Source organism: Pituophis catenifer, unplaced genomic scaffold (assembly GCF_029215685.1).
Source record: "Pituophis catenifer annectens isolate HBS135680 unplaced genomic scaffold, rPitCat1.0.hap2 SCAF_8, whole genome shotgun sequence".
NCBI lineage: Eukaryota > Metazoa > Chordata > Lepidosauria > Squamata > Colubridae > Pituophis > Pituophis catenifer.
The window spans coordinates 72,535,330-72,605,991 of NW_027256888.1; the positions used below are offsets into that span (position 1 = coordinate 72,535,330).

Here is a 70,662-nt window from a genome sequence, read left to right on the forward strand (position 1 = left end):
ACATTTCCAATTGGATACTTGTCCTTTAAATAGAAATTTTATTTTTGATCCCAAGAGAGGCTCTGCCACAGCAGATAGGTTGCCAATCTTTACAGGAGGCAGACAACTTCACCAAGGTTATTCATGCAGCACTGATCTACAATGCCAATTTCAAATGTGTGGGATAAGATACTACTGTGCTTGTTTGCACCTGTGTGGTGCAGTGGATTCACCATGCATTTCCCAGCAGGGTTTTTCTTAAAGCAGTGGATTGCCATACTTAACTTTTCAAAGAGGAAAAACAACAACAACAATTCTGCACCTGGTTTTTAACTCCTGGACAACCGCCCAAAGCAAAGCAGCAAATATTTCAGCAGGTCATAAATTAAAAAAAAAAAATCAATACCCTAGGTCCCTTAAAATTCACGAAACCAGCTAGCCCAGATGAAATGCGTTTGAGATGTGCAAGGCAGCTTTGCCCTGGCACAACCCAAGCTTTTTGGCAAGCCGTCTTGTTTTAAAAGCGCCCATTCCACCCCAGCTTCTTCCACTCTTCCACCTGGCCAAACCGCTTCCCCGGGAAAGCTTTGGCCTAATAAATATAATCCCTGGAGAGCGGATTGCGTACTGAAGGGTGGATTTTTTTAACAGTCCTTTTAAGTCCTCTGGGGAGTAATGCAAAGACTGCGGTTCGTCCCAAGCTGGCTTGCAAGTCAAAACAACCTCGCTCCCGCAGTTCCTCTCCCTTACGCGGAGGGCTCCATTCTCGGAATCTCAACCCGGGCGCGATCCCCTCCCCTGGCCAGGCCCAGGACCCACTTAAAGTGAGTGGGGGAAGGTGGGGGTGGGGGGTGGGTCGTGGGTCTCGCCTCCCTCCGCCGCCTAAGAGATCGCTGAATCATGCGGGAAAGGTCCGCTTATGGCGAGCTTTGCAAGTGCCGCTAAAGCGTACCTTTGGCCAACCTTTCCTTCCACGCTCCTGGACGACACTCCCCATCATCCCCTGCCGATTGGGCGTCGTCGCCCGGCTTATCATGAAATCGAGGCGCGGGGTGGGGAGGAAAAGAGAGATAAGCTTGCGCCTTGCGCCGACCTTCTCGCCCACCCCTCCGGGGAAGCCCTCCGACTCACCTCGAGGATCTTGACCAGCACCTGGAGGTAGAACTCCGAGATGCCCAGCGACAAGCCGAAGACGGACGGCAGCACGATGAGCAGGAACGCCAGGGCGAACCAGAAGCTCAGGAGCTGCAAGAAGGCGCCCAGCACCGCCTCCATGCTGGGGACGAGGGCCTGCGAGGCGCCACCAGCAAGCCAAGCGCCGGCGTCCCCGGCTCTCTCGTTCGCTCGCCGGCCTGCACAGGGACACCCCCCTCCAGGCGCGCTGGTTCAGTGGCAGCGCCTCTTCCGAGCTGCCTCCTTTTTCCTGGCCTCCCGCAGCTCCACCCACTTAACTCCTTCGGCAACGCCGGGGCGCCTCGGGCGCTGCCTGCAGCCGGGGACTGCGCAGGGTGGCTCTGGCGGGGAGCCACGACTGGCGCGATAGGACTCAAGGGCGACCCGGAGACGGACAGGCAGGCAAGCAGGCAGGCAGCTGGCTCCCCAACGAAACTCGGCCTTTCTCTCTCCTCTCCTGCATCTGCCGGCGAAGCCGCGCGTAAAGGGTTGCCTCCAGCGCGCATCGCGGGTGCGCCGGCGGCGCCGCCTTTTCCATTGTTCGCTCACGGCGGCATTGTGCGCTCAGGTCGACGGGATCGAACGCGGGGAGAAACGGATCAGCCCGAATAGATGGACGTGGGGAGGGAGGAGTCCTGGGCGGCGGAGCTATTCTGGAACTGTGCGTCTTGGTTACTCCAGCCGAGTTCCATGTTTGCAGGACTGAACCTGAAATTCGCACAGGTTCTGGGCTATAAAAATCCCATTTGGAATACAAGATGGGAGCAAGGTGGAGGAAGAAACTTGATTCCCATCTAGTCCTCATCCAGCTGTTTACAGGGGGTCCCTCGTGGTGTCTCCGAGCTTGTTTTCGTGCACACATTTCATTACCCAAACTAGGTAACATCATCAGTTTGGGTCATTGAAACAGCTGCAAGAAAATAATTAAGCTCAGAGAGCACCTCTCATTTCAACCCTGAGCTACAAATATTCTCCTTTATTGCAGTGTTTACAGCCCAGATGTGCCAGCTCTCTAGCCTAGGGCGGGAGTCAACCCCAAAAATTACATTACCCATCATTACACTATGGATAAGCATGTGCTGTAAACACAGCTGTAGTGGAATTTATGAGCATTCCCAATCACCTGATTTTGAGGCAGAGCCTAAGTATTTCATGCACTGAGAATTAGTGGCTCATATATTTAAATAAGTACTGAAAGTAATACTTTTAGGTATGCTGCAAAGTGCAATACTTTATGAGCAAATATAGTGTCATCCAGCCAAAGCCACCAAGACTTCAGAATTAGGTTTTGTGTGTCATACGTTTGATGCAAAGTTGCAATTTGTGTGATGACAGAGGCTTAAGTAAACCTAAATGGATTTAGTCCTCCTTAATTCAAATTGCCTTTTGTGTATATTGCTAGTGGGAAATTTTAGCCCTTGCTCTACTTTCCTTAAAAATGTTTTCAGAAAAGAAACCATGATCATCTGCTTGTGGCACCCAGTCATATGAATAAGTTATATTAAGTCTAATACCAAAGTATGATGATCATAAAAAGTGGCACCATAAATGGATGCCACTTAGCTATGCACAGATCTGTACATCTGGCTGAGCAGAAACCTTTTACAATGTCATGCTGAAAGCTGATAGAACTAAGAATGACACAGGTTCACAACTGTTAAGTAAAAGGCAGACCTAGGAAGCCACGTGGATTACAGGTAGCCCTCAACACAATCTGAAGGCTCTGGTGGACTGGTGCAATAAAAGTAACCTGGTTCTAAATGGTAATAAAACAAAGGAGATCATTACAGATTTTAGAAAGAGCCGGCATAGTCATACTCCACTCAGTATCAATGCAGCTCTAGAGGTGGTCAACACTATTAAGTATCTGGGGGTGCAGATAACTAACAATCTGAACTGGTCTCACCACGTCATCCTTAGTGGAGCGTGCAATCCAGCATCTGCATTTCCTGTGTTGGATGAGGAGAGCACATCTTTTGCCTTCTTTCCTGGCCACTTTTTACAGAGGCACGATTGAGAGCATTTTAACGAACTGCATCGCTGTTCGGTTTGGTGGCAGCAGTGCCTCAGATAGAAAGTCCATACAGAGAGTGGTAAGGACAGCAGAAATTATAGGAAGTTCGCTTCCTGTTATATAGGATACTGCTTATAAGCGCTATGTGCTTAGAGCTCAAAGCATTGTTAGAGACCCCACATACCTTCACTTTATGGCCTGTTTCTATTGCTCCCCTCTGGGAGGAGGTTTCGAAGTATTTCTAGCAGGACTACCACAGATCCTGTAAAAGCTTTGTTCCCTATACCATCCTTCTGGTAAACTCGCAAGATTCATTTTTCTCGCCATGTACATGTATACATCCAAACTAGACTGTGTTGTTTCTCGGTGTCATATATGTGGGTATATGCATAATTTTGCATTTATTTATTTGGTCATGTTTATGTAGTGCAGGAGTGTCAAACTCACGTTGTCATGGTGGCATCACATAACGTATCAGGACTTTCTTCCCCTTCACTAAACTGGGCATAGGTGTGGCCAGCGCATGACACATCCAGCCCACAGACTGGGAGTTTACCTGATGTAGTGTATATTAGAGGTGGTGACCCTTTGAGAGCTGTATGCAACAACGAAATTTCATTTTAATGTATGCCGATTAGTGTACATTCAAAGTGACAATAAAGTCTGTCTATCTATCTATTACAACAGCACAGAAAAAAGTGACTTGGGTCCAGTCTTCGCCCATAGAATCATCACAGCATCTCCAGTGATGTGATCAAAATTTGTGTGCTTGGCAACTGGCATGTATTTACAATGGTTGCAGTATCCCAGGGGTCCTGTGACCATTTGCCTCCTTCTCAACTGGCTTCCGACAAGCAAAGTTAATGGGAGAAGCCAGATTTGCTTAATAAACATGTGATTCATTTAACAACTGCAACAATTTGCTCAATAATCATGGCAAAAGGGTGGTAAAAATCAGGTGTGACTCACTTAACCATGCTTAGCAATGGAAATTCTGGTCCTAATTCTGGTCATAAGTCAAGGACTACCCATAAGGCAGGGATCTGCAACCTTAAACACTCAAAGAGCCATTTGGACCCGTTTCCCACAGAAAATAAAACATTGGGAGCTACAAAACCCTTCCCGTGCCTGACTATTTCTTGAGCGGCCAAAAAACTAGCCTATGTAGTTGAATTAAATGTTCTGTTTTCTTCTGAAACTTTTTTCTTCTCTTGGATTTATCCATGGTTGGCCTACCGGGGGTTGAAAAGCTCAATAAATCCTGTGCTGGCGGGTGTTGCACATTGGCGGTTGACACATATTTTGAGTGACGGAGCCGCAGCAGAGGGGTGAAAGAGCCACATGCGGCTCCAAAGCCGCAGGTTGCTGACCCCTGCCATAAGCCATGACATGGTTTGGTTTTGGAATAGGTAGGCTTCCATATTGGTCTGTAAACCTTATTCACAGCTTAGTACATTACATGAACCCGCATGAGTTTGCTATGCAATCCAGTCTTTGGTGTTGTTTGATCCTCATCAGTCAATTCCATCACTTTGACTTCCTTTTAAGAAATCTGATGATTCCTAAATTTAGGAGAACGGTGAAAAATCTCTGCCAAAAGGCAGCATCTAGGCCTTTAAATCTCTGTAATCCTCTCTCTAAAGCAGCGGTCACCAACTGGTGGTCCGTGGTCTGCAGAAAAATTATTTGCATTTTTTATATTGCATTAAATCAGGGGTCCTCAAACTAAGGCCATTGGGCCGGATACGTGCAATGAACGTTTGTGTTGCTGCACCCTTCAGGATCTTTTTGTATGGGTCAGAGGGGGGGCAGATTTTTTTTTTTTATTGCACTTTATATGCCGCCCTTCTCCCGAAGGACTCAGGGCGGCTTACAAGATAAAAATTCAACAATATGAATTAAATATAAATTAAAATCCAATTAAAATTAATTAAAATTATTACAATGTAAAAACCCCCCTCAACGGGTCAGTCCATTTGATGAAAAAGCCACGTCTTCAGTTCCCGGTGTTTCCCTGTCACACAAAATTCCAACTCTCGGTCTGCTTCGGTCTCCTGGTGCAAGGCTTTGGGCGAAGGCTGGAGGGAAGCACCGCTGGTGACGAAGAGCCGGAGGGCCTTGTTACATCATGGCCTGGAACTGGTTGACCATCTCAGCCCGCTGAGCCTCCAGGCGCAGGTACCTGGCCTGCACTCCCGCAGGTCTTCCCTCTACTTAGAAAGCCTATGCCCATAGTCCTCAGTGAGGTGCTTCTGCTGAGCTTCCTTCTCAGCCAGATCCAATTTGAACTGAGCCAGGTCTTTTGCCAACTCTTTCTCATGGTGGCTGCTTAGCTCCAACAACTGCTTCCTGTCGGGGCCCTAAGGAGCCCGGGCGGGCAGGCAAGGAGTAGTAAGTAGAGGCTGGCAAGGCGGCCCTCGATGTGAGTGACATCAAGTTGGCCACGCCCACCCAGTCACATGACCACCTTATTTATTTATTTATTTATTTATTTATTTATTTATTTATTTATTTATTTATTTATTTATTATATTTCTATACCGCCTTTCTCCCGTAGGACTCAAGGCGGTGTACAGTCAAGAAAAATATAGACACACAAACATCATAAAATCTTGCCACGCCCACCCAGCCAGTCATTAGGCAGATCATATTAGTGGTCCGTGGGATTTAAAATTATGAATTTAGTGGTCCCTAAGGTCCAAAAGGTTGGTCAACCCTGCTCTAAAGAGAACCCTGCAAATTATTCCTTGCTGTTCAGGGTAGAATGAGAAAATAAGACACCTTCATCCTTAGTTTGAAAAGCACGTGGAAATCTACCCTCACTGAAAAGCCATGGGGATCAAATCTCTATTCCTCTATATGTTTGATCCAATCATATCCATGTGCACCTTTCTTGCACCTTTGTTTCAAAAAGCTAGGGAGAGAAAAGCTACCTATCCTTGGCAAATATTTTTCCAGGGTAGCTCAGATTTCACTCACCTAAGCATCTGCCCTTGTCAAAGCCAGGAGCTGGCAAATTTTTCTTCAGGTCTATAGAAGCAGATGGAAATGAAGCTTTGAGAAACATGTCCCAAAGATGCTTTTTCAAGAGGCAACTGGACTTAATCTTTGAGGATGTTTCGCTTCTCATCCAAGAAGCTTCTTCACTCAAAAGTCAGCTCTAAAATTTTGGTCACGAGTCGAGGACTACCTATAGAGAAGCTCTGAAAGAGAAGCAGATAAAGAGATGCCTGGAACTACTGGAGGAATGCCACAGTGTTAATGGGTTAGAGCAGGGGTCGGCAACCTTAAACAGTCAAAGAGCCACAAACGTCCTAACCGGAAGCCCCCTGTTCAATTCTGGAGCCGACCGGAAGTCCAGTTCCCCCACCATAGAGTCTCCTCCTAGCGTGGCGTCCTTTTTCCTCTACCTGTCCTAACCGAAAGCCCTATCAATTGTGGAGCCGACTGGCAACAGGGAGCCGCAGCAGAGGGATGAAAGAGCCACATGTGGCTCCAGAGCCGTGGGTTGCTGACCCCTGGGTTAGAGCCACTATTAAGATCTATATTGTGACAGTAAGGGTGATAAAGCAACCATATTTCCCAGCCCTTGTTACATCTGCAAATAGATGTCCAGCAATCTTATTCTGGGTGACTCAAGCCCTTTTAGGAATGAGCAACTCAGAGGTTTCCCTTCAAGACCATGCAGAGAAATTTGAAAGCCATCTGATGGATAAAATACATGCACATACAAATACAAAAAAATGATAAGAGTGGCTTCAAAGGAATGATTTCTACATGCAGAGCAGTAAAAGGTACAAGGCAGAGGTCTGTTAAGAATTTTAACCGACTGTAAAATGTCTCGTACACAGCAAAAAAATGCTCCTAATCTGAATAGTCTTTTATAATGCAGTTGTTGGCAAAACCCTGCCATAGAAGATGCTAAAGTTCATTTCTTGTACATTTATCTGCTTCCTCATCAAAATATAACTGGTTGTTAAACCAGCATAAAAATGCTGATTAAACAAGCAGTTATTTCTGTACCTTGGCCTTTTTTTTTCCCCTCTCAGTGGCACAGATTTTCTTATTGTGCTCCAGAATTTAGACTCCCAATGACCTTCCATCAAGGAAAGATTGAAATTCTATGCTCCTTTCTCCACTAAATATCACAGGATTTCATTTCAAATAAATAAGCACAAATCAAAACAATTGCTATGTACATGGTTATAGTAAATATATTGTCCATTTTTCCTAAATCTGCATATATAACTCCAGAGGAGTTTATTTCTTATATGAAAAAGAGAAAGTAGGATATACATTTTTTTCCAAATAAATAAGGGTAATCCTGGGCTTAAGACCATAATTGGAATTAGAACTTCTTCACTAAGCAATGCAGTCATTAAATGAGTCCCACCCAATTTTACTTTTTTTACTGTGGTCATTAAGCAAATTTTGCAGTTGCTAAGCAAATCCAGCCTCCCCCCTCTTGACTTCCCAGTCAGAAGTTGGCTGGGAAGATCACAAAAATGGTGATCACATTACCCCAGGATGCTATGATAACTATGGTAAATACATAATGGTTGCCAAGGACCTGAATTTTGATCATGTGACCAGTCCATCTTAATATGCTATTCCTGGTGTGTGATGTTTTGTATACATACAGAGAAAGAAGCACTTTTGTGATCTTTGACTTTTAGGCTTGCTGTCAAACATCAGCCATAATACTAATGACTGTTTTGAACAATATGCAGGTTGTATTACACGAATGGCTATTTTATATGTGAAATTATGACTGAAATATTTCTACACCTATATTGGTTCCCACTGTCAGGAAGTTTCTCCTTAGTTTCAGGTTGCTTCTCTTTGTTCAGTTTCCATCCATTGCTTCTTGTTTTGCCTTCTGGTGCTTTGGAAAATATATTGCCCCCCCCCCCCCCGCCACCTTCTTTCTGGCAGCCCCTTAAAAGCCTGTTGCCTATCACACTCTTGGGCAAAGCATGTGAGCCATTTCCTCCTTTCAGTGGTCCATGAAAGTGCATCTATAGTATGTGGATAATAAAGTTGAAAAAAGGTGAACATTTTTCAGAACTACAGATACGTTGAGGCTGGGTGTGACAAGGAATGGCTGGGAGGGGAGGGGCCGGGGGAGGCACCCCTTGACGTGAGTGACATTGAATTGGTCACGCCTACCCAGTCACATGACGATCAAGCCACACCCAGTCACATGACCATCAAGCCATGCCCACAGAACCGGTAGTAAAAAAAATTAGAACCCACTCCTGGACCACGGGGATACTGCAACAGTACTAAGTGTGAAGACCAGTGTTGTTAACTTCAATCACTAAATAATAGTCATAGAGGACTACCTGTACCTTATTTAAAACCTAATCCACATTATAAATTAAATATTATCTAAAGATGCTATAATAGACGCATAATACATAAGCTAATTTTAAAGACATTCCTCTCTCTATTCTGCAGAATTTTGCAGTTCTATTGCAAAACTAGCTATAAATGCCATATATTGTTTTCAACAGATTCTATGGAGATTCTCAGTCATCCAGGTCATAGTTGTGTCGAAAGTGCTTTTTCAAGAAGCAATTGGACTTTCTTGGTTTTCTTTGAAGACTTCTCATCCAAAAAGCTTCTTCAGCTCTGACTGGATGGTGGGGAATGGAAAGATTGTCTCCTTGCAGACAGCTGGTCATTTGCATCCTTTTAGAGGGTCGTTGAGGCCACCTGGAGGTCACCTGAGTAGCGCAAATGGGTGTGGAGCCGCCTTGGAACTACCGTATTGAAAGGACTGTTGTAGACTGGAGATAGATTGTTCTCAACAGATTCATTTCCTTGTATGTAGTAATTACACAGAATCAGGGGTATATATGGATCCGTTTAATTTTAAACTAGTTTAATACACTGTTATTGTTTGTTTAGTTACTTTTCTTCAGTGAAACTCAATTTTCCCCAAGTTTATTAGTAATTTGTAATATATCTTTAAGACCTTGTTTCATGTAGTGGTTAAACAACCAGGTGTTCTACCCCAGCTACAGACCCCAAAGAACGCAGCACACACAAAGTCTGTACAAACCTTAGTTTATTAAATTTAATCAGCTTTTTTTTTCAAACAAAGGCTGTTAATTAACTTTCTTAACAGCCTACAAGAATCCAAAGAATAAATAATCGTAATCTTACTATGGTTGGCAGAAAGCCCAGAAGCAATTTGCAGGAAACTGATAAGAGAACTAAGATCAGGACGCGAAGGAGAGTGAACGAAGTTGTTCCCTGCAAATCACCTCAGTCGTCGTCCTTTCTTAAATAGGCTAAGAGAGTGGCCAATTAGCCCCAAGCCTTACTGGGGGTTGTTGTTCTGGGGAAAACAGGAGTAGGAGGTATATTCACTACCTTATTTTTAAAAATAATAAAGTCGGAATTAAAATAAACGAAGACCTCCAGCTCATTTCCTCCGGGAGGGAAAGGCCATTAAAACACAGTGGCCTAATAAATAACATGCCTTAAACTAGTGGTGAAATCCAAATTTTTTTACTACCGGTTGTGTGGGCATGGCTTAGTGGGCATGGCAGGGGAAGGATACTGCAAAATCTCCATTCCCTCCCCACTCCAGGGGAAGGATACTGCAAAATCTCCATTCCCACCCCACTCCAGGGGAAGGATACTGCAAAATCTTCATTCCCTCCCCAATCTGGGGCCAGCCAGACGTGGTATTTGCCGGTTCTATGAACTACTCAAAATTTCCACTACCAATTCTCCAGAACCTGTCAGAACCTGCTGGATTTCACCCCTGCCTTAAACCCTAACATTACAAGTAGTCCATAAGTTGTCCTTATGTCCTTAACAGTTGAGCCCAAATGTTTGCTAAATGAAACATTTGAGTTTTGCTGCCATGGTCGTAAGTGTGAAAAATGGCCATAAGTCCCTTTTTTTTCAGTGGCATTGTAACTTTGAACAGTCACTACAAGAACTGTTGTAAATAGATGTCCCCAAAGGTGCTTTGGGGCTGGCTGGGGAATTCTGGGAGCTAAAGTCCACCAGGCTTAAAGTTGCCAAGGTTGGAGACCCCTGATCTGGATGACTGACAGTCTCCATAGACATGTTGTAAACAGAGGACTACCCATATACTTCCTTCCTCGTTGCCTTAAAGTCATTCTTGCTCGCACCACGTCGTCCTCCCTAGTATAGGTCTCCTGAGTGAGTAGCGGGTTGGATTAGATGACCTCCAAGGTCCCTTCCAAATCTGTTACTGTTACTTACTTAACGAGCTCACATCATCCTCGCCTTCTTTATGGCTTACGCACACCAAATTCCCCTACGGTCCTTTTCCCATCAAGGTTTACGAGATTGATAAACCTAGAGAATAGGTTTGAACTGGTCTCGCCACATGTCACCCTTAGTGGAGCGTGCAATCCAGCATCTGCATTTCCTATGTTGGATGAGGAGAGCACATCTTTTGCCTTCTTTCCTGGCCACTTTTTACAGAGGCACGATTGAGAGCATTTTAACAAACTGCATCACTGTTTGGTTTGGTGGCAACAGTGCCTCAGATAGAAAGTCCATACAGAGAGTGGTAAGGACAGCAGAGATTATAGGAAGCTCGCTTCCCGTTATTCAGGATACTGCTTATAAGCGCTATGTGCTGGGAGTTGAAGTCCCACCAGGCTTAAAGTTGTAAACAGAGGACTACCCATATACTTCCTTCCTCGTTGCCTTAAAGTCATTCTTGCTCGCGCCACGTCGTCCTCCCTAGTATAGGTCTCTTGAGTGAGCAGGGGGTTGGATTAGATGACCTCCAAGGTCCCTTCCAAATCTGTTACTATTACTTAATGAGCTCACATCCTTGCCTCCTTTACGGCTTACGCGCACCAACCCCCCCTATGGTCCTTTTTCCATCAAGGTTCCCATCAAACGGGCCTGGTGTGCTCAGCAGACTGATAGCATTGTGATTAACACCAGCTGTCTGCAATTACCGTAAGTTCGAATCTCACCAGGCTCAAGGTTGACTCAGCCTTCCATCCTTTCTAAGGTAGGTGAAATGAGGATCCAGTTTGTGGGGGCAATAAGATGACTTTGTATAAATATACAAAAGGATGAAGGCTATTGCTTAACGCATTGTAAGCCACCCTGAGTCCCCGGAGAAGGGCGGCATATAAATCAAATTAAAAAAAAAAAAAAGGTTTACGAGATGTGATAAACCTAGAGAATAGTAAGTTTACCCGGTGAAGCGAACCGTGGGTTGGAGGGGCTGCCTCAACCGAAGCGAGGACGGTCTCCCGCCCGGTGGACGCAAATGGGGAGGCCGCGCACCACAAGCTGGACGCGGGAGGGTCCAGCCAGCGGAGCCTTCCTCCCCCACCGGCGCGCAAAGGCGGCGGCGGCGGGGCGCAGTGCCGCGCTCCCTTTGGGCGCTAGAGGTCTCTGCGCGCTCGCCTCCTCGCTGGCGGGCCGGGCGCGGCCATTGTTGCTCCGTCCTTCCTCCCAGCGAAGCCCTCCTCCTCCTCCGACCCGGGGGTGGCGGGGTTGGGGGGGAGAAAGGCGACTCGCCGGGGATGGAGGGGGAGAGCACGACGGCGTTGCTGCCGGGCTTCCTCTTCGGCGCCCTCGCTTTCCACCACCTCAGCACCGACTCGGATTCGGTAGGTTAAAAAAAAAAAGGGGGGGGGCCGCGCCGCGCTTGGAGAGGTTGCCTTGCGCGCGCGCGCCTGCGCCTACGCCTCAAATCGGGGTCCCGCCGCGCCCCGAAGTAACGGTAACAAGAGTTGGAAGGGACCTTGGAGGTCATCTAGTCCAACTTCCCCCCCTCCCTGCTCACGCAGGAGACCGACCCGCCTCGCCCCGCGGTTGTTGGGTTTTGTTTTGTTTTTGTTTGGAGAGACGCCTCCAAAGAAAGCCTTTCAAACGGGGCAGCGCGCGTTGCCTTCCTTCCTTCCTTGGGGAAGGCTTAGTTTCAGTTTCATTTCGCCTGGAGCCAAATTATCACCCCGCCGGCATTTCTCCCCAAAATATTATGATCCCACCCCACCCCACCCCCGACTATTTTGGAGGAGTGAGGGGGCAAATGGTGGACTTCAGTTTCTTTTTCCTCCTCCAGAAGCTCCAAAACGGGGAGGGGGGGGTCCTTTCCTTACTAATGGGTTTCCCACAACAACCCCGCGCGGTAGGCGGGAAGGAGCGCGCCCGCGCGCTTGGCGCAGTCCTCCTCCCCACAATTCATTTCCGTGGATTTGAACAGTGGGGATCCGCTTGGTTGTTTTTTTTTAAATGCAAGATCCTCTCAATGCTCCCACACTCTAAATACAAGTGCTTGTTTAAAGGTTTGGCCGCCCTGGCTGGGAATCCTGGAGGAGTTTGTTTTTTTGCTTTTTTGCAAACACCCGAACTCTCCCAACTGAGAGTTGCTGCAAAACAGACCCGGGGGTTGATTTCTTTGCAACAGTTGAACGCCGCATTAAAGGACAATCTTGCGCGGGGGTTTCCCACCCCGTGGAGGATTTGATTCGTGCTCCGCACGTGGCATCCCTGTTAATAGATATTAATAGTTAATATCTAAATAGATCCTCCCTTTGTGAGCAAACTGTTAAATTGTCTGTGTGGTTCTCGGTGGCTGCTACGTTGCGGTGTTATTTTGAATTTCCCTCGCCTTCAAACGCTGCTGATGGACAGCCTCCGCCGGCGCAAACTCTTCCCGCTGAAGAGACGGGGTTTGTTTGTTTCATGGACTTTTTTCAATCAATTGTATTTAATTTTCTATTTATTGCATGTCTTAGTGCTTAACAAACATAGTGTGGTCTGGGTATTTTAAGTTGCTTAACAATACAGATTCCCTTCCTTATTCCCCAACCATTGGTAAAATAAGTTCCATGTTTGAAAAATATTCTGTGGCTTCTTTCTGTTTGATTTTCAATGTGAGCCTCTCCGTTTCTGCACAATCTCCTCAAAAGCAGCCTCCTCCAGTGCAAAGTCTTCCCACTGAAGAAACTCTTTTGTTTCATTGACTTTTGCCTGCTTCATTTGCAGTATAGGTCTCCTGCATGAGCAGGAGAAATTTCAGAAATTTCCTGACAATTAATCAATGGAACAACTTGCCTCCAGAAGTTGTGAATGCTCCCAACACTGGAAGTTTTTAAGAAGAGATTGGACAACCATTTGTCTGAAATAGTATCAGGTTTCCTGCCTGAGCAGGGGGGTTGGATTAGATGACCTCCAAGGTCCCTTCCAACTCTGTTACAGTTACTTCGAGAGGAAGTAATGCAATGCCATACCAAGGCTTCGGTGAGTCCCCCAGCTTACCTAGCTGGGGCCCTATATATGTCACTCTTCCCCCCACCTCACAAAAGCTTGATTTGCACAGAGCTGAAGAATATATGTGGATGATCCTGTCCTGTAAATTTGGGGTATGTAAAACAATGTAAAGCAAGGGGACGCAGCAAGGTTAAGATGCTGAGCTTGTCGATAGAAAGGTTGGCAGTTCAGTGGGTTCGAATCCCTAGTGCCACGTAACGGGGTGAGCTCCTGTTATTTGTCCCAGCTTCTGCCAACCTAGCAGTTCGAAAGTACATAAAAAGTGCAAGTAGAGAAATAGGGACCACCTTTAGTGGAAAGGTAACAGCGTTCCGTGCGCCTTCGGCGTTTAGTCATACCGGCCACATGACCACACAGACGTCTTCTGACAGCGCTGGCTCTTCGGCTTCGAAACAGAAATGAGCACTGCCCTTTAGAGTCGGGAACAACTAGCACATAATGTGCGAGGGGAACCTTTACCTTTAAAACAAAATAGAATGAATTAAAGTGTTGGGCATTTATAGTTGATCCATACAGCAAGGCTAGCAGGGAAGACCTTAGAAAAAGGATGCTTGGACCAAGTGAGCCTACAGGTAGTCCTCAACTCACAACCACAATCAAGCCCCAAAATTTATGTTGTTCAGTGAGAAATTCGTTAAGTGAGCTTTTGACCCATTTTATGACTTTTCTGGCCACATTTGTTAAGTGAATCACTGCAGCTGTTAAATTAGTAACACGGTTGTTAAGTGAATCTGGTTTCCTTGTTGACTTGGCTTGTCAGAAAGTTGCAAAAGGGGATCATGTGACCCCAGGACACTGCAACCGTCATAAATGTGAGTCAGTTATCACATATCCGAATGATCATGTGATTTTAGCATGATCACGTGATCATGCTAAAATGGTCCTAAGTGTGAAAAACGGTTATGTCACTTTTTTTCAGTGATGATGTAACTTCGAACAGACACTAAATGAACTGTTGTAAATTGAGGACTACCTGCATAAGGAACACACTGTCAGATATCACCCACTGGTTAGTTTGCAAAAGTTAAGATTTTTTTTGTTTTTGTTTCTCAACTTGTATTAACTACAACCCATTGTAGACTACCTGATGAAAACAATATAAGTTGGTCCATTGATTATGAATACAAGTAGTCCTTGGCTTATAACTGAATGGTACCCAGAATTTCCATCCTAAATTATGACAGTCATAAGTTGAAGCACTAACATGACCGGACCCAATTTTACGACTATTTGCAGCAGACGTTCAGCAAATCAATGTATTATGGCCGGGTTGTTGGTTTTTTTTCTGAAAACTGGCCGAAAAAACTGGACACTGTCCAGAAATGTTGTAAATAAAGGTGAATTAGTTGCCGAGCACCCGAAATGCAGTAATTTGACCACAAAGATGCGTGTGCAGCTGTTAGAAATCTGTCATAACTAACTTTTGGGGGTACATCATAACTTTGAACTGTTGCTAAGCAACCGATCATAAATCAAGGATTAACTGTACCTGTGATAGATATTGCATCTCCTGCATGAAGGAGACTTTCAAATATTGGGTAAGATTAAGAATTTATATTTGATGACTGGGCATTTATTTCTGAACCATATTGCTTTTAAATTAATTATTTGTTTATTCATATTGGGTATTTTTCCGTATTAAATAAAGCAATGTTTCCTTTCTTAAAAAATATAATTATTAACCAAAATCTGTTAATGAATCCTCATTTCAATTGCTTGGCTCTTAAACCTATACATGGATAAAATAGTTTAACCCTTGCTTTCAATTCCATGTCAAGAGGAATAAAAATGAAGTAATAGAGACACTTAGAAAAAATTGGTGCGATCTTTTTGAAATTTAGCAACTTTGCTATTCTATCACAGAGAATTGTCTTTTAAGTCGTCTTTTCAGCATTTCCCCCCCAAAAAATTCTAGGCTTACATTTGAATTTGAATCTTGGGATTTTCTAATACGGTCTTGGTTTGACACATTTTTATTTTGCTCACAGGAAGGTTTTCTCCTTGGAGATGTGAAAGGTGAAGCCAAAAACAGCATTACCGACTCTCAGATGGATGATGTTGAGGTTGTGTATACAATTGGTAAGTTCACCGATTTAAATAAAAAAAAGAGGTGCAAAATAATTCCCTTTTAAATAATTTCAGGCATAAAACTTTGGGGAACCCCTGATTTCAAAGTGCAAAAACTTGTTTCCAGCATTTTAGTGTAGTCTTTAGCTTGAAATATCACTGTTGCAAGCTTGGAAGGGACCATTTTATTTAGGGCAGAAGGGTGGCTCAGATAGATATGTTTTGTCACATGTGAATGAAAGATTTTGCACACCTGAATAGGTTTTTGCAAGGTTTTCCACTATCACCACCATCTGCCTTCTGAGATTTCTAAGACCATACAATCGGTATGTAGTACCAATAAAACGGGAATATGTGTTATTTTAATGTAGTTTTCAGAAGGAACAAAATGGAACACAGTAATATTTTCCATCACATATAATTTCCTACATCTTCCTCCCATTTCTGAAATTATTTGAAAAGATCTTTAATTTCCCTGCTTCGTAAGAACTATAAAAAGCAAGGATACAAATGGGTTTGTTCTCCCGGCTGGACTACTGTAATGCTCTCTACATGGGGCTCCCCTTGAAGAGCACTCGGAGGCTCCAACTGGTCCAGAATGTGGCCGCGCGGGTGGTTATGGGCGCAACTCGTTTTGCCCGTGTGACACCCCTCCTGCGCGAGCTGCGCTGGCTCCCAGTGGTCTTCCGGGTGCGATTCAAGGTGCTGGTTACCACCTTTAAAGCGCTCCATGGCATAGGACCCGGGTATCTTCGAGACCGACTTCTGCCACCAATAGCCTCCCACCGGCCAGTTCGCTCCCACAGAGAGGGTCTCCTCAGGGTGCCATCGGCCAAGTTATGTCGGCTGGCGACACCCAGGGGGAGGGCCTTCTCTGTGGGAGCTCCAGCCCTATGGAATGAACTGCCCCTGGAAATACGTAAGATCTCCAACCTTCGAGTGTTTCGTTGCACATTGAAGACCCTGTTGTTCCGCCAGGCCGGGCTATCAACATAATGATTTTAAATTGGGGTATTTTAAATTTTTGGGGTTTTAAACCGGCCAAATCTATTTAATTATTTTAAATTTTAATCATTGTTGTGTCTTGTGTTTTTAAATTGGCTGTACACCGCCCTGAGTCCTTCGGGAGAAGGGCGGTATAGAAATAAAATTATTATTATTATTATTACACTATGAAAAACTGTTCAAGCCTTTAAAATTTGCCACTAATCCCATAAATGTCGATTATCATTAATTTTTAAAATTAATTTTAATGTTCGAAAAATCCAGCTTCATGCTGTCATTCCAAAGCTTCTTGACAATACGATTTTTAGCTCATCTGCACTTTTAAGTGCAGATAAGCTAAAGTGATAGAAAAACTGAATGGTGTTGCATGAAATACTACATTAAGTGATTTTTCCAGGATTTACAAATCTCATATGATTATAATATAAAGCCATGTATTGAATAATACATAACTTTTATTTTAAATAAAAGAACATATCACAAGCATGTCTACATTACACTTTCTGGAAGAAGTAATATAATATCTTACTTTATTTCAGATATACAAAAGCACATTCCATGTTATCAACTCTTCAGGTAGGTAAAATAAATTGTATATCTTTTTATAAAACACAAGGTGGTACATTTTAGAAGTGCAGGAGGGTGGAATTAGCTGTGATTGTGAATTAGAATCGTATCTGCAGGATAGTCTCAAGAAGTTCATGGAACAATTAAATGACAGCATCTGTTTTCACTGAGAGCTTCGTATCCATTTAATGTGACCCTAAAACAGAAATGTCAAGAAAGGAAACTGCAGCCCTGTAGATTATTCCAATATAAACTTGATTGAGAGTAATGTGAGTTTTATATGGTTGTGAGTTCCACTTAAATTTTTTTTAATCATCTTAATGTTACATTTTAAATGAACTTTCCCTTTGCTGTGATTAATACGCTATTCCAAGAATATACCCATAGGTTCTATAAAACTCTTTACAATGCAGTCAGTAGTCAATTTATTATTTTTCAATGACGTTAAACATTTCGACTGGTTATTTTATGATATTGGCCCTTATCTCTTTGCAAATCAACCACAGAAAAACATACATACAGCTCAGATTTTACTGTCGCCAAACCAAATTGTAATTCAATAATTTTGTTGGGAGAAGGAACATTTATTCTTGTCTACTTCCCAAGGCCAAAACTTTTGATTTCTGTATTATTTTTTTATTTCCTATGAAATCCTCAGGGGGAAAAAATTAAAAATGACTAGAAACAATACTAACTGCAGATATATTTAACTCAGTATTTCTATTCCTTCCCATTTCATCATTTTTAGCTTTTACAATGCAACTGGAGAACTGAATAAACCAATGTTGAAGAAAATATTGTCAGGGTGCAAAAAGGTATTTGTATTTAAATTTAATAGTATTGCATGAGCATATATAGAAACAATTTTATTTAAACTCATCCGCAGTTCTCCATAGTTTGATTAATAGATGTGATTTGATTATAAGTTTATAAGTAATGTCTCAGCAAGGTTGATAGGACTTGTTCCCAGATATATATGCCTAAATTTGCAGATAATGGGTCTATTTGTACAAATTTCCTCAAAAAGGAATTATATTTGACGCCACTGTCAGAATTTTTGTACTTTGATTATGGATCATACTGGTAGTCCTTGACTTACAACCATAATTGAGCCTAAAATTTCTGTTGCTACTTAAGAGAGTTGTTAAGTGAGTTTTGCCCGATTTTATTACCTTTCTTGCCACACGTTAAGCGAACCATTGCAGTTGTTAAGTTAGTAACACGGTTGTTAAATAAGTCTGGCTTCCCCATTGATTTTGCTTGTCAGAAAGTCGCAAAAAGGGATGATATGAGCCTAGGATACTGTAACGATCATAAATGTGAACCAGTTGCCAAATGTCCAAATTTTAATCACATGACCATAGGGGTGCTGCAAAACATTCACTTTTTCCACTGCCATTGTAACTTCAAATGGTCAATAAACAAACAGTTTTAAGTCGAGAACGACCTGTATTTAAATGCTTCTGAATTAACACGGACTAAGCAATGTACTTCCTAGATTATACTTCTACAAGCTGTCTTGGTTCTGAGTAATGCTCCCAATCAGTTCAAGACTCTGAGGCTGTGGCTTTTCTCAAAGATCATCCTGTTTATTGGATACACATTCAAATGTGAAACCAACTCTGAATAATTCCCGCGCTTTGGTATAATTAAGGAATAGATATTGTCCACCCGCCTGGTGTCACAAGTCACATTAACCAACCAAGCAGACGATGACCTTCTCGTCACTCCCTCCTGCCGTTGCTAGGGCAGGTTCAGCTGACCTTGGTTCTCATGAGCCTTATTGCTGTTACTTCTGGCACTGTAGAGGAAAATATTCTACATTCTTCACATCCTGTCCCCACACACACACACACACACACACACACACACACACACACAATACATGGCAACTTAGAAACGAAGCCAAGTAGAGTATGGTTTCAGCTAGAGTCGTTTCGAGAGTTGACACAAACTTGTTATCCATTATAATCATTATATTCCTTTGGCTGAATTTTTGTCCTATACATACATACATACATATATTTTTTTTCTTTTTTAGCATTCTTCAGAAGTTAAGTTAAAATGTATATGCATAAAAGCAAAACGGTGTCCTTGAAATAAGTATTGTTAAACATAATTAGAAATTATAACCAGGCTTAAAATAAAGGCAGGCATAAAAGCTGGAGTCAGTAAATGTGAGTCAGTTCCTTAAATGATGCAACAAATTGTTTTGAAACTTATTAGCCATTGGGTTTTACTCTCTTGTTTATTTTGGATTTTGAGTTTAGATTTTATGTTAGATGCAGAATCCCTGTTGAAAGATAAGTAGCTATATACCGGTAAATAGATTGAAAGAAAACATACATACATACATACATACTCAATTGCAAAATATAAATATGAAACTAGATAAATAAATACATTTTCAAAGCCAGTAACGTTTGTGAATTTCTTTGAAAGATTGGGTTAGATCAGGGGTCTGCAACCTTAAATACACAAAGAGCCATTTGGACCTGTTTCCCACAGAAAACACCGGGAGCCACAAAACCTGGGTGGGCGTGGCCAACTTTATGTCACTCACTTCTACTGGTCACATGATGACCCCCCCTAGCCATGCCTACCCAGCTGGTCATTAGGGCAGAGAACCAGTTGTTAAAAAACACCGGGAACCACAAAATCCTTTTGACATCTCTCTTTCCCCCTCCCTCCCTCTCTCCTTCTCTCCCCCCTCCCTCCCTCTCTATATCTCTTTAAGTCTCTTTCCCCCTTTCTCTGTATCTCTCTGTCTCTGCCCTGGCTGCTTCTCCCACCCCTCGCCGTCACCCTTACCTTCTCAGGCCAGGCGAAGAGTGACTGGGAGGGGAGGGCGAGGGGTGGGGCCAGCCAGTGGTGGGATCACCTGACAGGGAGCCACAGCAGAGGGCCCAAAGAGCCGCATGTGGCTCCGGAGCCACAGGTTGCTGACCCCTGGGTTAGATATAATTACTGGAACTCATTTATCCCAGCTGTATTAGTTATTGTAGTGACTCGTGGATTAAAATGTTAATCACAGTTCTTTTTCGTCATGTTCTCTTTCAAAGTAATAACACATTTCTACATAGCCTTTTTTTTTTTTAAAGAATGCCCTTTCTTTTCCAGAATGTGATTGGTTGGTACAAGCTCAGGCGTAATACTGACCAGACAATGACGTTCAGAGAACAGCTTCTTCACCAGCACTTAAAATCTCACTTATCAAATCAGGATCTTGTGTTTCTGTTACTCACTTCCAACGTAACCTCTTCAAGCTCATCCACTTACAGACTCGAATATGCCTTGCATAAGCCACAAGAGGCGTAAGTAACAAATCTTGCACAATTTCTTTTCATTCAGTTCCTTATTCATTCTGGTTAGAAATAGCATATTCCGATACAATAGCATGATCTGGCATTAATACCGTGTAACTCAAGGTAAGAGGACTAGATCAGTGCTGTGGTTAGAGCACTAGGCTAGAAACTGTGAGAGTGTGAGTTTTAGTCCTGCCTTAGGCACAAAGCCAAGTGGGTGACTTTGGTGCCAGTCACTCTCAGCCCTAAGAAGACAAGGCAGAACACTTCTGAAAATCTTGCCAAGAAAATGACAAAGTTGTCCAGACAATTGCCAGGAATCAAGACTGACTCAAAGCCCACCCCGCCTACCCCGCAAGATAACTTGGATTCTATGTCAAAGTCAAGGCCCGTGGGGTGCTTAAGTCCGGCCCATGGGGCCGGCCTGAACATATCAAAGGACCGGCCCACAGCGCCTCTGCTGGTCAAAATAAGCCGCATGCCCCCCCCAGCCCATTTTCGGCCTCCTGCAGCATTCTGCTGGCCAAAAACGGGCTGCGTGGTGGCCTCCATGCGACCCGTTTTCAGCCAGCAGAGTGCTGCAGGAGGCTATGGAGGGTGAAAATGAGGCACGAGGGGGGGCTGCACATGACTCCCCGCACTCTGTTTTGGCCAGTAAAATGCTGCAGGAGGTCATTCAGGCTAAAAACAGGGCAGAGGGAGCCACGCACAGCCCCCCCCCCCCACGCCCCGTTTTGGTCGGCAGGGTGCTAGAGGAGACGTCCAGCCTGTGTCCCTCCCGCTGCCTCCCCCTGCTGGCCCATGGAGGAGAACTACAATGCTGATCCAGCCATCGAAAAAATCCAGTTTGATACCCATGTTCTATGCATTCCGTTTGAAAATTGAAACAGTTTATTATAGCAGAAATTATTCATTTCAGTTAAAACTTTCATATTTTACTTTTATCATCTCTGGCAAAATTAATCAACTGATTCTTACAAAAATTAAAACTGTAAATAAAGTCTGTAAGTTATTTTATCCGTCTATAACAGGGGTTTCCAAACTTGGCAACTTTTTAAGACTTGTGGACTTCAACTCCCAGAATTTCCCAGCCTTCTCGATATCAAAGTTTCCCAGAGGCCTCGTATGGCCTCTTGCCATGGTCATAAGAGCAACCAGTACTTCTGTTGCTATGCAAAAAAAGAAAAGTTTTGGTCTCCAAAGGTGGAAAACCCACCGGCCAGTTCGCTCCCACAGAGAGGGCCTCCTCAGGGTGCCGTCGGCCAGACAATGTCGACTGGCGACCCCCAGGGGAAGAGCCTTCTCTGTGGTGGCACCTACCCTCTGGAACAATCTACCCCCAGAGATACGAGTGATCTCCGACCTCCGGACTTTTCGTCGGGCCCTAAAAACCTATTTTTTTCAGTTAGCCGGGCTGTCCTGATTTTATGGTTGGTTTTAGAATTTGATACGGATTTTAAATTGAAATGTTTTAAATTACGGGCCAAATTTATTTAATTATTTTAAATCTATTTTAACTTTTTTGTATAAATGTTTTATCTTGGCTGTTCACCGCCCTGAGTCCGAAAGGAGAAGGGCGGTATAGAAATCTGAAAATAAATAAATAAATAAATAAATAAATAAATAAATAAATAAATAAATAAATAAATGAGTTTGCAAAAATCCTATGGTTCTTGGAGACAATTAACAAATTGCACATTTGTCATATGCAACAGAAAATAAAATTCCAGTATCTCTAATTATGTACTTGGGTTTTCTGTAGGCTTTTTCAGAAAGTGCCAGTAGTTGTAGCCAATCTAGGAATGGCAGAACAACAAGGTTATCGAACTGTATCTGGTTCCTGTATCTCTTCGGGGCTTGGTAAAGTGATGGCAGAACACAGGTAGGAAAACAGCCTTCTCCTATTTTGCATGGTATTCTCAGTTATACTTCAGATTAGGGGTCTCTAACCGTGGCAACTTTAAGACTTGTTTATATATAGAAAGACATTTCTATTCGATTCTATTATATTGAATACATGATTTTAAAACACTGATAAAAGTTGCTTAAGACTGCTGGAATTTTGACTCTATATGGCTGATACTGTTGGATGTTTGAAATGATTACTATTTGTCTTAACTTTTGTTATGTTGACGCGATAGCCTTTAACTGTTTTTGTTTTTAACCTGAATGTCAATTAACAATATCTTTACAAAATAAACTTGTCTATTTCGAAAGCACCTGATGGCATTTTCTTGTTTCAAATAAAGGTTTGTTAGTCTGTATGATTAGATTTTGAAATATCTACATTTCAGTACTGTATTTTCTGAAAATAAGATAAAAATAGTACATGCTATGGTTTTGTTTTGTTTTTTGTATCAAAGGTCAGAATTCTTTAATGAAGATGGGTCTCTAAAAGAGGTTCATAAAATAAACGAAATGTATTCTACTTTGCAGACAGAACTAAAGGTAAGTTATGAATACCTATTTTGTGACTTTTAAGTAGCGGTAGAAAATTGAAACACAATTGTTAATACATCTCAAATAAATATTCAGGAAAATATTACTTATTAGGATATCGCAGTCTAGGAAAGATCCAAATACATCTATTAGAACTTTTGCCAGATTAAGGTCATCCTCGACTTACAACCAGTTGCTTAGCAGTCATTCAAGGTTACAACGGATCCCCCTCAACATGTACTCATGACTCAGCTCCAGTGGCCACTCCCCCTACAGTCACCTGACTATAATTTGGGCACTTGGCAATCAGCCCACATTTACTTCTAATTGCAGGGTCCTGTAGTCACATGACCTTAAATTATGATTATGATTATTATTTTTTGCTGAAAATCAATATTTATTTCTGGTCTCCAGCAAAACCACCCATAGCCAAAACAATGGGCTTGCTTAATGACCACTACAAAAAAAGATCATTAAAAACAAGCCGGTCATGTTTTACAACTATCATGACTTATGACCATAATTGGCAAGTTCCATTACAAACATAAGTCAAAAACTATCTATATGGCATTATTTTTGAAAATACAGCCATCGTGCAAAAACACCACCATAATTTACACAAATTGTGGTAGTTGTGCAGCCTCCAAGGCTAAAATGATTGCGCATTCCTATGAAGAATATAGGAATTAGGGTAATGTAAGAACTAGTGCACCAATTGCGACCCTACTTGGATCAGGAGGCTCTCCTCAGTCACTCATGCCCTTGTCACCTCACGGTTAGATTATTGCAACGCACTGTACATGGGGCTACCCTTGAAAAGTGTTCGGAGAGTACAGTTGGTCCAGAACGCAGCCGCGCGAGCTGTCATGGGTGCACCTAGATACACCCACATTACACCAATTCTCCGTGAGCTGCACTGGCTCCCTATTGGTCTCCGGTCACAATTCAAGGTGTTGGTTATTACCTTTAAAGCCCTACACGGCTTAGGTCCAGATTATCTTCGAGACCGCCTTCTGCCGCATAGCTCCCAGCGACCGGTAAGATCCCACAGAGTTGGTCTCCTCCGGGTCCCGTCAGCTAAACAATGCCGGCTGGCGGGCCCGCGGGGGAGGGCCTTCTCTATGGCTGCCCCAGCTCTCTGGAACCAGTTACCTCCTGAGGTCCGGACCATCCCCACCCTATTGGCCTTCCGAAAGGCGGTGAAGACCTGGCTTTTCCGGCAGGTCTGGGGCCGTTGATCTCGCTCTTGTGATCTGGCGAGATCCAGCCGTGAATGGCGTGAATGAGTTTTTAATGTTTTTAATTTTTAAATGTTTTTTATAATGATTTTTTAAATGTATTGTGAGCTGCCCTGAGTCTTCAGAGAGGGGCGGCATATAAATTGAATTAATTAAATTAAATTAAACTAGAAAGCTACCCTTAAACATGTTTTGATTACTGATAAAAAACCTTGCATTCCATAGAGGTGTTCTTTTTCTCTTCTTCTAGAACCTGTGCAGTAAAGTAGTGGATAGTGAAAAATCAGTAGAGAATCTATTATCACAAATAGATCAGCTGAGACAAAAAGTAAGAAGCAAAAAAGAACAAAAGAAAACTACAGGTAAGGTAGCTTATTGTGGCTAAAAAAGCTAAAGTCCTTCTTACATACTACAAGTTTATTGTATAGAAAATTTTCTTAATTCGTTGTTATTACATTATTGGTTTTGCTATAAAAGACTTATCTCCCTTATTTTTTTCTCAGCAAAACATGGACAAGCTGTAATTTTAAAAAATTATTTGATAGTAAATAAAGTACTTCCAAAGACTTTGTGAAAATAACCATTTTAGTAAGCTGGTTCATAAATTGAGCTCTCCAGCTGGTTTTGTTTTTATGCATACAGATAAATGCTGCATATACCAATGTTTATAAAAGTTCATTGTAGTAGTAGGTTATCTGACAAAATAACTTAAATGCGTGAAAGTTCTGGGTCATTTTGTCATGTTTGTTCTCGTGAGAAAAGTGAACATAGAGAATAAATGGCTAGAGCACAGATAAACCTTTAATTTAGTCAGCCACAAATGTTTCATGTGTCTGAACTTGCTTGGTGCATTCCTTGCATGAGAATTGGGATCAGACAATAACCTACCCTTTCCCAAATTTCTTTACCTGCTCTCTTAATTATGCCCCAGCCATTTTGCCAAACCAGATCCAAGACAGTACAGGTAATTCTCATTTTACAACTGTAATGAAGCCTGCCTGTTACAGAAATCAGTCATGATAGTTGTAAAACGAGTCATCACATGACTGTATCCTTTTTTGCAGTGCTTATTAAGCAAATGCCACATCATGGTATTTAAGCAAACCTATTTGTTCACTATGGAGTATTTTTGCCAAAATTTGAAAGTAAAAGCTGGTTTTGAGCAAAAATGTCCTAAATCGTGGCCACATAGATACACTTCAAATGGCCATAAATTCAGGCTAGTTGCCAAGCAACAGAAATACAATGATGTGACCACAGGAGGCGGAACCTCAGAACCAGGTCACAAGTACTTTTTTGGGGAGGTCTATCGTAACTTTGAACTGTCACTAAGTGACTGGTCATACGTTAAGGACTACCTGTAACTAGCAAAAGGTGGCTTATAGAGAGGATCATGGTGCATGCAGGGGTGAAATGCTCCCGGTTTGGACCGGATCGCCCAATCCGGTAGCGATGGAGGCAGGTGGTTCGGAGAATTGGTAGCAAAAATCCCTGCCCCCCCGCCCCCCCCATTGCCCAGCTGAGCCGCACAATCATCAGGCTTTTTTTAATTTTTAAAAGCATTTTTTCTACAACCTCTTTGGCCGAAAAAATGCTTTTAAAAGTAAAAAAAAAAAAAAAAGCCTCTGATGATCGTGCAGCTCAGCTGGGATCATCAGAGGCTTTTAAAAGCATTTTTTCTACAACCTCTTGGGCCGAAGAGGTTATAGAAAAAATGTTTTTAAAAGGAAAAAAAGCTTCTGCTGATCAGGCAAGTCAGCTGGGATCGTCAGAGGCTTTAAAAGCATTTTTTTACAACCTCTTCAGCCAGAGGTTGTAAAAAATGGTTTTAAAAGTTAAAAAAAAAAAGTTGGCCACGCCCATTGTCATATTACCCCCCCCACCAAGCCACGCCCACAGAACCGGTAGTAACAAATTTTACATTTCACCACTGGGTGCATGCCATAATTTCCATTTAATTTATACATCTCCATCCATGGTTTAAACTTGGCATTTAATAGGTGTGTCAGGAGGCTGTCACAAACATCCATTTATGTTACTTGTAACATAAATGCACATACAAACCCCACGTATCATTTGTAAAATCCTTTATTATTGGATAAGAAGGGAAAATCATTGTTTTTGGCTTTTTGTAACACAAGTAACTGTTACAAAAAGCCAAAAACGATGATTTTCCCTTCTTATCCAATAATAAAGGATTTTACAAATGATACGTGAGTTTGTATGTGCATACATGTGTGTATATATGTAAAGAAACCAAGGGGTGGCCACATATATTGTAGGCGCTGTAGTGTATAGCCAGGCAGGAAAATAAAGCAAGATTTCATTCTTTAGCTACTTATTACATGTAATCAGAAAAAGTGATTTAAAATAAAATCTAGTTTGTTAAGGAAAGTAGAAAAATACTTTAAAATGTTGAAATTGGTTTGGCAATTTCTGCAGCATTTTAAAATTGTAGTCAATTGTTGAAAAAATTAATGACAATTCCTGTCTTGCCAACTAATGAGGAAACTACAGTATTCCAAGTCAGTTGGAAAAAGTTCAGGAGAGCTACATTCCCTCACTAAATAAAAAATAGCTTTCTCTGAAATCCCTTGATACTATATACCAGTGTTGGCAATCCTTTTTGGCACCGAGTGCCAAAACAGGAGCACACGCAGGGGAGCACCGGAAACCGGAAGAGTAGTTACCCGGTGCGCACGCACGGGAGTGCCAGAAACCAGAAGCTCAGCTTCCCAGCGCGTGAACACACACACCAGGGAGCTGCTCTTCCGGTTTCCAGCGCACCCATTTGCGAAGACCAGCTGACTGGCGTGCATGTGTGCACCGCAATCTGGAAGAGCAACGGGCAATGGCTGGTGTGCCCGGAGAGATGGTTCTGCGTGCCACTTCCGGCATGCGTGCCATAGGTTCTCCATCACTGCTAAATACCTTATATTCTTATTTGGGCATCTAATATAAATTGTTTCTCTACAAGGGAAAAAAACAACGCTGCTTTTCAGTTGATATATTCAGCCTACTGCTATGGTCTTTCCATCTAATGAAAATATCTTCTAATCTGACTCTCCCCCCCCCCTTTCTCTTTTCTTCTTAGGAAAGGCTAGAAATTACTCAGATGAGCCAAAAGAGAATATTTTTCTCTGTCAAGCTTTGCAGCACTTTTTCCCAAATTCCGGGCTGCAGACAAGCACGGTTACGTTGAAAGGAAGGCAGATTTCTAAGCAGGGATGCACTGCTGATCACAACATCCAAATCATGGACCAATTAACTTTAATGATCAAAGAAAGTAATTTCCCTGAAACTGAAACGAGGCAGGCGTCAAAGCGAAAAGCCACTGTGAACGCAAGTGGGCCAAAGGCATGCAAAAGACTGCGCTCTTTCCACCTTAATCAAAAACTATTTCAAGAAGACCAGGAAAACAATGACCAAGAATTAAATGTTACGACCAACAGCAATGCAACCAAAGATGTGACACCTTGATGGGCTCATGCTGTCTTCAACTCTTTAATCCCTTCCAGTGGCAAAGGATTTTAGTAGTTGTTATTCTCACCTCTGGTGCTGCTGGTGTTATCAGCACACTTCATTAATACGTGGAATACTTGAGCCAACGTTTTGGAAATAAAACCTCAACCCTTTTAAATCGGCATCATTCGTACAACGTGGACAAAGGTTCAGGTTGCTTTTCATCACTAAATCTTAAATTGCTTACTCTCTTAGAGGGTATATCAGAAAACGCAAAGACCAAGAACCTACCTGTTCTTTTTAATAAGAACTTTATTAAGAATGCAATGGTACTTCCTTTAAATAGCAACGCTGGTTTTGAAATGGAACATCGATCCCAGATGTTTAGTGAAAAAGACCAATCTATGAATTCCATTCATAGTTACTGCTTAAACAATGTAGTTTTAATACTTCGAATTTCTACAACCTTATTATGTATTTCAGCTAAAATGTCCAAGAGATGCTAATTCAAAGTAGGAATACAGTGTCAGTAGGTAAAAAGATTTATTTCTTATGCTGCATCTTAAACAACTGCATTCTGATAAGTCCAAAAGACAGCATACAAGTTGAAGCAAACAGATATTTACTATAAAGACACATTCTCTCCTGACAATGCTATAGTTGATGATCAATTTGTCATCAGAATGAATGAAATAATATTCTCATCATGGACATATTGATAGCTCATTAATTAACATTCTAATAATAAACATAGTCTAATTACAAAAATAGGCTAGGCATAATTGATACAATTTATTCTGGATATTTAATATTACATATTTTGGGGTCGTTGCGAAACATCGGGTCCTTATGCATAACCGACATAAATCCTGTAAAAGAATAATTAGGTTTTAAAAACAATGTTTTTATAAATCATCCAAAGGTATGAGTATTTTATAATAATTACCCTTGCAATGGGCTCTTCTAATGGCTCTTCCCATTTCTTTTTGTTTCTTTGTACATAAGCCTAAGAAGCAAACAAAGTCATTTCAAAATACATTTCAAAAATACTAATTGCTCAATTTCATTTGAGCCTTTGTTTTTAAAAAATTAAAATTATTTTAAGTAACTTTTTTACTTTCTTATTTTAGAAAGCATGTACCGTATTTTTTGGAGTATAAGACGCACCTACCTTTTTTGGTGAGGAAAACAAAAAGAAATCTACCTCTGCTTTCCAGCAATTTTGCCTTGTTGCAGCAAATAGCCTGCTTTACTTTCATTTTTGTTTTCAGCATAGCTTGATTAGCACAAGAAAAAAAAAATCTGCTCCCAGCAATTTACCTCCTTGCAGCAAGCAGCAGAGGCCCATGCAAAACAGCTGAGAGTCAGGAGGCCGATCCAATCAACTTGTGCTAATTAGGCTGTGCTGAAGCGAGCTGTTTTTTCTTGCTGCAAGGAGATAAATTGCTGGGAGGCAGAGGCCAAAGGGTGGAGGCCAGTGGGTGGGCAGGGCTACATTTGGTGTATAAGACGCACCTAAATTTTCACCCCCTTTTTTGGGGGGGAGGTGCGTCTTATACTCCGAAAAATACAGTACTTGGGCCAGAATAACTCAGAATGAGTATCAACGATTTAAAATTCTTATGTTAAAAGTACTGAATGGTATTTCACAATTTGGTCTGGAGATGAGTAGATATAATTCTGCTAAAATTGTTTTTTGTACATACCTGTTATATGACTACCAAGTATGCGACCGGTGTATGGTGAAATAAACTGTGATAAAAGCTGTTGGAGAAATAAGTTGGTTCAGTCTTCAAAGCAGTAAAAGAAAAATTTAAATAAAATACTTTGGGTAGCAAATATTTGCAATTGGATAATATTTCATAGTTGTTTAAACAAAATGAGTGCATTGGTGTAAAATCATATTTTATTTGAAAATCTAAAACAATAACGTTTGGTTGTTTTAACCATTTAGTCATATCTGACTCTTGGCAGCTTTATAAGCAAGTGCTCTCCATGCTACCCTTTTCCAGCACAAATTCTTTCAGTTGTTGGATAGTTTCTCTTTGAATCAGTTTTGATGTTATCAAGCCAGCGGGTTCTTTGCTTGCCCCTTCTTGTTCTCCTAACCTAGGGGTATCAAACTCGATTTCATTGAGGGCTGCATCAGGGTTGTGTTTGACCTCGGGGGGGGGGGGTGAGGGGCAAGGGGGCATGGCCAGCATGATATCACTTGTGTCGGGGGCGCCTGTGGTGGCCAGAGCACTCTGCCAGTGAAAACGGGTTCCCAAGTTCCGTTTTCAGTTGGGACAGCCTCCTGCAATCCTCAGCCAGAGAAAACTGAGCTCGGGGGGTTGGGGGGGGGACCATATGTGGCCGCCTGGATTGGATGGGATGGCCTCCTAGAACCCTTGTGAGCTCCGTTTTGGCTGGCAGAAACACCACAGGCTGGTCCTTCACTATTTCCAGGGCAGCCCTGCAGGCCAGGTCTAAGTACCCGAGGGGCCACATCCGGACCCCAGGCCTTGTTTGATACCCCTACCCTAATCATACCTGGCATCATTCCCTTCTCCACTCATGACATAGCCAAAGTAAATCAGACGTAGTCTTATGATTTTATCCTCCAGTGATGTATCTGATTTTATACTATTTAACACCTCTCTGTTAGTTACTCTGGATGGCCATGGTATACACAATAACTATTTACCTGTGTAATTAAAATATGCAGTTTGATTTGGAACACTAGGTCGATTGTAGCATAGAGGTTTGTTGTGGGTAAAATGCAGCCTATCAAACTAGATACACGAGTTGGGAGCAGGGTCACATATTCCACCTTTTTAATCACAGTTTTGTGATTAAGCAAAAATTGTCAAGCTATTTCTTAATAGTAAGAAAGTGGGTTCACATTGGTACAAGCCTTAAGAGTCGCTATATCTAGCCAGCAAGAAATGTACAATAATTGAGCTATGGCAGTTAAGTGGATCGCCACATGACTACACTCGATAACTATGTACTTTTTGGCAGCAGTCATTAAGTGAATGCTGTGGTTGTTAAGCAATCTCTTTTTCACCAGTGGGAAATTTTTGCCAGAAACTGGAAGTAAATGCTGGAAACTGGCAAAAATTGTAGAAAATTGCAATCGTGACTGGGCTGTGTATGCACATGAGTGTGTGCAGCAGTTAGAACATAAAAAAACAGGTTATAACTAACGGGAGATCTGTCTTAACTTCAAATGTTCACTGAGCCATTAGCTATTAAGCAAAGGCCACCTGTATTTGTTATGCTACAACAATACAAGATTTGCCTATCTTCATTTTTCACTTGTACCTAGATTTAAATAGGGTTTTTTTTAATTATTTAAATTTATTATACCCACTGCAACACACCCTGGGCTGCTTACAAAATATAATACTAAATTAAAACAATTACAAACAGATAAAAGAAAGCAAGGCACCCCCTGAATAAAAAATGAATAAAATAAAACATGAAGTGTATCCAGAAAATTTCAGCTGGTGCAGAACACAGCTGCATGGGCAGTTTTGGGGGCAGGAGGGGAGAGGCTACAACGGCCCATGTTATACCATTGTTTTGCAAGCTGTACAGGTTGCCAATTTGGGTCCAATTCAAGGTGCTGGTTGTCACTTTTAAAGATCTTCGTGGTATGGATCCAGGTCACCTGAGAAACCAACTCATCCCGATGTGATTAGCCCATCCCACCCACACCAGCAGAAGGGGCATACTAGGGACCCCGTCGGCCAGGTCATTTCAGTTGGTGGGTTCCAGAAGAGAGAAAGTGACTGGCCCAAAGTCACCCAGCCATTCATTTCATTCCTACCAGAGGTCTAGAACTCCCAGTCTTCTGGTATCTAGGCCAACAGAATCTTGAAACAATTTCTGCTGTTTGTGTTGTAACATAACACAACATCAAATTCTTAAGTTATTAATTTACCTGTACATTCTTGTAGTCAATTGTTACACCGCACAAGACACACTTTTTAGGAGGCTCCTTGTAGGGGTTTTCCATTGAAACAGGCTGAAACGACAGGAATTTTAGTTGGGTTTTTTTTTAGCTCTTCCTGAAGTCCTTCATCAAGGAGGGCATCTTTTTGCATAAACTCTGTCAGCCCAATTAGATGGACCAAACCAGGAAATAAAATCCACAAGAGGGCTAAAACTATTTTTTTTAGTTTTACTTTACTTTATTTTATTTTATTTATATTTTATTTATTTATTTATTTATTTAGATTGGCTATAATGACACAATAGTGGGTTGCGGTGGTTCAGTGGCTAAGACGCTGAGCTTGTCGATTGAAAGGTCAGCAGTTCAGCAGTTCAAATCTCTAGTGCCACGTAACAGGGTGAGCTCCCATTACTTCTCCCAGCTTCTGCCAACCTAGCAGTTCGAAAGCACGTAAAAAAAAATGCAAGTAGAAAAATAGGGACCACCTTTGTTGGGAAGGTAACTGCGTTCCGTGCACCTTTGGTGTTTAGTCATGCTGGCCACATGACCACAGACATCTTCAGACAGCGCTGGCTCTTTGGCTTTGAAACGGAGATGAGCATCGCCCCCTAGAGTCAGGAATGACTAGCACCTATGTGCAAGGGGAACCTTTACCTTTTTTTAATGACACAATATTGAGGTTGCAAACTGGTGTAACTATAATGTCCTATATGTTCTTTTTCAATGCGCTTATCTGTAATACCAGTTTAAATTTAGGATCAACTTTTCACAATTTTATTGGAAGAAATTAGAAACATCCCCATTTTATTTGTAGATATTTTATATTGGTCTCTATGTGTTATGGAAAGTGCAACCAGATTTCTTTCTTTTTTAAAATTAATTACACATATTACAAGTACTTTACTGTATTCACTATATTCTAACATTCTGTGTCAATTATTTAACAATCCATGGAGTTTAAGTATGTTATAGTAAGATCTTACCATATCTTCTTGATTGGATTCCTGTTCGTGTGAACTACTCTCTCGTTTCCATGATCTACCTGAAAAGAAATACAAAAGTACAAACCTGTTAAAAGATACTAACCAGCCAAATAAAGAACTGAACAGAAATAGCTGACTTCCTGTTTTCCTTTTTGACCTTTTTGTCATCAATATAAAAAAACTGAGATGGACGCATGAATGATGTATTTGAAACTAGCAAAAATGCTGACAGCTCAGGCTTGCATTTAATCATATGGATAGCTACCATAAACAAAAAGCAACCCCATGCAAGCCAGTGGAAGAATAGCCTGCAAATAAGTAAGAAGCCTACCAGAGAAGTGTGGCTTGCTTGCTCCCAGCCATATTGGGAGAAATTCCCTCCAGAAGCATTATTAAAAAGATACAAACTGATGGAGGAAGACTTGATAGCTGTCCTCACTACAGATACCAAGCTCATAGAGTATGATCTAATTCTCTTCAGTAAAGCTGATAGTCAGAAGGCAACTTTTAAAAACTAGCCTAAGATTTTGCAAAGCTTACATTTCAATACTAAGCGTAGAGAAGTTTGTGTCTGTTCCTCCAGGAATAGCAGCAGGAGTTTACTTCATATTAGGCTTCCAAAAAAAAGTTACTAATAGCTTTTATGCAGTGGCGGGATTCAGCCAGTTCGCACCACTTCGGGAGAACCGGTTGTTAACTTTCTGAGCAGTTTGGTGAACTGGTTGTTGGAAGAAATCATTAGGGCAGAGAACCGGTTGTTAAATTATTTTAATCCCACCACTGCTTTTATGGACAAATTAATGACTGTGTTGTAGTAGCCATTTAAAAATGGTAACTAAACAATATGGTTGAAAAATAATAGTATGTGAAAGACCATAAAAACAGCCCTTCTGGATAAATCCAAGGTATGTCATATTAAAAAGAAAAAGCTGTGGAGGGACAGAGAAAAGAGTATAATGTAAACTGCATAGCAGACCATATTTACAAAGCCTATTAATAACAAAAGCTATTTTATTATTCTATTGCAAGGTATGCCTCCCGCAAAGGCTCATAACATCCAAACTAGATAATTGTAACAGGTGTCATTTTGATGCATTAATTCCCAAAATTCACATTTGGCCCTTTTTTACTTAGAGTATCTGTAATTATTATTTCTTTTTTTTAAAAAAAATTTAAATTGCACAATAGCCTATGGTCTCTGGGCAGTCTGCAATAAAAAAGTACACTTTAACCACCTATATATACACATTAAAATGAAATACAATGCAAAATGAAAATGACTGCTTGCCAGGCGGTCATTCAAAATAATAAGGCCGATTAAAAAGCCTGAAAAAAATAGAAAAGTGCGGCCTAAATTATGCTAATGTGAGAGCTAGTTATGCTTCTCTGGAGAGACTATTCCGTTGTTGAGGTTCTCTCGTTTCAATGGGCAAAACCACGTTTTGATGTGATTGCCCATTAAAAGCACATCGCTCAAATGCCTGAATTCTTTCGTTCTTCTATCCCAGGAGTCTCCAACCTTGGCCACTTTACGACTTGTGGACTTCAACTCCCAGAATTCCTCAGCCAGCTTTGCTGGCTGAGGAATTCTGGGAGTTGAAGTCCACAAGTCGTAAAGTGGCCAAGATTGGAGACCCCTGTTCTATCCTATCCTGTCCTAAGTTAATGGCTCAACCACAGGGGAAAAGATTATCATGATCTTCCTCGCAGGTTCCGCAGGGTTGTTTTTCGCTTACCCGGGCCAGGCGCACACCTTCCGTTTCTTACAGCGGCGAAGAGATAATAAAATCTCCCCGAAATCTTGGGAGAAGAAAGCAAGTTTACCACGGCAGCCATCTTTCTTTTTTTCCCCTTCCGGTAGTTCCCAGGTTAGGAGAGTAACGTCCAATCCAGTCCCCCTCACAACACGTCCGGCTTTGAGGAAAGAAAAGCTTTCGCGCCTCTGCTGGCCGTTGGCTGCTCCAACGGCCAATAGAGTTCGCTAGCGGCTAGCCAATCCTTTCAAGGACGTTTCCCTTCCGCTCAACCAATCCGGAGCCCTTTCGTCATAGAAGAACGTGATTCAACCCATTTTTTTTTTGTTCGAACCCAAGTCCCATCAGCCTTTGCTGCCCAATGCGAAGGATGCCGGGAGTTGTAGTTCACTCATCGGAAGCTTACTTTCAATAGGGCTTGAGTGCCTTTTCGGGGTTCCGCGTTAATGAAACCTTGCCCCCTTTTTTCTAGTAGATGGTACAGTCCTCGCTCAGAGGCGGACGGTTCCTTTTCCCGAAAAAGGGGGGGAAATAGAGAAAATGGAGTCGCTGCATCTCGTAAGAAGCGACCCAATTCTCCACCTGCCCGTCTGGTGCAGCACCGGCTGATCCGGGGGGGGTTGAGCCCAGCGAGGGCTATACCCCTTTTCCATGGAGGGCAGTGGGGCTGTCAGGAGAAGGACGCAGGAGCGAAGGAGGCGGCGGCGACAGAGACCGGGTCAAGGGGCGGACTCGCCCGGCATAAATTGCAGAGCCCGGTCCCGGTCGACTTCCCCGCCGGTCCGCAAGAAACTAAATTCGGACGAAGGCGAGGAAGAGCTGGAGGAGCCGAAGGCGGAGGTACGTACAGAGCAGATTTGAGGCTGGGTGGCTCCATTATAACAGAGTTGGAAAGGGACACTTAGAGGTCCTCTAGCCCAACCCAGATGGGGTAGGGTTTCCTGCTTGAGTTTCCTTGTCAAACCCTGCCCCATTTCAGACAAACCTTTGTCCAATCTCTTCTTTTTTTAAAATAATTTTTATTGAACTTTTGACTTTTAAAAACAAAATAAAGAAAAATACAACAAAAGCACATTAAAAGCACATAACAAACATAACATTACATCATATATTATTTTACAGCTTACTGTATCGACATGGATATATATTCTCTTATTTTTATTCAATTGTTCATCTATGTACTTTCTATTTACATTTGTATCATTGTCAGGTTAACACTGTTCAGTAATTTACACTTCCTAGTTTTAACCCGATTAATTTAACATTCCGAATTATTGTTTTGATTCCTTTTTTCTAACCATTGATATAATTTGTTCCACACTCCGACTCTTCCCTCTCCTTAATTTCCAACGTTTGTCTAATGTCTTTATTTATTTATTTAAATAAATTTTTATTTTAATACAAATGTTTCATCTTTCATTAAATATTATTGTTAATGTGTTAATTTTTGTTAATTTGTTAATTTGTTAATTTTTTTATTTTTTTATTTTTTTATTTTAAAAAGTTTTTTATTAGTAGTTCAAAATTAAAAATATTGGACATAGATATGACATCACTGGTCCCAAGCGTCTTCCAACACTTTAAACTAATACATAATATACTAATGATAATATGATAATATATTCCTTAAACCTTAATATGTTATTTAAACATAGTATAATAATAGTCATTTATACCTTATTCCTATACAATTATACATATCTATACCTACATATACCTATCTATACAATTCACATACATATTTATCCATAATAACGTATATAATTCTAATCTAACTACATTTTTTTATTTTATTATTATATCATCATCATCATCTGTCGTGCATTCAGCCAGAAGTTTAGCCTGGATTTGGAATGAGTGGCATTCTGAATAATGTTGTTGTTGTATGCTTGGAGTACAAGGAATTTACCTTTACAGAGGATAGGGGAAATTTAATGGGTGTATTATGTCCTCTTCAATCCCCTCCCCGATTATACGTAAGATCAGAATTTTGCTCCTGTCCAATTTGGAATTTTATTGAAGTAGGTCGCTCTTTCCAATATCCTTTCCCCCAATCTCCCCTTAGACACCATCACTGAGCATCAATGGCCTTCGAGTATGGCAAATCCATCTGGCACACCGGCTCCTCCCTGGCTCAAGTTTGCACGATTTGCTTGGTTGCATAATAACATTAATGATAATAATAATACTAATGGGTAACCGGAGCACCACTTGAACACCATAAGGTAAAGGTAAAGGTTCCCCTTGCACATATATGCTAGTGTTCCTGACTCTAGGGGGCGGTGCTCATCTCCATTTCAAAGCCAAAGAGCCAGCACTGTCCAGCCAGCACTGTCTCCGTGGTCATGTGGCCGGCATGACTCAACGCCAAAGGTGCACGGAACACTGTTACCTTCCCATAAAGGTGGTCCCTATTTTTCTACTTGCATTTTTTACGTGCTTTCAAACTGCTAGGTTGGCAGAAGCTGGGACAAGTAGCAGGAGCTCACCCTGTTATGTGGCACTAGGGATTCGAACTTCTGAACTGCTGACCTTTCAATCGACAAGCTCAGCATCTTAGCCACTGAGCCATAGGCATTGACAAATTTACCATCAGTCAATTACAGATGGCCGCTTTACTCAGGCCAGCTTACATCTCTTAACACCATAAAACATCACCTGCCTATCCCAGATCCTTGGGAAGGACTCCGAAGTTTATAAAAATGACAAAATCTATTTAATCCTCATAGTTGTATGTTTTGCCAAAAGAATGACTATTTTATCATCCAATATATAAATGCTTAGTATTTAGAAGTCTCATTCACCTTTTTTTTTTCCTTTCAGTATTTTGACAGCGATGATATGTTTGCAGACTATGACAGCTTTTCTGCCAACAACTCTTTCTTAACTGAAATAGATGATTTAGAGCAAAAGCACGTGCACTTTAGTACAAATAGTCCGAATTCTGACAGTTTAGATCGCAACATTGCTGTGCAGCCTGTAGGTGGAGTTACTCAGATGTCAAATGCCAGGAACCTGGCACAGGTATTTTCGGAGACAAACACTGCAATTAGCTCCAGAGACATACAGGAATATGATTCTTGGAAAAGGATGAAGGAACAGGATAATAGCTCAGAGCCTCAGGATAATGATTTAGAAAGCCTTCCGTCCTCCCAGCTTTTCTTTCGTCAACATTCAGAGGAATGTTCTCAGACAGCAACGGTCATAAAAGAAATACCCTGTCAGCTCGACTTCTCAGATCTGCCGTACCGCAGTGACACAGAGGCTAATGAACAAGACTGTAAGTCAGTGTTTGAACCAGGTAGGCGGAAGAGTCTCAAAGACCATCTCAAAAATGCCATGGCTGGGAATGCCAGATCCTCTGCTTCGTTGGTTTCTAAAAGCAAACAGCGGAAAGAAGCTATTGCAACTGAAGAAATGGCTGTTGCAGAGACAACTGACGACAGCTTGGCTTTCGTAGACATTGGCCCTTTCTACGGTTTACCCACCAAAGTCAAGGAGCTACTGCTACAGATCAGAGGAATTGAGAAGCTTTATGGTAATATCACCAATCTCTGTTTGCTATGACCTTTGCTATCATGATAAATTCCACTTCGGTGCAATCTTTACTTGTTCTGTTTCTGAAACCAATTATTATACATTATTTTACAACCATAACTGTGATTACAGTTACACAGGTTTGTCAATACAATGTCAGACATATTGAAACATAATATTGACATTAATTTCATAATCATCATCTTTTAACAACCCCATAATCCCATGCGGGGTGGAATCTGGGCAACTGAATGGAGCTAGCCAGATGCCCTTCTTGTCGCCAATGCAAAGTTTTGTTCAGCAGATTATATTCTCATTGCGGCCAGAGAGAGAAATAACTGCCTCTAAAAAGGTAAAGGTTCCCCTCACACATATGTGCTAGTTGTTCCCGACTCTAGGGGGCAGTGCTCATCTCCGTCTCAAAGCTGAAGAGCCAGCGCTGTCCGAAGACGTCTCCGTGGTCATGTGGCTGGCATGACTAAATGCCAAAGGCGCACAGAATGCTGTTACCTTCCCATCAAAGGTGGTCCCTATTTTTCTACTTGCATTTTTTATGTACTTTCGAACTACTAGGTTGGCAGAAGCTGGGACAAGGAACAGGAGCTCACCCCGTTATGCGGCACTAGGGATTTGAACTGCTGAACTGCCAACCTTTTGATTGACAAGCTCAGCGTCTTAGCCACTGAGCCACTGTGTCCCTCTACCTAGGATCTACCTAGGTAGATCCTACACTGCATCCCTCTATGTAGGATCACTGCCTCTACCTAGGATCAAACTCACAGCCTCCTGATTGTGAGGCAAGAGCTCACCTCTTGGCCACCGCACCACTCCCACATTAATTTCATAAGAGCCTTGATAGTACAGGGGTTTAGTGCACCCTGTTATTAACACAGCTGCCTGCAATTTCTGCTGGTTCAAATCTCTCCAAGGCTCAAGGTTGACTCAGCCTTCCATCCTTTGTAAGGTAGGTGAAATGAGGACCCAGTTTGTGGGGGCAATAAGCTGACTTTGTATAAAATATACAAAAGAATGAAGGCTATTGCTTAAAGCATTGTAAGCCGCCCTGAGTCTCCGGAGAAGGGCGGCATATAAATCAAATTAAAAAAAAAATAATAATAATACTGACAATTTCATATATCTACTATGGCAACGCTTCAGTAGCAAGTTCTTTTTAATTGTTTCCCAGGTACTTATAAAATAGTGCCATTTATAAGTGAGTTTTTGTTAAAGGTCCTGTAGTTTGCCAAGTTTTGATAGAATCCCCAAACAGATTAATTTTCATCGTGAATCACTTGTGAATGCTCACCCAGGAAAGGAAAACTATAAGAAATGCCTTTTAATTTTACAGACTGGCAGCATAACTGCTTAACGTTTGAATCGCTACAAAAGCGAAAGAACTTGATATATTCCTTGCCAACCAGTGGTGGAAAAACTCTTGTCGCCGAGATTCTAATTCTTCGAGAGTTACTCTGCAAACAAATGGATGTTTTGATGATCCTGCCTTATGTGGCTTTAGTCCAGGAGAAGGTGCGAAAACCAGCTTGATATTCATCCACCTCATGATATTTGATTAATTCCCATCCACAGGGAGGGCTCCAGTTGTGGCAGGATAAAATGCTGGGTTGGATTTGAACAGCTGAAATGTCAATTCTGTGGCACGGGTAGTCCTCGACTTACAGCTATTCATTTCGTGACCATTAGAACTTACAATGGCACTGTACAAATTGACTTAACAGCCATTTTTCACACTGCTGCAGCATCCCCATGATCACATGATCAAAATTCGGATGCTTGGCAACTGACTCATATTTGTGACGGTTAAAGTGTCCGGGAGGGATCACATGACCCCCCCCCCCCTTTGGCGACCTTCTGACCAGCAAAGTCAATGGGGAATCCAGATTCACTTAACAACCATGTTACTAACTTAACAACTGCAGTGATTTCACACTAACAGCTACGGCAAGAAAGGTCGTAAAATGAAACAAAATTCACTTAGTGACTGTCTGACTTAACAATGGAAACTTGGGGCTGAATTCTGGTCGTAAGTTGAGGACTACCTGTATTAGAGGTCGGGCGGTGGACAGCCTACATTTTATTTGCTGTTGTGAAATTGTACCATTGTAAAATTAGCCTCGGTGGCGGAGCGATTAAGAGTGCAGTACTCCAGGCTACTTCTGCTGACTACCGGCTGCCTGCAATTTGGCAGTTCAAATCCCATCAGGCTCAAGGTTGACTCAGCCTTCCATCCTTCCGAGGTCTGTAAAATGAGGACCCAAATTGTTGGGGGCAATAGGCTGACTTTAAACAGCTTAGAGGGCTGTAAAGCACTGTGAAGCAATTGTGGCCCTCCAGCAGAGCTGGCAGCAGATTCGGACAGTGAGGAGGTTGGGGAGGAACCTGGGCCAGTCCTGGAGTCTGGGGAAGGCTCTGACGAGGGCTCTGCATTGGAGGCAGAGATGGGGCCAGGGCCATATGACAGTTATCAGCTGCCTTCGGAGTGAGACATCAGTGAGACAGACAAACAACTGGAGCCTCTTCCCAGTGTGCGCATGCGCAGAGTTGCCAAATGAAGGGAACAGCTAAGGAACAAGGATCGACTTGGGAGTAAGGCCACAGGTGGACGATGAAGGGTCCCTCCCATAGGGAATAAAAGAGGAACGAAAGGGGAGGGGTGTTTGCAGGAGACAATTAGTTCATTCCTGCATTCTTGCCAAGTATTGTGGCGTCTGGTAATTGTGAACTATCTTGAAAGACTGGGGGAGAGGAAAGACTTTGCTGGAGAGGAATTCACTGTAAATTAAATAAAAGGGGTTTATCGGGACGAGGACTCGGCTTCTGGGGAAGCCTAGGTCCCAACAGCAGTATATAAATCTTAATTGCTATTGCTATTTTTTTCTTTCATATTCTAGGTTGGGAGTTTGTGTGGTTTTGGAATGGAACTCGGTTTCTTGGTGGAAGAATATGCAGGGAGTAAAGGAAGGATTCCTCCAATCAAGAGAAGGCAAAAGAAATCCGTGTACATTGCTACTATTGAAAAGGGACACAGCCTGGTGAATGCCTTGATAGAAGCAGGAAGAATCGACACCCTGGGTCTAGTAGTAGTTGACGAGGTTTGTTACTAAACAATGATAAAAAACGTTGTGTTTCCAACTTGTTTGTACTCCGTAAATTATTTTGCAGCCTTGTGACTTTTTTTAATATATTTTTTTTTCTCATTTAAAGTTGCATATGCTTGGAGAAGGTGGCCGTGGCGGGATACTAGAAATGACCCTTTCTAAGATTTTATATGCAAGCAGTAAGTTAACTCTGTATAATATCTGGAAAGACATCTTCTGAATTTCCTATACTGTTTACTCATAGGTTAGTTATGACTATTTCAGAAACCTACAAAAGAGACACGCACTTTTATTTACCTGAAAAGAAAACTCTTCCCCAAATATCCATCCATGGTTCCCCAAAAATAAGACCCAGTCTTATTTTATTTTGGCCTCTGAAATAAGTACTAGAGGATGTCTTATTTTTTCCATGTACAGGAGGCCCACTTCTTCTGCTTGCTCGTGGCAGAGCAGGAGACAGCATGGTGTGTCAGTGCTGCTGCTGTGAGGCAAGGGATAGGGGTAAACTGCCACTCTCCCTTACAATAATTTCAGGAAATTTAAGATAATCCTTTTAGGTTATCTGTTTTCCCCAAAATAAGACCTATCCCAAAAATAAGCCCTAGCATGTTTTTTACGCATGCACCTAATATAAGCCCTACCCCCCAAATAAGCCTTACTTAAATGCCTGCACACCCGCCCATTCTGTCTGGTTGCTCGCGGTGCCGACATGAAGTGGGGGGGGATGGAACTGCCCCATGCACCCCGCACCGGCTTACCTCAGGGCCCCCACAATAAGGCCATCCACGCTCCAACAACTGCCTTGTGGCCACGGCACTGGTGTGTCGTTCGTCTTCTACTCCATTGCGGCCACGAGCAGTAGAAGTGGGCCAGCAGCCACGCAGTGTTCTGCCGGACAAGGCTGCCAGAGCCGCTGCCCTGAGGCAGGTGTTGGGACGTGCATGGCCTGGCCACGCGGGCCCTGATGTAAGCCAGTGCAGGGTGCATGGGGCAGCTCTATCCCCCCTCACTTCATGTCGGCACTGCGAGCCACCAGACAGAATGGGCAGGCGGGCGGCTGCACAGGCTTTTAAGTAGGGCTTATTTGGGGAGGTAGGGCTTATATTAGATGCATGGGTAAAAAAAATGCTGGAGCTTATTTTTTTGGATAGGTCTTATTTTGGGGGAAACAGATAACATGAAAGGATTTCCGTATTTTTCAGACTATAAGACGTACTTTTTTAGTATAGTTGAAAAAAATTTATTTATTTATTTATTTATTTATTTATTTATTTATTTATTTATTTATTTATTTATTTATTGGTTCGATTTATATGCCGCCCTTCTTCGAAGACTCAGGGCAGCTTACAATGTGCTAAGCAATAGCCTTCATACTTTTGTATATACCTACTTAGTAGGGCTTTCGGCCCCCTCTCCCAAGCGGTGTTCTTTTTTATACAGAGTCAGCTTATTGCCCCCACAAACCGGGTCCTCATTTTACCTACCTCGAAAGGATGGAAGGCTGAGTCAACCTTGAGCCTGGTGAGATTTTAATTTGCAGTAATTGCAGGCAGCTGGTGTTACTTAACAGCACGTTAGTCTGCTGTGCCACCAAGGCTCTTAATCGTATTGATCTTGAGATGAAAGCATAATATTTTTATGTAAGACGTTTTGTTTGTAATAATAGATTCTTGCACATTTAAATTCTTAAGCATGCATGTTTAGGATTTAAGCCTGATTCTGTTTCATTCTTGCATAGAAACAGCTCAGATCATTGGAATGAGTGCAACCTTAAGAAATGTTGAAGACTTACAGCAGTTCCTGAAAGCAGAATTCTACACAAGTAATTTCAGACCTGTAGGTTATTGAATTTTTAAAAATGTATTGAACTTTCTCAGAAATAATTGTTACATAATAACAGGGAGTCATAAATTCTATAGAGAATTTGGTGTGTTCACCTTGCAAAAAATGGAGAAATTGATTTGAAAATGTAGGTTGGATCTGTTGTTAAGTCACTTTGATGTTTGCATTTATTTTATGAAAGACCTGAAAATATTTTTACTTTATTGTCACAACTGTTTGTAGAAGAAGAAACATAAAGGGTTTTTTTTTCTTAAAACAGTAGGGGAAATGCTCATCTTAATTTAATTTGTATTTTACTAGGAAATATCTAGTTTGCTATATTTAAAAAAGCCAACAAGAACTATGGATGTGCTTACTCGGGAGAAAAATCTAGGAACTATAGGTAGTCCTCGATTTACAACCATAATTGCCCCAGAATTAAAGTTGTAAATCATTGCAGTCATTAAATGGGTCACCATATGACTGGACCTTATTTTACATTTTTTTGCAATGGTCGCTAAGCAAATGCTACACTTGTTAAACGAGCGCCACAGTCGTTAAGCGAATAAAAAAAAACAATTGGTGTTTTTTGCCGGAAAATCAGAAATAAATGCCAGAAACAGGCAAAAAAATAGATTTGGTCACATGCTAAATGCCCAAATGCAGAGAGGAGTTCAGCCATTGTAACTTTGAAATCAAGTTGTAAGTACCTTTGTGGGGGTGGAGGGTGTCCATTGTAACTTCAAACAGTCACTAAGCATCCAGTCGTAAGTGGAGGACAATCTGTACAGGAGTTCAGTTGTTGGACTGAAATCAAAGGAGATTTAAATATAAGTCCTCAGTCCTGGAGGTCATTGGTGATTTGGACCAGTCACTGAATATTAAAACACCTCACAGGAATAAAAAAAAAGTCACGTCACATATATTCCTTGGGCTTGCATAGGAAAGGTGAGATGTAAATATGTTTATGTCGCTGTGATTGCAGTATGAAAAATTATTTTCTAACAGCTTTTTCCAATTACAGTTAGTCCTCGACTTACAACAGTTCATTTAGTGACCATTCAAAGTTACAATGCCACTGGGGAAAAACAGTGACACTTAGGACCGTTTTTCGCACTTAACGACCGTTGCAACCTCCCTATGGTCACATGATCAAAATTCAAACACTTGGCCACTATTGACGAAGGTTGCAGGGTCCCAAGGTCACGTGATCCCCTTTTTAGCGACCTTCCAACAAGCAAAATCAACTTTGGAAGCCAGATTCACTTAACAACGGGGTTACTAACTTATGAGCTGCAGCGATTCGCTTAACAACGGAGGCAAGACAGGTCATAAAATGGGGCAAAACTCACTTCACAAATGCCTCATTTAACAGCGAAAATTTTGGGCTCAGTTGTGGTTGCAAGTCAAGGATTTACCTGTACATTCGTGGTCTAATCCAAATATTCTATGTACTTTTCCATAATACAGGTTGAATTGAAAGAATATGTTAAAATAAAGGACAGCATCTACGAAACCGATAGCAAAGCGGAAAATGGCCTTAAGTTTTCACGGCTCCTTGATTTTAAGGTAATGCAGCTAAATGTGCAGATATTTCCTTTTCCGTTGGCAGCTTCATTTTCAACCACAGCTTTTTCCAAAGCTATTTTTCATGTCACTTGTTATTATTAAGCACCATAACAGTCTCTAAAACGGGGCCTCCCAAAGTATACAGCACACCTTCCTCGAGGAGGTGCAGACAGTGTCCAGGAGATACGTGAAGAATCTTTTAATGGTACTGTCAGAGTTCCAAGTAACACCCCCAACAAAATCAAACTCCGAGGCTTAAGTTTCCTCAAAGCTAATTTTTATTAGAGATGTCATATTGGCACATCCGAATCTGAGAGCTTCCAAGTTTTCTTCACCCAAAAGAAAGTTCAAGTCCTTGCCTTTCACCCACATGTCCATCACACGAACCAATCAGGTACCCTCCGGAACAGAAGATACCTCCCCATTCTTCTCAGCACAGCTGCAGGGCACAACGGCCTTGACTTTCTAGAAAGAATGTTATTTTGACTACATATCATCTTCACTCCATACAATCCCCCCTCCCATTTTCCCACAGTAGAATTTTTGGCAGGCCTGAAGGCTCAAAGGTCAAAAGATGGCTTCCAGGTCTGACAGGTACATAGTTAAAATAAATTTACTTTTCTCCAAATATTTCAAATGAGTAACATGGTGCTAGAAGAGGCACAAACTTTGGCCTTTTTTTTATTTTTTATGTCTTCTTTATTAAAATAAAGCTCTATTTTATTCATTGCTCATTTGTATTTGTGTTTTTAGGGGAACTGTGTTTATGAAGATGACACTAAAGCAGTATTTTCCAACCTTAGCAATTTTAAGATGTATGGACTTCAACTCCCAGAATACCGTATTTTTCGGACTATAAGACGCATCAGAGTATAAGATGCACCTTAGTTTTTGGGGAGGAAAATAAGAAAAAAGCTGATTGGCGGGTGGATCAGCCTCCCAGAATACCCCCAATCAGCTGTTCCCAGAGGTGAATTTTAGCAACAGGTTCGTTGGTTGTGAGCTCTGCGCCTTGCTTTTTCAGCCTCTGAAACCTGTTTCAGAGGCTTTTTTTTCTGAAGCTTCATTTCAGAGGCTTTTTTTCTGAAGCTCCATTTGAGAGGCTTTTTTTTCTGAAGCTTCATTTGAGAGGCTTTTTTTTCTGAAGCTTCGTTTCAGAGGCTTTTTTTCTGAAGCTCCATTTGAGAGGCTGGGCGGGGCTACATTGGGAGTATAAGACACACCCAGATTTTCACCCTCTTTTTTGGGGGAAAAAGGTGCATTTTATACTCTGAAAAATACGGTACATTGCTGGCTGGGGTATTGTGGAAATTGAAGTCCACAGATCTTCCAATGGCTAAGATTGGGAAATGCTGCACTAAGGGAAAGTATGATGGCAAAAAGTTTAGGAACCTGTACTCTAAAATATCATAAATAAACAACATATACAGTTAGTCCTTGACTTACAACAGCTCATTTAGTGACTGTTTGAAGATACAACAGCACTGAAAAAAGTGACCGAAGACCAATTTTCACACTTATGACGGTTGCAGCATCCCCATGGGTCATGTGATTTATTTTCGGATGCTTGACAATTGACTCACATTTATGACAGTTGCACTGTCCCGGGGTCGCGTGATCCCTTTTTGCGACCTTCTGACAAGCAAAGTCAATCTGGGAAACCAGATTTGTGTTACTAATTTAAGAATTGCAGTGATTCACTTAATAAATGTGGTGGGGAAAGTTGTAAAATGGGGCAAAACTCATTTAACAAATTTCTCACTTAGCAACGTAAACTTCGTGCTCAATTGTGGTCATAAGTTGAGGACTACCTGTACTTAATATTCAAATTATTTGTTCGCTTTTTGTGCATGATTTAATTGTGGTTCTTTGCTGAACTTGATTCTACTGCCTCAAGTGGGAGATTTAACCCACTGAAGAATTAAATGCTTATCTTGTATTTCTTTTTTTAGAAATTATTTAGAAGATTAAGCACATCAAAAGCAAGTATTAAGAACTCAGTTATGAAGTAGGGATAGTTTTGTAATTTGCTTTCTTTATATCCCGTTAGAGATACTGAAGCTTAGAATGAATACTTTGACAAATTGAGTTTACAACAATTTGCTTCCATGTAGAAATAACTCTGCTTAATATTTTAGTATTCTAGTGAACTGCAGAAGGTAGATCCTGATCATCTTATTGCATTGGTCACGGAGGTTATTCCCAAGTACTCCTGCCTTGTCTTCTGCCCTACTAAAAAGAACTGTGAAAATGTAGCAAGCATGATATGCAAACACATAAACAGGTACGTCTCTTACATGCACTTTAGTTGCTAAATCAGTGTTTCTCAACCCTGGACAGTTTTAAGTTGAGTAAACCCCAGAATTTGCCAAAAAAAAAAACCCTTCAAAAATCAAGATCACATAACCACAGAATGCAGCCGTAAAAGTGAAAAATCAGTCATGTGAATCCAGGGGACATGCCACCACAGTACCTTCAAAATCAGGTTGTAAGTAAGTTTTGGGGAGGTCTGTTATAACTTTGGTCGCTGAGCGAGCAGTTGTTGTGGCTCCATTACCTGAGCCTGTGTCATCGGCAGGAGAGGACTCCGAGAGTGAAGGAGAGGAGTTGGCAAGGCCTCCCTCTCCAGGACCCTCCTCTCTGGCAATGCCTTCGGTGTCCTCCGAAGGGCAAGAGATAGGGCCGGGGCCAAGCATGTCCACGCAGCCACAGATGGACAGTGATGAGGGTAATAAGTCTTGGCTGGATCCATGCCAGCGTCGCAGAGATAAGTGCGCGCAACAGAAGAAAGGGCGTGCCCGAGATTAGGCTGAGTCACTGGACCACACCCCACAGGATATAAAAGGGAGCGTGGTGGCCAGTCAAACCTTGTGACGAACAAAGCTGAAAGCTTCCACGCCATTCTGCATTGCCGGACTTTTGCTTTAAGACTTTGCTGGAAGTATCTCTGGACTTGATTTAATTCCGTAATTATTGAACTGCTTTCCTTTGATGTATTAGAAGTGGGGAGAAGTTATCTCTCCTCTTTGTAAATAATAAACTTTTGGCAGGCAGCCACTAGGTTGTTGCTAAATTCCGTTATCATAAGGAAAAGGATTTTGTCGGCTGGTTTGGTCTTTAACTCCTGAACGTCTGTTGGTGTGTGTGCGTAGGGTTGGGGACAGAACAGCAGTCATAAGTCAAAGACTACCTGTACATTTGAACTTTTGGTGCATGTTGTAATTGATCGTTCCTTGTTCATCCTAGATGAAAAGAATAGTTATGTTTGCCACAAAAAAATCCCAAGAAGAAGTATACCCCTTTGTCTAATACTACCTTTTCTTTCCTTAGAGACCTTAAAAAGGTCAAGGAGAAAGAAAAATACAATCTTCTAAAAGAGTTAAGAAACATCTGCAGTGGGAAACTTTGCCCGGTTTTGAAGCGGACGATTCCGTTTGGAATTGCTTACCACCACAGCGGTCTCACCAGCGATGAGCGGAAATGTATAGAAGCGGCTTATTCCTCAGGCCTCCTCTGTCTGCTAACCTGCACATCTACGCTTGCTGCAGGAGTGAACCTGCCCGCTCGAAGGTTGTAGTACTGGCTTTTCTTTTCAGTGTTCATTGCGTGAAATGTGGTAAAAATTCTAACGTTTCTTCCACTGAATCCACAAAAAAGCGATCTCTTGGCGTGACCCAAGAGCTGAGCGATGCTCCTTAAGTAGCCAAATCGGCTTTTTCAAACAGAAGCTATGGAAATTCTAATGATTCGTCTGTTGTTGAAGAACGTTCAGTAAAATCTTTTTTTTTTTTTTGCATTAATTGCCTTAAAAGTATTTTCAAGCACTTTTGCTTAATGACAAAAGAAAAAAAAATGGACATAAGTGAGAAGTAATGAAAGTACGTGTTCATGGATTCCACAGGGTTATTTTAAGAGCACCGTATGTTGCTACAGACTTCTTGAAGAAGAACCAGTATAAACAGATGATTGGTCGAGCTGGTCGTGCTGGCATTGACAAGGCTGGTGAAAGCATTCTGATTGTGCAAGAGAAAGACAAAGAACTGGTAACTTAAGTCATCAGGATCAATTGATTAAATAGTAGTGGGAGGAGTTCTATATAAGGCCTTAGTCTGAAATAATTTATTTCTTCTTTTACCAAGTACATTTAAAGATAGATCCACTTTAGAAGACGGGTGTCAAACTCGATTGCGTCACGTGACGTATTGCGATGTATCGCGACATTTTTGCCTTTGCGGAGCTAAGGTGAATATGGCCTGTGCGTGACACATCCAGTCCGTGGGCTGCCGGTTTGACACCCCTGCTTTAGAAGGACAAATACCCTGTTTTCCTGAAAATAAGCCCTCCCTGAAAATATTTAACTGCATGTGTAGCCGGTCCCCGCCATTTCCTTTGGTTAGGGTTAAGGAGACAGAGCTGGAAATCAGGTAAGATGGCTAGAGGAGCCCCATCTTGCTCCACGCACCCCAAAATAATAAGACCTCCTCAAAAATAAGGCCAAGTGCTTATTTTGGGGTTCAAAAAAATATAAGACAGGGCCTTATTTTCGGGAAAACATGGTAAGTTCCTCATAATTATGTCACTGCCAAGTAATATCATAATCTAAGTTTATAAATGTTTGTTTCTTTGCTTTAGTAGAAAGGGTGCCCTCTTTTCATCAATTTAGGACAGGATCATGGCATTCAAGGACAATTGTAGTTATTCATTAATTAAAACAATTAAGTAATCCCGTGCAGGGATGCTATTTAGCAGGTTCTAACAGATTCTGGAGAACGGGTAGCAGAAATTTGGAGGAGTTCGGAGAACCGGCAAATACCATCTCTGGCTGGCCTTGCCCCCATCTATTCTCTGCCTCCCGAGTCCCAGCTGATTGGGAGGAAATGGGGATTTTGCTGTAACCTTCCCCCGGGAGTGGGGAGGGAATGGAGATTTTGCTATATCCTTCCCCCAGGAGTGGGGAGGGAATGGCGATTTTGCAGTATCCTTCCCCTGCCACGCCCACCAAGCCACGCCCACAGAACCCGTAGGGAAAAATTTTGAATTTCACCCCTGGTCCTGCATCACAAAAACTTAAAAGCAGGTCTTTTTTCTATTCTCCTGCATCTTCTTAAACAGGCTGATATTACAATGCAGTCATTATAAAGCCAGTGTTAATGCATAGTTATATATCTTGAGAAAAGATACTGCAAAAACATAGGGCTACCTTTGAGAAGATAATGTTCCTAATGATAAATGACTTGGATTGGTGAGACAATACAAAGCAAGGCTTTAATTGCGAGAGATAATTGAAATAATGCTCAGAATATAATGGAGCAGGCATTTCATAAGGTTATAAACACATGTCAGAATCATAACTTTTTTTCCCACAGTTACTATGTTTTATTAATACATGCTATAAATTTGTTTTTAGGTTCAAAATTTAATAACCAGTCCGTTAGAAAGCTGTTACAGCACTCTTCTGCTTGATTCCAACAAGGGCATCCGAAGTTTACTCTTATCGGTGGTTGGTTTAAAGGTTGGTAATTCTAAAATGTTAATTTTCAGCTACAATGCTTTAATGATAAATCAAAGAGAGCAGTTTCGTAAGTAAGAACTCCGAAATAATAGCAAAAACACACCACTTTACAGTCCTCTCTAAACGGTTTGCAGAGTCAGCCTATTGCCCCCAACAATCCAGCTCCTCATTTTACCGACCTCGGAAGGATGGAAGGCTGAGTCAACCTTGAGCCCTATCAAGATCGAACTCCAGGCTGTGGGCAGAATTTGTCTTGCAATAGTGCATTCTAACCACTGTGCCATCAAGGCTCCTTTTACTCTCTTAAGTAAAACAACTAATGATAAAATTACCTTCTGTCATGGCTATAAATTGTTTTTCTCTCAAACTAAGCCTTTAGTTAGTTTAATATTTGACTCTTGGTATTCTGTTACAGATAGCAAACAATCCTGAGGAAATTTACCAGTTCATGTGTGCCACCTTACTTAGTATACAGCCACAGCTCCTGCCCAACAAGAGCCTGCGGGATGTAACAATGGAAGCGTTACAATGGCTGAAAGAAAACGGGCTGCTAAAAGAGAGAGAAAATTCTGACGGCGAAAAGAACTGTCAGAATAATCTAGGGATCACTCAGTTGGGCCGAGCTACCTACAAAGGTAAAAGGTGTTTACGTTACTGGTTAAAATGAAGTTAAGCAGAATCGGCCTTACCAATAAGCAGAATGAAGTGGTCACTTCCAGAAGTATCCACGGGAAGATCACGGGGCAGAGGGAGGAAATGATAAAAGTGACAGGGCAGTGCAAGCTCCACCCCTTTTGAGCATGCATAAGAAAGTGTCCTGCCCCCATCGGAGACTGAATCCGCGGAGGACGATGAGCCGGAGCTGGGGCCGACGGAGATCGAGGGGGGGGGCGGCCTCGTTTGCTTCGGAGGAATGCAGGACGAAGCACACCTGGGGACTGAGATTTAAGGAGACGCTGTGGGGAGCGGCGTTTGTCGGGAACAAATGCTGAATTTGTGGAGTTTTGTGTGTCGTTGCCAACGTCTGGCGTTTGCAGGACTGTTTGCCTTCTTCCTTGCTTCGTGGATTCATTTCCTTGTTCCTTTGCCTCGCTGGACTTCTTGCTTTGAAGCCGTTGTGCTAACAGCATTTTGCTCACAGCCAGGGGCTCCTCTGTATGTGTGTGAGCGTGCTTTGCTCTGGAACTTGCATAACGTGGGAGCGTTTGGGGGAAAGTTGGAGCATTAAAGGGGAGTTTGAACTCTCAGCTGGCTGTGTGGCCTTCATGCCTTGTCTCGGGTCATCACAGAAAGGATAGAGCTTACAGCATGGCCCTGCTTTCGTTGTTTTAGGGTCAGATCCTGTGGATGCCTCTACTCGCTTCCGAATGCAGATTGCATGTAATCCTTAATTTTAATCCTATCTTAGGTTCAGTGGAATTGGCACACTGTGACACCCTCTACGCAGACTTGAAGAAAGGACTTGAGGGACTAATTCTCGAAAGCTACCTTCATTTGATCTACCTGATAACACCCTATGATATGATTCCCCAGTGTAGCCCAAATTGGATGGTCTATTTTAAACAGGTAAGATGCTCCCCCAAAAAAGGCAGCAATGGGTATTTTCTCCCTAAGCCTAGAATAATAGAAAGGAGTATTCCTAATAACACCAGGACAATTAAAACCCTGTGTTCTGTGGTACTAAATTTCATTGGGATGAGATTTTTGCTTGTTTTATTTTTTACAGCCTCTCTGTCTATACAAAAATTGTGTGTTTGGTCTCCTTGGCACTCTCATTACAGTATAAATAAAATTGATTGATTTATACATACACTACCGACAAAAGGCTAAATGAAGAAATTAAAATCATACAGATACGGGATTCAGATCTTTTGAAAGTTCATTTGCTGTTGGGAGATATTTTTTACCTTATGAGTTAAAAATTAAGGGCTTTTATGAAGAGATTCAGATTTTACCAAATATATCGTAAGTGTTTTTATTTAAGGGAAAAACATATGTGAAGTACTAACTGTATTTAATATGTATTCATTTATTTCATACATGTATATACCAGTTCCATACAATCGTATTTCAAAGCAGTGTGCAAGTTTTAAAAAATGAGATACAGTGATTAAAATGACAAAATACTGCCGTCAAACCCAAGTTCATTGAAACAATCAGGTTAACCTAAGGTAGGGATCTGCAACTTCAACTCCCAGAGTTCTAAGTCCACAAGTCTTAAAAGTTGCCACGGTTGCAGACCCCTGACCTAAGGGGAGCAAAAACGGAGATCATTTATTCAAGGACAGCACAAAATGGCCCAGGGGGAAGATGTAGGTCTTTGCCATGCACCTGCCTGGAGAAGGAGGATAGGCAATTTGGGGTGTCACTGCCATCACAGAGAAAGCTTACTTAACAGGATTGTCACTTGCCCAGCTTTTACAAGTGTCCACTTTCAGTAGCTTCCCCTATTGTGTATGGAAATCCCTCTTAGCAGAAATTCAGTCTATTTCACCCCACTTGAGCTTCAGGAAAATGATAAAGACTTTTTGTTCCATCTCGCTTAGGAGGTGGGTGTATTACAGCTGAAGGTGAAGTTTTTGCTGGTGCAGGTTTCTAACTTCTGGTTTCTTATCTTTTTTTTTTATTTTGTAATTTTTTAATACATTTCTGGGTATTATGTAATGTTGACATTGTGAGCCACCCATATCCTTCCCACCAGGATGCCGATATCTTTGCATTCACCCCTCCTTGAAGCTGAATAAATACAACAGCTCGGTTTTAATATTTCTCATGTAGAATAGGATAGATCAGTGTTGGCAAACCTTTTCGGCACTGAGAGCCGCCAGAAAGCGGAAGAGCAGCTGCCTGGTGCGCATGCACACACTCTGGGAAGATAATCTTCTAGTTTCAGGTACGCGCATGCACACTGGCACTTAATCCTCCTGTTTCTGGCACACATGCGCTGGCAAAGATCTGACCAGTGGGATGTGCATGCCAGAAACCGGAAGATCATCTTCCCTGCGTGCACATGTGCACCGGGCGGCTGCTCTTCCAATTTCTGGCGCTCCCATGCGCGCGAAGACCAGCTAGCCGGCACATCGGAACCCAGAAGGGCAACGGGCAAAGGCTCCCGTGCCTGGAGAGATGGCTCTGCGTGCCACTTCTGGTACGCGTGCCATAGGCCCACCTTCATAGGGATAGATTGGGTCCAATCATTGCTATTTGCTTAACCTTGAAGCTGAGCTGATTATAATTTGTTTGTTTGTTTTAGTTCAATCAACTAAGTCCAATAGAACAACAAGTAACCAGCACTGTTGGAGTGCCAGAGAGCTTTATTACCAAGAAGGCATCTGGACAAGCCATCAAGAATGTAAGAGAAAGATTCGTTTAATTAAACAGTGTATCTGAATGACCGCCACAAAAATACACTTTATTTCTCTTTCTTCTCTTCCCCACTTTCTCTTTCCATTTAAGCTCCTTGTTAAATTTAGCAACAGCTAAATAAGAGGATTTTAAAAATATTGCGAGGATTGCTGAAATTCTGGAGAATCCTATGTTGAAATCTCCTTGCTGATGTATCATAAAACACATCGAGTGACACTCCTTGAGGGATTGTCGTTATTGCTCTAGCTACAGTTGGTAGAGTCTGTGGGAGAGAGAAAACCCAGATATGTTGCCTTTATTTCTTTGCCATGGTGGCGCAGTGGTTAGAATGCAGTACTGCAGCTAATTCTGCTGACTGCAGGCTGCCAGTAGTTTGGCAGTTTGATCCTGACCGGCTCCAGGTTGACTCAGCCTTCCATCCTTCCGAAGTCGGTAATATGAGGACCCAGATTGTTGGGAGGCAATATTCTGATTCTGTAAACCGCTTAAAGAGGGCTGTAAAGCACTGTAAAGCGGTATATAAGTCTCGTAATGCTATTGAAGTAAAGGTGAAATTCAATTGTAATCTTACGTATGCATGATCTAATGATCAAAATTTGGAGGCATGATCTAAGAATATTATAAATACAACAGAATTAAACCAATTGTATATATTGAATGAATTAGCAGGAAAATGTTTTTAACTGTAATCTCAGAATCAGCAGAAAAATTCTACAGTTACATTTCCCTTATTTATATTGCAATTTCTATTTTGGAAATGAGTGTAACTATGTTCCTTAGAGGACACGGTGGCTAAGATGCTGAGCTTGTCGATCGAAAGGTCAGCAGTTCAGCAGTTTGAATCCCTCGTGCCATGTAATGGGGTGAGCTCCCGTTACTTGTCCCAGCTTCTGCCAACCTAGCAGTTTGAAAACTTGTAAAAAAATGCAAGTAGAAAAATAGGGACCACCTTTGGTGGGAAGGTAACAGCGCTCCATGCACCTTTGATGTTAAGTCATGCCGGCCACATGACCACGGAGACATCTTCAGACAGCGCTGGCTCTTCGGCTTTGAAATGGAGATGAGCATCGCCTCCTAGAGTTGGGAACGACTAGCACATATGTGCGACAGGAACCTTTACCTTTATGTCCCTTAGATATACACTTCATTGTTTCTACATTGTGAAATATGCTGTCATTATTTAAGGAACTTAAAGAGAAGCTTGCAAAAGATATTTTTTTTATGTTGTTTTCAGTTTCTTTATGAACTTGGTATCTATCTTCTTAGGAACTGGATAGTAATACTGTTAATAGACTTTACCTGTCCCTCATCCTTCATACCTTGTTAAGAGAGACCAACATATGGGACGTGTCAGAAAAATTTAATATACCGCGAGGATTTGTTCAATCTCTTCTCAATTCAGCGGCTTCATTCTCCTCCTCCGTTTTGCATTTTTGTGAGGTAACGTACAACAGCTAAATAATTCACTGCAAGGCAAAAATATAATTCCTTTTCTTTGGGGGAAAATGTTATTTCTTTGGTAATCATCTTATACAATTTCTCTTCTTAAATTTAGAACCAATTATCAGTGCATTACTTTGCTCCCCTGTTAAACAGTTTTCAAATTGAAAATAAGACTCAGGCTTCTTGAAATTTTGTGTATCTCATTTTGAAACCAATCTCTTGATTGATTGATTGATTGATTGATATTTATATGGTCACCCACTCACTCTCAATGACTCTAGGTGGCTTGCAAAACTCAAATTTCCCTTTCGCAAATACACTAATGTATTGACATTCTCCACATTGGTTTTTCTTTCGTTATCACAACATGAAAGATGTTATGTTATCACATAGTAATATGTAATATTACACATTGTAATATGCCCCAAATATGTAGGGCCCGATTTAATCCTTTTATCCATTGGAAACATTTAGATTCGACTAATGGATCCCAGTAAGAGAAGAAACTGAGCAGGGTTTAATTGATAATTTTCTAAATAAAAGGACCAACAGAGATGTTGCTAAATGTATTTTCTTACAGGAGCTGGATGAGTTTTGGGTTTATAAAGCCCTCCTGCCAGAACTTACCAAGAGACTAAGCTATTGTGTCAAAGCAGAACTTATTCCTCTTATGGAGGTGGCGGGAGTTTTGGAGGTTAGTAAAGTCTAGTTTGACAGTTTATATATGAATTATTTTTACAAATAGGTTAACCGTGAGGGTTTTCAGAAATTGAAGCAGAATGTAAGGATGACTTCTAAAATTTCTTCTGGTTGGTCACTACAGGTAGTCCTCGACTTTCAACAGTTCATCTAGTGCAGGGGTGTCAAACTCAGGGCCCACGGGCCAGATCCAACCCATGGGGTGTTTAGATCTGGCCCACGGGGCCACCTGGAAACAGCGAAGGACCGGCCCACGGTGTCTCTGTCAGAGAAAATGGACCTCGGGAGGGTCACACGCGGCTCTCCCAAGCTCCATTTTTGCTGGCAGAGGGCTGCAAGAGGCCGTCGCAACCAAAAATGGATGTCAAACTGACCATGCCCCTCCTGGCCACACACACCCTAGCCCGCCCGTGCCCCCCCTGAGGTCAAACACAACCCTAATGTGGCGCTCAATGAAATTGAGTTTGACACCCCTGATCTAGTGACTGAACAGCACTGAAAAAATGTCACTTATGATCATTTTTCACACTTATGACCGTTGCAGCATTCCCATGGTCACATGATCATAATTCAGACGTTTGGCAACTGTCTCATATTTATGACAGTTGCAGTGTCCCGGGATCATTGCAACCTCCTGACAAGGCAAAGTCAATGGGGAAGCCAGATTCACTTAACAACTTGCAGTGATTCACTGAACAACTGTGGCAAGAAAGGTTGTAAAATGAAGCAAAGCTCACTTAATGAGTGTCTCACTTAGCGACAGAAATTTTGGGCTCAATTGCAGACATAAGTCGAGGACCACGTGTGCTTCCTGAAACTTTTCAGTTGCAGAGAGGAATTTAATTTAATTTAATTTAATTTAATTTAATTTAATTTAATTTAATTTAATTTAATTTATCTCATTTCTATGCCGCCCAACTCCCGAGGGACTCTGGGCGGCTTACAGCAAAAATAATGCAAACATAGAAAAATTGTTAAAAAACATTGTAATGGCACATTGACAGGTGTCTTCAATGTAAAGCTCACACCTGAATTCAGAAGTACCTTGCTTGGGTGCTTTTCCTTCAACTTTTGCCTCCTTAGCTATTGGAGATCAAGTTCTGCTTTACAGAACTGGGTGAAGATAGATACTAGGAGCTATTTATTTTTCAGCAGAGAGACATTGTGGGTCTGTTGTGGTGGGGGAATTCTGAGAATTGGGAGTCCACAGGTCTTAAAGGTTGGACACCCCTGATGTGTAATGTCTTGAACCATTCTTTAGCTCTCTCCTTTAATTAGCTTCTCCACTGCTTCACAGGCTCGAGCTAAGCAACTCTACAATTTAGGCTATAAAACTTTAGCTCACTTGGCCAATGCAGATCCAGAACTTCTAGTCAAGAGTGTTGTACACATGTCCAGAACTCAGGCCAGGAAAATAGTTTCATCTGCAAAGGTAAGTAAATCAGTAGTGAGACACTCTGAACCAACTTCTATTTTAAGTGGGAAGAGGTCTTACATAGTCCTCAGTAGAAATCAGGATGAAAATAATCTCCATCTTTGGCAAGTAACCATCCTGTCACTGTTTAAATAGCTATTCTAAGTCTTATGGATGGGGGCAGTTGGGATGAAGTCCAGTGCTGTTTTTGAGAGAGAGAGATTGATATCTGTGATGAACTGTGTGGGTTGCTTAAAAAAAAGACAATCCTTCAGTACTAGGATCAGTAGTTGGGATCATATCTATCTATTGCTAGGATCTGCAGCACACTTGTGCTGATTGTCGACGAGGCATAAATACATGGTAGATTTTGCCTTTGTTGCAAGTTAAGCAAGTGCTTTGGTATTTTTTTTTTAACCTAAATGCTTTGATTGATCTGGGAGAAAATAAAATTGGAGGTCTCATAAGCATTAAGGTTCAGTCCAGTGGTGAAATGTAAAATTTGTTACTACCGGTTCTGTGGGCATGGCTTGGGGGGGGGGGTAATGTGATTGGGTGAGCGTGGCCAACTTTTTTTTTTTACACTTTTAAAAGTGGCAGAAGAGGTTGTAAAAAAATGCTTTTAAAAGCCTCTGATGATCAGGCAACTCAGATGGGATCGTCAGAGGCTTTTAAAAGCATTTTTTTCTACAACCTCTTCGGCCGAAGGGGTTGCAGAAAAAAAATGCTTTTAAAAGCCTCTGACGATCCCAGCTGAGCCGTGCGATCATCAGAGGCTTTTTTTTTTTTTTTTACTTTTAAAAGCATTTTTTCAGCCGAAGATGTTGTAGAAACAATGCTTTTAAAAGTAAAAGAAAAAGCCTCTGATGATCGCGTGGCTCAGCTGGGCATGGGGAGGAGGGATTTTTGCTACCGGTTCTCCGAACCATCTGCCGCCATCGCTACCAGATCGGGCGATCCGGTCCTAACTGGGAGCATTTCATCCCTGCTTCAGTCTAGTCTCTGCTCCAATGAGCCTTCTAAGAAATGAATGCTGTCCCAAAGGTGATTTGTCAGGAGGCAACTGAACTTTCTGGTTTTTTCTTTGAAGATGTTTCGCTTCTCACCCAAGAAGCTTTTTCAGCTCTGACTCGATGGTGGGGAATGGAAGGATTTACACAAAGAATGCAAACGACCAGCTGTCTGCAAGGAATATAAATCCTTCCATTCCCCACCATCCAGTCAGAGCTGAAGAAGCTTGTTGGATGAGAAGCGAAAGGTCTTCAAAGAAAAACCAGAAGGTCCAGTCTCCTCTCGAAAAAAGCACCTTTGGGACAACCATGACCTGGATGACTGAGAATCTCCACAGACAAATGAATGCTGTATAAACCACCTTGGGAGCTATGGGGTCTCAGATACACAGTAAATACACTACAGTACAAAGTTGTTTGACTTTTTTTTGTCTTTGAATGCAGATGCTCCTGGCTGAGAAGACTGAGGCTTTACAAGAAGAAGTTGAAGAATTACTACGGATACCCACGGATGTTCCATGAGGCTTTTTATTTTTCTGTAAATCCAAGAATCAATAGATTATCTCCTGCCTTGATCACTGCTTGTACTTACTGTATATATTAATGTAATAAAGTCTATACATCAGAAAATATTTTTTAAAAAAAATAATAATCATGTTTTGTTTTGTACATAATGAAATTACATTTTTTTTCAATCTGCATTGTATTTTATCTTTCAGAGATATTGCCATTAATGACAAGATTTTGCATTTCATTTCAGTGTCACTATTTATATTAGATTTCTTCATTACTCTTAAGATCATCTTGGAAAATTAAGTTTATTCTTTTATTTGAAATCTATTTTGGAGATTATGGAGAGGATTATAATGGCATAATTGACACGGTTTGTCTATATTTGCTCAATTATATATGAAATGTGTTTTCACATAGTTTAGTCTATCTGGTTAATTAGCTCCCTAGCTATGCTCACGCCATATATTAGTGCCACAAATTAGCCAACCATATTTTACCATGGAGTACCATACCAAATCATGTCTAATGGTTAATTCATAATAATAAATAATAATTTTATTTCTATACTGCCCTTCTCCCGAAGGACTCAGGGCGGTGTACAGCCTATTAAAAACACAAAACAACATCAGTTAAAATAGTTTAAAATTATTAAATAAATTCGGCTAAATTTTAAACCCCCAGAAATTTAAAACCCAATTTAAAATTGTTATGTTGATAACATGATTTGGTATACTGTGCCAAATAATTGGTTTTGAATATTTCGTTAACTATGATTGTTAAAAAAATAACCCACCCCAAACAAGACTGAAAAATATACATATAAGCAAAATGTATAGATATTTAAAAGGTAGCCATTATAAGCACAGGCAAAACCACACCCACAGCCACGGAAGCTCTAAATCACACATGAACTATAATTATTAATCACAATTGTTCAAGAAAAGCCACCCACGCAATGACTACCGGTAAATATGATGGCCTGGTTCACATACAAAGATATCTGACTTTGTTTTCTTAGGGAATTGTGCATTTGTACAAAATATATTTCAAAAAAAAAAGATCAAAATGAAAGCACTGGAAGATCGCTGGCTAAAAAGAAAGCCATTATTAACAAACAATATAAGTAGGTTTGAGTGGAGGGAATCTTTGAAGTATTTAAGGAGACAATTGTAAATGTTGGCAAGTTTGTGTAATAGCTGGACAAAGCTCAGGGGGAAAAATAAAGAAACAACTGGGATATAAACTTTGCAATATGATAGATGCAAATGCTAATAGGTAATACCTATTTCTTCTTATCCTGCCTGTGCTTGGGCCATCCAAAATGGACTTATGTGCACTTATACGAGGACAAAAAAAATACCCTCTCACTTCTCCCTAGCCTCGGATTCTGAAAATCATGTCTCCTTTCCATGATGCTCTTTTATTAGTCCAGCCCAAACTTTCCTTTTCCTGAAGCACCTATCTTGTAAATCTGTTTTAAACTGTAGTCCTGGTGGCTAAAGTGTTGGGTTTTCCTGCTCCTATCTCACTTCCCACTATTTGCAACCCCATCCTTCCTCGAGACTTTCAGAGAAAAACCCAGTGTTTATTTCAAGGATGTGGCGTGTGGGAGTTACTGAGAAATGCGTTAATGTTCTTGGAAATTCTGAAAGTTGTGCTTGAGTTGTGCTTGTGGCTGGGTGGCTGTGACATTTTCGTGTGTGGACTGGTGGTGAGATTCAAAATTTTTTACTATTGGTTCTGTGGGCGTGGTTTGATGGGCGTGACAAGGGAAGGATACTGTAAAATCTCCATTCCCTCCCCACTCGAAGGGAAGATTACTGCAAAATCCCCATTTCTTCCAGATCAGCTGGGACTCAGGAGGCAGAGAATCAATGGGGGCAGGGGCAATCAGAGGTGGTATTTACCGGTTCTCCGAACTATTCAAAATTTCCATTACCGGTTCTCCAGAACTGGTCAGAACCTGCTGAACTCTCACTCTGTCAAAGACCTTGGAGTACTCATTTCTAAAGATCTAAGTGCCACAGCCCACTGTAACAACATTGCCAAAAAGGCATTAAGAGCTGTTAACCTAATCTTGCATAGCTTCTTTGATAATGTACTATTGACTAGAGCATACAAAACATTTGCTAGACCAATTCTTGAATACAGCTCATCTGTCTGAAACCTGCACTGCATATCGGACATAAATACAATCAAGAGAGTCCAGAGATATTTTACGAGAAGAGTCCTCCATTCCTCTAACCACAATAAAATACCTTATGCCACCAGACTCCAAATTTTGACCTTAGACAACTTAGAACTATGGCGACTTCAGTCTGACCTAAGCATAGTACATAAATTATCTGCTACAATGTCCTTCCTGTCAATGACTACTTCAACTTCAACCACAAAAATACACAAGCAAATAATAGATACAAACTCAAGGTAAACCGCTCCAAACTCAATTGCAGAAAATATGACCAGTAACAAGAGTGGTCAATGCCTGGAATGCACTACCTGACTCTGATTTCTTCCCCAAACCCCCAAAACTTTAGCCTTAAATTGTCTACTGTTGACCTCACCCCATTCCTAAGAGGTCTGTAAGAGGCCTGCATAAATGCACCAGCGTGCTTACCGTCCCTGTCCTAATATTCCTTTTTACTTACTCTTTTCATGTATTCAAATTATGTTTTACCTGTTATCTTATATATGCTTGGCAAAATAAACTTATGACTTAATACCACCTCTGGCATAGTCATTGTGAAAGCAACAAAATTCCCCCACTTGAAAAAAGAAAAATTGTATTTAAAGGCCATTAGATTTCACAACCACTTCAGTTCTGTTTAGGATGGTCATTAGGATTACACCTCTACAATTAGTCAATACTTGAAAAACCTGTTGTAGACAGTTTGTGACTGGGTTGTTCTCTAGTGTAGGTAGTGTCACAGTGCTGCCACACAAGACTGAGTAAAACCATCAGAGTAGCTTCCTCCAGCAATATTTACACCACAGTCATCGCTTTATCAAACCATTTTCTCCATTGGCACAACCCAGCAACACATATATCACATTTTAGTTTAGCCAAATGCAATCTTTAAATAAAACAGGTATGCATTTGTCCTATAATACAAAAACTCTAGGTGTTGAGTAGCACAAATTGGGCACCAATGGGTTCATCCACCCTTCAAAGGAACTGCTTAACAGTGGTTAGCTGAACAAACCACAATGACTTTCATGCCGTGCTAAGCCAAAATATAATGAAACACGTGACTTAGCCCAGTTTTTCCCAACTTGACAACTTCCAGATGTTAGAAGAAATATCCTTCTGGGTTCAGCTCCAAGTGGGGAAAAAGACATTGGAAACATGGAGTCTGCTTGGAAAGATGGTTTAATGGTGGACAAGATCACATGATTTGAGTTCCCAAACAGAAAAGGGTCGAGATACAGTGAGTCCCTAGGTTTTATGCCCTCTCTGGCTTTGAACTTCCTGGGGAAGTTTCTGAAAGAATATCCTGATTGGTGGTCAGGGGGTGGGGGTCTTAGCTAGCCTTGCTGGCTGATGTAATCTTCCCAGGTGCCATGTGGTGAGTTTCTGTTGCTAGATGGGTCCTATTGTGTTAGTTTCTGTTGCTAGATGAGTCCTATTGTGTTGCAGATGATGGTCCATTGACAAAGATTGAGTTTCTGCCTCTTGCCCATTGACAAAGGGTGGGGGGCAGGAAGATGGGAGCTGCTTCATCTTCAAAACATGCTTCTCCATTTCTCATCCAGGGAAACATAATATTCTGCCTTTTTAATATTTCCCAAAATATTTCATTCCTCTAGGAAAGGGGTGGATGCTAACTTCCTATACAGATATGTAAAGCAACTCAGAATTCTTATCAATAGCTCTGCAATCTAAAGAATTGTGGGAGTTGTTAGTCCACAGATCTGGAAATGGTTGAGAAACAGGTTTGTTACAATATCTAAAGTCAGTAAGGAACACATTTGTTTTCTCCCCAAGCTACTTCATGAATTAAAAGTTGAATGGGACTTCAATCATATCACACTGCTTTAAAATTAGGTAGAATTTAATTCCCGAAAAAGATGTGTAAAGCTGTCGTTTCTTGTTCCCTAAATATGTTGGAACTGCATCTCCGACAATTTCCAGCTAAAATGGTTAAATCCTGGGAATTCTGCAAGGTGGACTCCCAATATATTTGAAAGATGTTAAATTGGGGGAGGCTGCGCTGAATCAGAGACCACTGGATTTTCCTGATTAGAGAAGATTAGGAAGGCTACAGATTGTAGAGAGTAGATCAGGCAATTCACATTGTATGCTCACCCCTAGTTCAGGCATCTTCAAACAGTTTTGGGCAACTGTATTTGTTTGGAATGTTTATAATACATTTATGGACATGCATAACTGATTGTTATGGTAGGCAGGCCAGTCACAAAGTCCCAACATACCAAGAAGGCACTGGAAAAGAAGACCTATCTGATATCTATTTAACTTCTAAGGTCCCTCCAACAACGAGACTATCCTTATTCCATAGTTTCTCCAAAGCAGTTTGAAATTGGTCTCAATTGTTTTCATCACTGCTGGTTGAAAAGTAGAGGTAGCCCTTGATTTATGACCACAACTGAGCCCCCCAAATTAATGTTGTTAAATGAGACATTTGTTAAGTGAGTTTTGCCCCATTTTACGACCTTCCTTGCCTCCGTTGTTAAGTGAATCACTGCCGTTGATCAGTTAGTAACCTGGTTGTTAAGTGAATCTGGTTTCCCCATTGACTTTGCTTGTCAGAAGGTTGTAAAAGGGAATCAGATGACCCCGGGACATTGCAATGGTCATAAATATGAACCAATTGCCAAGCATCTGGATTTTGATCACATGATCATAGAGATGCTGCAAACGTCATAACTCTGAAAAATGGTCATAAGTCACCTTTTTCAGTGCTGTTGAAACTTTGAATGGTCAGTAAATGAACTGCTGTAAGTCAAGGACTACTGCATCTGTATAGATTTCCAGGTTAAAACATAATGTTTAGAAAACATAATTTTCTATTCCTGAAAACTTGCCCACTAATGCATTCCACATCCTTTTTTCTGCTTTCTCAAAATGTATTGTTTCTCCCAGTTAATTCCCCTTTCAGTTAACAGCCAAAGAAAACGGCTGTTGCAATTAATTCACACAGATGGCAAGGAGAAGCCACAATGACATCATGGGGTATCATTATCCTATTAGGCAGACACAAATTATGTTGTGACATCACTTGGCGCTTTTACTCATGTCCGGATGCCCAAGAGTCATGTAATACAGTGATATGTAAATACAAAAAGGCATTAAGAGTTAATAATCTAATCTTAAATAGCTTCTTCTCTGGTAATATTGCACTACTAACTAGAGCATACAAAACATTTGCTAGACCAATTCTCGAATACAGCTCATCTGTCTGGAACCCACACTGCATATCGGAGAAATACAATCGAGAGAGTCCAGAGCTATTTTACGAGAAGAGTCCTCCATTCCTCTGCTCACAACGCAATCCCTTATCGCACCAGACTGGGCTTAGAAAAGTTAGAATTACGCCGCCTATGGTCTGACCTAAGTGTAGGTCATAAAATGATCTGCTACAACGTCCTACCTGTCAATGACTACTTCATCAACCACAATACACGAGCTCACAATAGATACAAACTCAAGGTAAACCGCTCCAAACTCGATTGCAGAAAATACGACTTCAGCAACAGAGTGGTCAATGCCTGGAATGCACTACCTGACTCTGTGGTTTCATCCCTAAACCCCCAAAACTTTAACTTAAACTGTCTACTGTTGACCTCACCTCATTCCTAAGAAGTCTGTAAGGGGCATGCATAAGTGCACCAGCGTACCTACCATCCCTGTCCTAATGTCCCCTTTTATTTGTATCCTTTTTTTTTCAAATTTGATTTACATGCCACCCTTCTCCGGAGACTCAGGGCGGCTTACAATGCGTTAAGCAATAGCCTTCATACTTTTGTATATTTATACAAAGTCAGCTTATTGCCCCCACAAACTGGGTCCTCAATTTACCTACCTTAGAAAGGATGGAAGGCTGAGTCAACCTTGAGCCTTGGCGAGATTCGAACTTGCAGTAATTGCAGGCAGCTGAATGTTAATAACAGGCTATTAGTCTGCTGCGCAACCAGGCTCCTGGTGTACATGATTATGTATTCATAATCATGCTTATACTTATATCTGTTATCGTATATATGCTTTACAAACAAACAAATACATAAATAAATAAATAAAATTTGCACATGCTCAAAAACAGGGTGCAAATTTCCTACTTCCAAAATGTGCAAAATTAGAAATATGCTTTTTTTTTTTTTCTTTTAGGCCATGACCATGTGCCACTAAATGAAAATTTTCTGGACTGGGAAGGGTTGAATTCAGGCCAGGGCTTCTCAAATGTCTCCGCTGTGATCATCTCAAAAGGCTAAATCAGGATTTTATTTATAGAGGGGAATAGTTGTTGTCATTCAGGGTTGAAATGAGCACTGATGATATTACCTAGTTAGGTAATGAAAGGTCTGGAAGGAAACAACCAAGTTCAGAGACACAAGAGACCCCCCTCAGGGCTGGGTTAATCAGTTATTAAATTCATTCATTCATTTATTATATTTGTTTTTAAATTTATTTTATTGAATTTATGTTAATAAATGTATATGTTGCCCATCTGGCTGTGAAGCAACTCTGGGCAGCTCCCAACATGGTAAAAGCAACAATACAAAACATTATTAAAATGAACCAAATTAATTTTAGATTACAGGTAGTCCTCGACTTATGACCACAATGGAGCTCAAAGTTTCTGTTGCTAAATGAGACATTTCTTAAGTGAATTTTGCCTCGACCTTTATTGCCACTTCTGTTAAGTGAATCACGGCAGTTGTTAAGTCAGGTACATGGTTGTTAAGTGAATCTGTCTTCTCCATTGACTTTGCTGATCAGGTGGTCACGAAAGGGAATCAGAATGACCAGGGGACATGGCAACCATCATAAATACGAGCCAGTTGCCAAACATCCAAATTTTGTTCAGGCGGCCATGGAGATCAGTGTTAAAAAGGGTCATAAGTCACTTTTCCAGTGCCGTTGTAACTTTGAAGGTCACTAAACAAAATTGTGGGAAATCCCCACCCCCTAGAAGAATGAAATATTTTGAGGGATATTAAAAGAGGCAGAATATATTTCTCCAAAGCAGAAATGGAGAAACATGTTCTTAGAGGTGGAAAGCAGCCTCCAGTCTTTCTTAATAGCCGACAGCAGATGCCGGCACTTAAGGAGAATAATAGGTGTATTGAAAGAGGAAGCCAACTATCTAGATGGCTCCATTCATAAGCAAAGCAAACACTGCCAGCAGAAGTCCATTCAAAACAGGGTATTTCAAAACTCCCCGGAGCGAAGTTTGACAGCTAACAAAAGCCAAGTAATAGGATTATAAGAAGCAGCCCCTCACCCAAAATCCAGCACAGGACATAAGCCGTCAGCCACAATGGGAATTGCCCAACCCCACCCCCCCTTTAGAAACACAAAGCCCATAGTGCACAAACCCCAAACTTCAAAAACACAGAACCATATAAAGAACCCTTCCTCTCACTCGGCTAATTGTTCAGCTGACCCAGAACTGCACGACTGTCTTTGTGTGCGGTTCTGTCCATCCATCAGCCATCTTTACAATCAGCCTCCATGTCTTTTCCGGCGTCTTTTTCCCAGCTTGGAAAACTCAACCAGGTGGATTTTCCTTCCAATGAAGTGTGGTAAGTCGAGGACTACCTGCACTTTGTTGGAGGGAGAAAACCACGAGGGAAGGCCGGGGGAAGGGGGGGCATCCGATGAGAGGGAACCTGACGGACCTCACAGAAAGAGGCAAGGGCAAATTGCAATCCTATTGCTGGAAGAAATATCCACCTAGTTCAATTCCAAGCCGGGAGAAAGACACTAGAAACATGGAGGCTGATTTATCGGAAAGATGGTTTATTGATAAAGCAGAACCACGTGTGATTCTGAGCAGCTGACCACGTGGAGTTGAGAGTGAGTGGGTTTTATACCTTCTCTGGGCTTTGTATTTGAGCTTCCTGTTCCTGTGCAAGAACATGTATTCTATTGTCAGTTGTCAGATTCCTATGGGGTCATGTACGGGTTATAGTTGGCAGAGAATGAGGTGGCTGGAGGGAGTCATTGAAACAGTCGGCGTGAGCTTAAATGGACTCCAGAGAATGGTAGACGGGAAGGCCTGGAGGAACATTGTCCATGGGGTCGCAATGGGTCGGACACGACTTCGTAACTAACAACGACAACAAAAAGGTGTTTATCTGAGCTAAGTTTGGTTGAGATTTGTAAGGGTGATGCAATGAAGGGCCTTGTGTTCTGAAAGGGTGTTGGGTAATTCCTATTGTGGCCTAATGGCTTTTTCCTGCGTTGGATCTTGAGTGTGACTATTTGCTTATGAATAGAGCTATCTAGATACTTGTCTTCTTTCAATAAGCTCTTTCTCTCTTAAGTGCCAACAGATGCTGTGGGCTATTAAGGAAAGGGGGGGGGGTTGCTTTCGGCCTCTAAAAAAACATGTTTCTTCATGTTTCTGTGGAAAAAATCTGTGCCTTTTTAAAATATTCCTCAAAATATTTCATTCTTCTAGGAGAGGAGTGGCTTCACAGACTACGCCAAAAAAAAGCGCCATCCGTGGCATCCCTGAAGCCATTTTTGCTTTAGTGAGACTTTTGTTGTTGTTGTTCAAAGCCTCTCCCAGGATGGTTTTCGGCGGTGGCTTGCTTTAACCATGGTTAGTAACTTGTTTTAACCACGGCTAGTGGCTTGTTTTAACCAGGGTTGGTGGCTTTTTTTAACCAGGGATGGTGGCTTGTTTTAACCAGGGTTGGTGGCTTGTTTTAACCAGGGTTAGTGGCTTGTTTTAATCATCAGTGGCTTAACCATGGCTAGTGGCTTTACTTTACTTTACTTTACTTACTTTATTTGATTTATATACCGCCCTACTCCCGAAGGACTCAGGGTGGTGAACAGCCAAACAGTAAAAATACATAGATACAAAATTTAAAAACAAAGTATAATCGAATTAAACAATTTGGCCCAGACAGATTAAAACACCCCAATCATTGTTTTAACCAGGGTTAGTGGCTTGTTTTAACCAGGGTTAATGGCTTGTTTTAATCATCAGTGGCTTGTTTTAATCACAGTTGGTGACTTGTTTTAATCACGGTTGGTGGCTTAATCACAGCTAGTGGCTTGTTTTAACCATGGCTAGTGGCTTGTTTTAACCAGGGTTAGTGGCTTGTTTTAACCAGGGTTAATGGCTTGTTTTAATCACCAGTGGCTTGTTTTAATCACGGTTGGTGACTTGTTTTAATCACGGTTGGTGGCTTGTTTTAACCAGGGTTAGTGGCTTGTTTTAATCACCAGTGGCTTGTTTTAATCACGGTTGGTGACTTGTTTTAATCATGGTTGGTGGCTTGTTTTAACCAGGGTTAGTGGCTTGTTTTAACCAGGGTTAGTGGCTTGTTTTAACCAGGATTAGTGGCTTGTTTTAATCATGGTTGGCTTGTTTTAATCATGGTTGGTGGCTTGTTTTAATCATGGTTGGTGGCTTGTTTTAATCACAGCTAGTGGCTTGTTTTAACCATGGCTAGTGGCTTGTTTTAACCATGGCTAGTGGCTTGTTTTAACCAGGGTTAGTGGCTTGTTTTAATCACCAGTGGCTTTAACCATGGCTAGTGGCTTGTTTTAACCAGGGTTAGTGGCTTGTTTTAACCAGGGTTAGTGGCTTGTTTTAATCATGGTTGGCTTGTTTTAATCATGGTTGGTGGCTTGTTTTAATCATGGTTGGTGGCTTGTTTTAATCACAGCTAGTGGCTTGTTTTAACCATGGCTAGTGGCTTGTTTTAACCATGGCTAGTGGCTTGTTTTAACCAGGGTTAGTGGCTTGTTTTAATCACCAGTGGCTTTAACCATGGCTAGTGGCTTGTTTTAACCATGGTTAGTGGCTTGTTTTAACCAGGGTTAGTGGCTTGTTTTAATCATGGTTGGCTTGTTTTAATCATGGTTGGTGGCTTGTTTTAATCATGGTTGGTGGCTTATTTTAACCATGGCTAGTGGCTTGTTTTAACCATGGCTAGTGGCTTGTTTTACCCAGGGTTAGTGGCTTGTTTTAATCACCAGTGGCTTTAACCATGGCTAGTGGCTTGTTTTAACCAGGGTTAGTGGCTTGTTTGAACCAGGGTTAGTGGCTTGTTTTAACCAGGGTTAGTGGCTTGTTTTAATCACGGTTGGTGGCTTGTTTTAATCACAGCTAGTGGCTTGTTTTAACCAGGGTTAGTGGCTTGTTTTAATCACCAGTGGCTTTAACCATGGCTTGTTTTAACCAGGGTTAGTGGCTTGTTTTAACCACGGCTAGTGGCTTGTTTTAACTACAGCTAGTAGCTTGCTTTAACCATGGTTGGTAGCTTGTTTTAACCAGGGTTAGCAGTAGCCGAGGAAGAAGGGCTGAGGAGAGCACACCTCAAGCAGGGCGTGAGAGCCGCAGCTGGGCGTGGGCTGGCGTCTCCTTCCGCCTCGCCTCTCCTGAACCGGCCGCGAGCTCTGGACGACGGGGCGTCCTTCACTCGCGGGGAAGCCGAGCTCCGCAGCGGCTGGGTTGTGTGGGGGGGAAAAACCGCGCGCTCGCCCTTCTCCGTCAGCCGAGCAGAGAAAGAGCCGAGCCGGCGCCAAACGGAGCGTTTTCTCTCTCTCTCTCTCCGCCTCTCATGATGCCGCCGCCGCCGCTGCTGTTCCTGCTGCTGCCGCTGTTGCACCTTTGCGGCTGGCCGGTGCGGGACGCGGCGGGGTCTTGGGCAACGGAGCCCGGCCGAAGGGAAGAAAACGGGGCGGCCGCGTTGAGTTTCCAACTGAGCCTCCAGCCGGCGCGGAAAGTCAGCCCGTTTTTCCTCTCCGTCACCCTCGACTCCAACCTCATCACCGACCCCAAGTACATCACCTTCCTCGGGTAGGTAAGCGGGGGGGGGGCGACGCGCGGGGACTCCCCTTCCCTCACCAGCCCTCTCTCCCTCAGCCTGAGGCGCTTTGGAAAAACAGCACCTGACGCATGGCTGCCTGCGGCCTCGGAGCCCTAAGCGCCTGGTGTGCGTGTGTTTGTGTGTATTTTTTGTTTAAATGCCGCGGAAAAGCCCTAAGGAGTTTTTGTGTTTCAACCACTGGAACCGGAATAACATAACCGAATAACAGAAAGGAAGGAAGGGACCTTAAGAGGTCTTCTAGTCCACCCCCACCCCTGCTCAGACAGAAAACCCTACACCGTTTCAGACAAAGAGTCCTCCAATCTCTTCTTTAAAAAAAACAAACTTCCAGTGTTGAAGATCTCACTACATTCTTGGAAGCAATTGGTTCCGCGGATTAATTTTTTTCCAAACAAAATTCCAAAATTTTCCAAACAAAATTCCAAAATTTCTCCTTAAGTTCTAGGTTGGTGCTTAGTTTCTATCCATTGCTGCTTCTTCTTTTTTTTTTAAATTTATTTTTATATGCCGCCCTTCTCCGGAGACTCAGGGCAGCTTACAATGCGCTAAGCAATAGCCTTCATACTTTTGTATATTTCTACAAAGTCAGTTTATTGCCCCCACAAACTGGGTCCTCAATTTACCTACCTTAGAAAGGATGGAAGGCTGAGTCAACCTTGAGCCTGGTGAGATTCGAACTTACAGTAATTGCAGGCAGCTGGGTGTTAATCACAATGCATTAGTCTACTGAGCTATTCAGGCTCCTATCCAGGACAAGGACAGGCTCGTGTCCTGCCTTCAGGTGCTTCGGAGAATAGCTTGACTCCCTCTTCTTTGGGGCAGCCTCTGACATATTGGAACACTGCTGTCACGTCACCCCTGCTCCCATAGTTTTCATTAAACTAGACATACCCAATTCCAGCAACTGTTCTTTATACAGGGGTCTCCAACTTTAGCAACTTTAAGCCTGGTGGACTTTAACTTCCAGAATTCCCCAGCCAGCAAAGCTGGCTGGGGAATTCTGGGAGTTAAAGTCCACCAGGCTTAAAGTTGCCAAGGTTGGAGACCCCTGCTTTATATGTTTTAGCCTTCAGTCCAGTGGTGAAATCCAATTTTTTTTACTACCAGTTCTGTGGACGTGGCATGATGGGCGTGGTCTGGCTTGGTGGGCCTGGCAAGGGAAGGATACTGCAAAATCTCCATTCCCACCCCACTCCTGGGGGAAGGATATTGCAAAATCTCCATTTCCACCCCACTCCAGGGGAAGGATACTGCAAAATCCCCATTCCCACCCCACTCCGGGGGAAGGATACTGAAAAATCCCCATTCCCACCCCACTCCTGGGGGAAGGATACTGCAAAATCTCCATTCCCACTCCACTCCTGGGGGAAGGATACTGCAAAATCCCCATTCCCATCCCACTCCTGGGGGAA

The 70,662-nt window shown here is 41.8% G+C and overlaps 4 protein-coding genes across 6 annotated transcripts in view; 2 read left to right on the plus strand and 2 right to left on the minus strand.

Annotated features, from left to right (window-relative positions):
• GPAT3 (glycerol-3-phosphate acyltransferase 3) overlaps positions 1–1,396 on the minus strand; it is a 38,691-nt gene extending 37,295 nt beyond the window's left edge. Inside the window, exon 1 of the mRNA XM_070948111.1 lies at positions 1,111–1,396. Within this exon, the coding sequence (XP_070804212.1) occupies positions 1,111–1,254 (144 nt within the window). The 5' untranslated portion in view covers positions 1,255–1,396. The remainder of the gene's footprint in view (positions 1–1,110) is intronic.
• Positions 1,397–11,706: 10,310 nt separating this feature from the next.
• On the plus strand, positions 11,707–28,183 carry ABRAXAS1 (abraxas 1, BRCA1 A complex subunit). The gene is made up of 9 exons (XM_070948429.1): positions 11,707–11,793; positions 15,448–15,538; positions 17,071–17,107; positions 17,847–17,913; positions 20,219–20,412; positions 22,166–22,285; positions 22,767–22,851; positions 24,331–24,442; positions 27,175–28,183. The coding sequence occupies exons 1-9, from the start codon at positions 11,707–11,709 to the stop codon at positions 27,558–27,560; spliced, it is 1,179 nt and encodes a 392-aa protein (XP_070804530.1). The 3' UTR covers positions 27,561–28,183.
• MRPS18C (mitochondrial ribosomal protein S18C) lies at positions 28,067–34,343 on the minus strand. Its single transcript, XM_070948430.1, has 6 exons — positions 34,202–34,343; positions 32,466–32,524; positions 31,471–31,554; positions 29,249–29,306; positions 28,489–28,548; positions 28,067–28,411 (listed from the first exon to the last, which is right to left on the minus strand). Exons 1-6 carry the CDS (start codon positions 34,299–34,301, stop codon positions 28,335–28,337), a joined length of 438 nt encoding a protein of 145 aa, XP_070804531.1. The 5' UTR covers positions 34,302–34,343; the 3' UTR covers positions 28,067–28,334.
• A 320-nt stretch (positions 34,344–34,663) lies between these two features.
• HELQ (helicase, POLQ like) lies at positions 34,664–58,399 on the plus strand. 3 transcript variants are annotated; one of them, XM_070948426.1, is made up of 18 exons: positions 34,822–35,059; positions 37,043–37,757; positions 39,105–39,283; positions 40,666–40,866; positions 40,979–41,051; positions 42,611–42,708; positions 44,164–44,262; positions 46,401–46,546; positions 47,593–47,832; positions 48,164–48,305; positions 49,670–49,774; positions 50,190–50,409; positions 51,183–51,340; positions 53,028–53,126; positions 54,407–54,580; positions 55,164–55,277; positions 56,580–56,714; positions 58,151–58,399. In XM_070948426.1, the coding sequence occupies exons 1-18, from the start codon at positions 34,871–34,873 to the stop codon at positions 58,226–58,228; spliced, it is 3,165 nt and encodes a 1,054-aa protein (XP_070804527.1). In that variant the 5' UTR covers positions 34,822–34,870; the 3' UTR covers positions 58,229–58,399. The 3 variants fall into 3 exon arrangements, with proteins under 3 accessions (XP_070804528.1, XP_070804527.1, XP_070804529.1); XM_070948427.1 differs by lacking the exon at positions 37,043–37,757 and having other exon boundaries at positions 34,664–35,059; XM_070948428.1 differs by lacking the exons at positions 34,822–35,059; positions 39,105–39,283 and having other exon boundaries at positions 37,684–37,757.
• Positions 58,400–70,662: the final 12,263 nt, after the last annotated feature.

What these genes read in the sequence shown, in the direction of transcription:
- ABRAXAS1 (XM_070948429.1), top strand. Translation starts at nt 11,707, where the DNA reads ATGGAGGGGGAGAGCACGACGGCGTTGCTGCCGGGCTTCCTCTTCGGC. An exon ending in TTGCATAAGCCACAAGAGGC is followed by an intron (nt 20,413 to 22,165) that starts GTAAGTAACAAA and finishes GGTTTTCTGTAG; the next exon opens with GCTTTTTCAGAAAGTGCCAG. An exon ending in CTTTGCAGACAGAACTAAAG is followed by an intron (nt 22,852 to 24,330) that starts GTAAGTTATGAA and finishes CTCTTCTTCTAG; the next exon opens with AACCTGTGCAGTAAAGTAGT.
- MRPS18C (XM_070948430.1), bottom strand. Translation starts at nt 34,301, where the DNA reads ATGGCTGCCGTGGTAAACTTGCTTTCTTCTCCCAAGATTTCGGGGAGA. An exon ending in AATCCAATCAAGAAGATATG is followed by an intron (nt 31,555 to 32,465) that starts GTAAGATCTTAC and finishes CTGTCGTTTCAG; the next exon opens with CCTGTTTCAATGGAAAACCC. An exon ending in TTGACTACAAGAATGTACAG is followed by an intron (nt 29,307 to 31,470) that starts GTAAATTAATAA and finishes TTTCTCCAACAG; the next exon opens with CTTTTATCACAGTTTATTTC.
- HELQ (XM_070948426.1), top strand. Translation starts at nt 34,871, where the DNA reads ATGGAGGGCAGTGGGGCTGTCAGGAGAAGGACGCAGGAGCGAAGGAGG. An exon ending in TAAGATTTTATATGCAAGCA is followed by an intron (nt 41,052 to 42,610) that starts GTAAGTTAACTC and finishes ATTCTTGCATAG; the next exon opens with AAACAGCTCAGATCATTGGA. An exon ending in TATCGGTGGTTGGTTTAAAG is followed by an intron (nt 49,775 to 50,189) that starts GTTGGTAATTCT and finishes ATTCTGTTACAG; the next exon opens with ATAGCAAACAATCCTGAGGA.